Source organism: Rousettus aegyptiacus, unplaced genomic scaffold, assembly GCF_014176215.1.
Source record: "Rousettus aegyptiacus isolate mRouAeg1 unplaced genomic scaffold, mRouAeg1.p scaffold_m13_p_7, whole genome shotgun sequence".
NCBI lineage: Eukaryota > Metazoa > Chordata > Mammalia > Chiroptera > Pteropodidae > Rousettus > Rousettus aegyptiacus.
This window is the reverse complement of record NW_023416310.1, coordinates 27,118,762-27,190,850: the sequence shown is the minus strand read 5'-3', so window position 1 is coordinate 27,190,850 and position 72,089 is coordinate 27,118,762. Positions and strand designations below refer to the sequence as shown.

Sequence of the window (72,089 nt, the reverse complement as noted above, 5' to 3'; positions counted from 1 at the left end):
GCAGCCCATGACCTTACTTGAAAACATGGTGGCTCAAAACAACAAGCTCTTACTATTTCTCATAACTCTGTAGGTTAACTGGGCAGCGCCTTGTGTCTGGGCTGCCTCGGCTGGGCTGGCCTCACTCCTAGACCTGTGGCCTCAACTGTGATGGCTGGGACAGCTTGATCTTGCTCCACATGGTCTCTCATCCTCCAGCAGGCTCGTCTGTGATTGTTCATATAGCAGGAAAATGGTTCAAAGCAGCAAGAGAGGGCAAGCCCTGATGCACAAGCACTTTTGAAACCACTGCTTGCACTGTGTTTGCTAACGCTCCATTGGCCAAAGCAGTCAATATCAGATTCAAGGGATGGAGAAACAGACTCCACCTATTGAGGGGATGAGGTACAAAATCTGGGGTTTTTTTTGTGCAAAGAATTGTGCCAAAAAATCTGTTTTTTGCCGTCTGCCATAGAGGATAGTAACATAACAGACCTCAGTGAGTTATTATGAGGCTCAAAGGAGACACTGCATAGAAATAAAGCTCTTGGCATGGTCCTGGCACATAGTTGGCCTCCAGTAACATGCTCTTTCCTCCTTCTCCTTCTTGATTAAGAACACATCTTTATGAAAGACACAATGGGTCTGTTGACTCTAATTCCATTCTCTTTCAGAGCACTTGGAAATTGAAGCCATGTGGGACTTAACAAGAGATCAAATATGCCTTCGGTGTCCCAAGGCAGCGGCCTCGTCCCCAGAGCCTGGGGCGGCCCTTGTAGTGGAGCCTGCCCTGCCTGGCGCTCTGGGGCCCTCCCCTCCCAGCCTGCTACAGGTCAGTCTTTTTTATCATTACAAATTGCTCATAAGCACACACATCTCCAGATGCCTGTGTAAAAGCTGGTATTAAAGTCATGTAATGGTGGTGTGAGCCTTGTTATGAGTAAGGCAACAGTGAGTTGTTCCCCAGAGCTCGGGGTTCTAGTGGGAAAAACCCTGAGAAACATACCCAGTACAATAGTACAATCTGACGCCCTCCCCCCACCACACACACACACACACACACACACACACACACACACACACACATCTGGAGGGAAGAAGATCCTGGGCTGTGCAAGCTTATGGTGAATCAGTTATCAAGGGAATAAGAATTTGTAGGGGACAGAGATCTCTGAAGAGAGAGATCCCAGGGGACAGAAGAGAAGCATCCAAAAGACTCTGCTGATGAGTTTTCCTGAGGCAGCCACTACAGTACTTGGCACTTGTCAGAGAATACCATACCTTGTTCTTGGATGGCACTTCACCAGGGACCAGGCCTCTGGCTCCTACTGGGTCCTCTCAACAGCCCAGTGAGCTTGGCAGGAGTATTAGCCCCATTTTTTAGATGTGGACACAGGTTTTAAACCCAGTGTTATTATTTGTTTACTAGGGATGCTCTTTCCTCTGTTTGGTGACTCCTTCTGCTCCTTGATCTTGAACTAGCTATATGCACTAATAATGATAGTGCTGATGAAACATTAATTAACAACCTCTAGAATATGCACTCTTTAACAAGCATGAGTGTGTGTTGTGTGTATGATCATATAATGGATGATAAATTACCCCGGGCTTCTTGCCATTATAGCATCCAGAGTTCTTACAATGGCTGATGCAAATCTTGTAATGAATAGTGAGATTGATGGAAAGGAGAAGCTACAAAAACTTGAGCCTGGAGGGTTAAAGAAACTGCAAGCTAGGAAACAGTCCACCACTCCTTAGAACACCAGGCAGAACCAGAATGGAAGAGAAAGCGAGAAATCAGGCTGCATCTAACGTTTGGAAGGCCAACATAAGAATGATAATAGTTAACATTTATTAAACATCTGCCATATACCAGAAACTATGCTAAAGGTTTACGTGGATTATTTCCTTTCCTTATCACCAGGACCCCCCTTACGCATTACCACTGTACTTTCTTCTCCCACATATCTGGTTCTCTTTTCTTAGGCATCAGATCAATTACACTTCCCCATACCCTTGTTGGAGGCAGGGCCATGTGACTAGCTTTGACCATGATTGGTAAATGAAAGTGCTCCGCATCACTTCTGGGCCAAAGCATTTAACAGTCTCTGTGTGGCCCTCCAGAATCCTATTCCTATCATAGGAATATGTGGTAGACAGGGATGGTACTTGGTTGAAATAGTCCGGATCATTAAGCCTGGATTGTGTGAAGGACAATCCAGGAGTTCCCTAGAGTTGTAGCTAACTTTGCTTGATTAAGAAATAAACCTTTGTTGTTTTAATCTACTGAAATTTTGGGGTTGTTTGTTATTGCAGTACAACCCAGCATATTCTGCCTAGGAGATATCCTCATTTTACAGTTGAGGAAACTAGGCTCTGAGGAGGTCAGGAACTTGCCCAGGGCACATAGGTCAGAAGTGGGGACCCTGGGATTTGAGCCCAGATATGACTGCAGAGCCCAAGTTCTTAACTGCCATGATATGATTCCACACACAAAAACATGGCCAATGGTGAGTCATGAAAGGACTTTTTCATATTGGAGATGACCTGCCGATAGCAAGGTTTGTGGGGGCATGAGCTGGCTTAGACATGGAGAGTGGGCTGGAGCAGGGGGATGGGGCCCACATCCACGACCGGTCTGTCACCGGCAGTTTGTGCTTCTCCAGCTTTTGCCTCACGATGGGCAGACTTGTCTCCTGCCATGCCTGGAGTCGTCACCACTACTATTTGTATGTCTCTGAGGAGAGGACAGCAAGAACTGCTTCACCTTGGGAGCTGAGAGGGGCAGGGTGGGAAGGGGGGAGCTGGTATGGAGACGGAGGGAGATGCTGCCAGGCAGGGGCAGAGAAACCCTCTACCCAACTCCCCGGCTGGTCATCTCCGTGCGTGGCCCCAATAGCCTACTCGGTGCCATCTCACGCCCACTGCCTCCTGGCAGAGACCTCCTCTGGAGCCCTGCCCCACAAGGAGTGCCGCATACGCAGGGATGGGGCTTGCTCTTCTAACGGGACTTTACTATCTAGTTTAGCTAGGTGGTTGTGGTGTTGGTTTGTAGTGGTGTCTCTAAAGCTTACCTGGACAAAAGATCACCTTGGTCCACAGTCCATATCCTGTCCTCCAGCCCTCGAGACTCTGATGCAGTCAGTTTGCTATGGGGCTTCGTGTGCTTAACAAGCCCTTCGGGTGACTCCTACCTTCTGACAAGGTTTGGAAACAGTGACTCACGCAGTGCCCAGTCCGACTGAGCCGTTCGGACAGCGAGGTTATGGATTGCTTTGGAGTCCTGCACACAGCACAGAACCCTCGTCCCTGAACTCCCCTTCTGCCAGAGCAATTCTTTTGTCTTTTTAATTTCTTTACATTTTAAAAAATAATCTTTAGTTAAAAAAAAAAATTATCCAGTTTTTTGCTTTTTTTTTTTTTTAAATGAAAACCACTGGTTTACACATAGCTCGGTATTCCCTTTGAGAACCCATGTGAGAAATTACTTTGAAGTCTCACTCTTGGGAATATCTGAGATTCTTCTGAATAATAATTTGATTCTTACTTTAGTGACACTGTGATTCTTGTAATCGACAGTATTAATCCTCTCTGCTCTGGCATCTGGGAAGCCCACAGACGAATTTGTAGTTCCCCTTAGCAAAGATTTTTATGTAGCAACCAGAATTCATCTTATTTTTCTACTTTCATTTCTCAGTCATTTGCTATAGTATAACCCTTTTTTTCCATCTTACATGCACTTCTATAAGCTTCCACAAATCCTATTTGGAATGAGCTGGGATGGATGTTAAAATAAGATAATTTTAGGGAAATAATGTCACAGAATCAGCGGCTCGGTTTTAGCTTGTAGGAACCACAGGAGCTCAGAGGGAGGAAGTGCAGCTTCCTCAGGGCACCCTGTGGAACATCCTAGGGATGTGACTGTCCTGGGGTCATGGGACAGAGAGAGACAGGTTGAGAGGGAACCCAATGCAGGGCGAGGGCTGGAGCATCGTTCCGCAGTCAGGGCTGTGTGGTTGGCAGGGCGCTGCCTCCAGCATGGCCATCTCCTCTTGCCCAGAAACAGCTTCGTTAGCACCTAAGACATTTAACAGTTGGGAGTTAATTTCTTAGGGTCTTGATAACTCCTAACTTTTCAATGATCTCAATGAAAGCACAGATATCCCTGGGAAAGGCACAAACTTCAGGTGCCTCAGCTAGTTCCAGGGGTCTCTCCAGAGGAGAGGGGGAACAAAATTCCTGGGAACGTGAATGAACCAGGCTCTCCCAATGTTTGCAAGGTAGAGCCGGTAAGAGTATGTGTGTGCTCAGGAGGGAGGAAGCAAAAACTGTGGCTTTTCCCTAAGACTTTGGGCCTTACGTGGAGCTCCTGTAGCCTGGGACTATAATAAGGAAAGAGGAGGGGAAAGGTGGGAAAAGGGCCTACTTGGCAGCTTTGCCAAAGGCCGACCTGACAGAGTCCCCAGGTACTTCTGTGTGCTTTTGAGAAAGATTGTGCCTGCTTGGTTTTAAGCTCTGCCCCTGTCGCCTGTGGATGCAGAGAGAGGCAGAGTGCTCAGATAAGCCTCTCACCTCCACAGTGCATTGGGGCGGAGGCGGGGGTGGGGGGTGGATTGGGGGCAGACGGAGGTGTTCAGAGTAAGAGCTCAGAAGCTCCAAAACCTCCTAATTAGAGTTCCAGGTCTTGTGACCTCTCTGGCTTCTTGGCTCAAAGGTCCCATGGCTATAGAGACTTGAACCTATGGCCTTGTGGCCTCAGTGTCCCTGGTGGGTCCCAGCCCTGCCCCGGCCCTTCATGAGACACACGTGTGTGTGCGTGTGTCTGAGTGTGAGTGTGAGGCCTGGTGGGCACGCGGAGGCCTGCCGACGTCTATTACATGGCGAAACATCTGTTTTTTGCTGAACATCCGTAGTATCAGATGTTTTACTGCAAGGAACCCATTTTTTTAATAAAATGAAAATGAGACATGGAAATCAAGGTAACCACATTTTAAATGTTTGTGGAAGATAAAGGTTTAACCACAAGTCTTTCATCAAATGGAGGACAGTAGAAAAAAGTTTAGGGAATGCCCTTTGGCTGTCCTCGCCTGTGCGGTGAAACCTCACAGCGTCTCACCTCATATAGTATAGGGGCCCTCCGGGCAGCTGGAAGTATTTAGCAATGTGTCTAAATGTTGTTGCACAGCAGCCCCACCATCGGGCCTGTCCAGCCACGACTGTTAGGAGGGAAAGATTTGCTCAAATGAAAAGCCCAGACTCAAGTGTGACGGGTGAACAGCACCCCAGGGTACAGAGCGCGAGGCCTCTACTGGGAGGATGGGCTCCAGGCTGAGCCCCAAGCTGGGGGGAGGGGATTGGGAAGCGTGAGCAGATGGAAACAGGAGGGCCCAGCCAAGTTGCCCCTTTGTTTCTGGTTTCCTGGGGTCCATCTGAGGTGGTGGATCAAGCAGGAAGCCACTTCATCTCCTCCCAGTGAAGAGAGAGCATTTGAGCATCTTTCTGAAGCTGCTATGGAGGTGTCTCCTTAGAGGTCAACCTCATATGCTTTTAGTGAAAATCCCAGTCCTAACATCATTGCCACTCAACAGTGTCACTGCGAGCAGCAAACTAAAGCATTTTCTCTGTAGTAACGTGGTCGCAAGGATGGAAAATAACCGTCTTGCCCATTTCAATGACAAGTGTGCACGTTTTATCTTATTTTCTCAGTAGAAGGCTATTCCCATGCTACAGATGAGAAAGGCGGGGATCTGAAGCCTCCCAACACAGTTTTGAGGTTGGGCGGAGCACACAGAGAAGGGCTGAGCCTCCCGGATGCGATTCAGAGAGGAAAATCGAGACTCATGATAGGCTCCCCCAGGGCGGCCCCCTTCCTTCCCTTCCCTGAGGTCTTGAGCAGGTCCCTTCTCTTTGGATCTGCAGTAACTTTTCCATTTTTGAGCAATCCCTCCTCTCTCAGCCCCAGATCTCTCTCACCACCAGCTGTGTATCCTCCAAAGCACATAAAGTGTAGGATGGAGTGAGGGATCAAGTTGAATTATGTGACCCTGCAGTTTGCGGTGGGCGCCCTCCAAACATCCGATCTAGTGTCTGGGCTCAGTTACTGCAGCTCTGTTTAACGACTGATTCGACTTTCCTGAAAGGGGTGTGGATCTTGAGGGAGAGGATGCTGAGGAGGAGGGAGGGCCTGAGAGGGCTGTGAGTGCCAGGTGGCAGCTGATTCCGAGCGCACTTCGAGTCTCTGTGGCCCCAGTGCCGTTCAGATCCCTGAATGGTTGCAGCAGTGGGAGGGAGGGCTTGTCGGAGGAGTGAAGTGAGATGGAGCCCAAGGGGCTGCTTTGTCATGCCAGTGAACCGGGGTGAGGGGCAAGAGCTATCTTCCTCTCTACCAGCTCTAACCTAGGCCATGTTCATCTTGCTGAGTTAGCAGAAACTAAAATAGAAAAGGATTTCCAACTGGGGCAGTGAAACCATAGGAATTTCTTAGACTCACAAACCTCCCGAGCTATCAAATAAACTGGAGGATTCTGCTTGGCTCCGAGTTTGGTCTTTATTAGAGCTGCCATGTCCCAGCTGTTTGGCAAAGAGTCACCCACAGAACAGTGTTCTGTTTTCTTAGCATATGATATAGGAATATTTGCAAAACCCCAAGATGTGCCACTCCGGCCAGGGTCCTTTCCAAGGGTCCTTGGCACCAGAGACTCCTGAGACTCTGATTCTGGAAATCCCAGGATACAGTAGGCCAACATGGAAAGGCTTGAGGAACTCTGAAAGTTTCTAGACCCAGGTGTTAAAACAAACTAGGCCCAAGGTAGGGTCTCAGGAAATATTTTTTGAATGAATAACTTTAAATGGGAATCAAGAGACCCAGATCCTGGTCCTGATTCTGTCATTTGCTAAGTGATTTTAAATAAATATGGAACTTCTGAGCCTCAGTTTCTCCATCTGTGAAATGGCCTGCAAATGCCTGTCCTGGACACCTCTGAGGACTGCTTTGAGGATCAAATGAGAGAGTGAACGTAAAAGTATATTATGTCCTATAGGGTCTTCAAATAGGCATCCCTATTACCCTGTTCCTTTTGTTCTCAGAGGCTCCTCTAGATAACCAGCCATGCCCCTTGTTCACACAAAGGCACCCAGCCCTTTGTGGACTGGTTTCTGTTCAAGCTAGTGCCAACTCTTCAGGTAAACTGCTCTCTTAGTTTTTTCCAAAGGTATGATGTAGGGCTTCTTTCATGTGAGCCTCTCTACTGCGCTCACGCGCGCTCTCTCCACCGACCTCCTCCTCCTCCTCCTCCTCCTCCTCCTCCTCCTCCTCCTCCTCCTCCTCCTCCTCCTCCTCCTTCTTCTTCTTCTTCTTCTTCTTCTCTCTCTCTCTCTCTCTCTCTCTCTCTCCTCTCTCCTCTCTCTCTCTCTCTCTCTCTCTCTCTCTCTCTCTCTCCCCCCCGTGTGTGTGTGTGTGCGTGCACACAATATGTAATATGAATAAAGATAGAATATGGTTTGATTTAAGAAGAGTCCTTGATTTTCAAGACCTTGGTTCCTTTCAACGTTGAGACATCAGGTCTATAATGCAGCCCCAGACAGCCACGTCTGTCTCTACACCACCCTCTGCTGCTAGCCAGCTTGAATTGGTGTCAGTTTCCAGGAAGGCGGTGTTCCTTGTCTTTGGGTTCAGCCTTATCCTTGTTGGTAATAATAAAATAATGATGGCTCATCTTATTCTAACCCAAGCCTCCTGGATGCAGAGCTGATGCTCTTGGTGCTGTGCCTTGTAACCTGGCCGTCCACTGACTTTGGCCTCCCACTCACCACTGCACTCTGAGATAGGCAGGGAGGATGCAAGGAAGAGTAAGTAGAGCTCGACTTTTGCAGCCTGCTGAGCTGTGGTGGATACCTAACCTGGAGAGATCCTTGATTCCTTGACTCAGAAATGAGCATGTAAGTGCAGAAACTTAATAGCTAACCAGAGACAAGGGCTCTAATAAACATAATCAGGTTTAATTATTTCTATTTGTAATCTGAAATGACCTAACTGGGTCACTGGGGTTTGGGCCAGGACCCCTTCTTTTGTTAATATATCTTTGCTACCAGCTGCCAAAGGAGGCTTCCTTTCTGTATTATTAACATGATATAGGCCTCTGGTTTCCAGTTTCATCTCTTTGGAATTTCTGTCTCAGATCCCGCACAAATGAACATGATCCCTGGCAGGAATGGCATTTTGGAATCCTGGCATCAGTCTTGGGGCCTGTGGATTTCATGTGAAGAATGCCAGATGCTGTCAGCCTTGGCCCTCTCCTGAGTCAGCATCTCTGCACTGGAGGAATCACCCGCCCCTACCCTCCCAGCCAATCCCCCCTCTATTAGTGTCTGAGTTTAAATCTGGAAGCCTTGCGATGCTCTCACTGGAAGGGAGGAGGCGACTGGCTCATAAGGACTGTCATCCAGTGACTCTCCCAAGACAGGCTGCAAAGCAATTTTCTGAATATCTCGGGATAACTAGAAAGGGTTGGGGTGGGATCGCAGCCCACCTTCCAAGCCTTTGATGAATAGAACGGAGCTTTACTCTTTAAATGAGGCGGTGGTACTGTACTTCCCACGCTTTCCCAAATCATACCTTACATAGAACAGAATAATCATTGAACATCCTAAGGAAAGTCGAGAAGGCTACTTACAGCTGGAGGAAGCTGCTGGTCTAAGGGCTCTGGCTGCCCCAGAGGCTGAGAGGATGTGAGTCTCAGTCCACCTGTAACCCATCAGGGCCTATCAAGGGGTCAGGAAGCTCTGGGAGGGATATGTGAAATGGCCCACCCAAGGACTGTCAGGCTGCCATTCATTTATTTTACATTCGCTGCAAAAACATTTATTGAGCAATTGCCCTGTGTCCGGCATCATGCTTAGTGCTGGGGATGGAGACTGGGTTGGGCAAAAGCAGGGGCCTACTGTCCCTGGCCTCATGGAACTGAGGGAGACAGACATACAACTAAGTGATTCTGTCACTGACTAGCTAAGTGACCTTGGGCAAGTCACTCAACCTCTCTGAGCTTCACTTTGTTCTGTCTGTCAAATGAGAATAAAAAGCATGTAACTTGTGGGACTTTTGCGAGGATACAAGAAGGTTCATTAAAGAGCATGTTCATTAAACAGCCTTGCTCAATGACCAGCTGGTAAGGAGCACTTAGTGAATGGGGAAGCACTTGATATATGGTAAAAGGCTAGTACAGGGCTATTAGATTATTATTCCCCAGCTCTTACTCTGGAACACCTGATGGTATTTTATAGCAGTTTCCCTGAAAGGGGTCTTTTAAATGGTTGCATAGAATTGTTTTGGAGGAAGTAGGAATGAGAGAGGAGGAGGCTGTTGCCAAATGTACTGATTGTCCTTTCCTATTCCTAAAATTTTCCAGGGAAAGTAGACAAGGCTGCTGGCAGCTATAGCTACTGTTCTAAGACATCCGAGCTAGTGTAGGCTTGGGGAGTCTGTATTTTTTCCAAGTTTTCCAGGTGATTTGGATGCAGAGCAGGTTTGAGAAACACTGGTGTGGTTGATCATTTGGGTGGTGACTTCCTGTCTCCATCCTACACTGTGGGTCTCAAGGGTCTGTAGTGGCAGGTCCTCTGCCAGCCATGTGGGAATTACAGCTGACCAACCCTAGCCCCCACCATGGCTGACTGGATAAGGGGTGGGCATCTGTTGAAACCCAGACAATCAGAATTTTTTACCTAAAAATCTGGAATGAGGACCAAGATATTTCATTCTTGGCTAGAACGGAATTTCTCCTTTGAACAAAGAAATACAAATTTAGCACCAGCAAAGGGGCTTTTTTCCATATGTCAATTGAGTTAGCAGAGAGACAAGAATTAAGTCATTGGGGGAGGAAGAGTGTCACCTGGGTTCCTGATGGCTTTCCATTTTCCGATTTTAGTCCCTTAGGCTCAACTACTCTTGCCCTCAGGTTCAGTGAGACTTAGCACTTACGCGCTTAAGTTAGCATGAGGTGGCTTCTGTTTCTTGCAACCAAAACAGTTCTTAATAAAAGAAGGGGCAACTATTTATTTTACTATGAAGAAAGGAGAGGGTTTAAAGGATTAGGTGATTAAACCAGGAGTCTGGAATTTACTTAATTTCAGGGTATTAAATCTCCTATCATCTCAAACTAATTGTTGATACAGAGTAGTCTCAACATTGAACCTGAAGGTTTTGTGATCTGCTTCTTGTACCTGAGAAACTGAGTGTTCACTCAACTTTACCCAGATGACAACCTGGAATGATGATGATGAAACTTCACATTTCTATATGCCTTACAGTTTACAAAGTCCAGCTTACATTTTTAGGAGACCACAAACACAATTCTTTAATTTGTCAATTCTCTGTAATTGCTGTGTTTTGAGCATGCTGCTATGTACTATTTAAAATTGTCTTTTAGTTCATAGAGGTCTCCTGCTAGAAACTTTACAATCAGCATTGCCCCCTGTGTGGATGATAGCACCAAAGAAAATGGGTTTAAATTAAGAGAGAAGGTAGCTCTGATTGGCAATAGAGAAGCAGTGAATGATGAATGGGGAGAGGGATTACGTGCCCAGAAATCTTCAAGAACAGAAGTGATATGATCAAGACATATGCTTGTCCATTGGCAGCAACTGAAGCCTTGACTTTTTATTCCTCCCCTCCCCCCAAGTCCTGGGCTTTTATGTTTATAAATAGTGAGGTTGTCATGTGAGAACTTGGTCCCAACGCACTGTCTCTGAGTGATCAGTTTACATTGCAGTGGCCCAGTTTTGGTTCCTGTTATCACTGAAGCTGTTTTCTCCCTCATAAAATTAGGTTGAAAACACTACTGGTGTATTAGGTTCCTCAGAAAAATAGAACCAACAAGATCTATTATCTGTCTATCTATCATCTATCTATCTATATCTATCTATCTATCTATCTATCTATCTATCTATCTATCTATCTATCATCCATCCATCCATCATCTAACTATATCTAGAGAGATTGATTTATTTTAAGGAATTGGCTCACACGATTCTGGAGGTCCAAATCCAAAATCTGCAGGGTAGGACTGCAGGGTAGGACTGCAGGCTGGAGACCCAGGGAAGGGTTGCAGTCTGAGTCCAAAGGCATTCTGCTGGTAGAATTCGTTCTTGCTCAGGTGAGGTCAGTCTTTGTTCTATTCAAGCCTTCAACTGATTAGATGAGGCCCATCCACATTATGGAGGCAATATGCTTTACTCAAAGTCCACTGATTTAAATGTTAATCTCATTGCTCCCCCTCTTCCCACCCCCCCAAAAAAAATCTTCACAGAAACATTCAGAATAGTGTTTGACCAAATATTTGGGCACCATGGCCCAGCCAAATTGATACAAAACATTAACCATCATGATAGTTCTCATAGGACAGGCCTAAAGAGTTAATTAGTCAGGAAGTGCATTAAGTGTTTTGTAAATGGTAAGCTGCTCCACACTAAGAGAAGAGGAGCTCTGCCGGTCCCTACCCCCACCTCTGGCACATGGAGGGTTAAGGAGCCCCTGCCTCCACTGCTCTTCTACCTTCTGTCTGAAATGTCACTACCCGCTCCCTGACCCTCAGGTGAGGAGGGACTGGAGAGGGGCCTGAAGTTGCCTGACACCTGATACTTCCTTCCTGCCTGGATTAAAGTCATATTGTCAATATCATGTCAGTGTTTACCAAATTAACAAATGGACTTCAAGTTAAACACCAGGCTATTTGTGAGATGGATTTTTTTCAAATGTGGCCAGGCTCAGGGGATTACTCACAGGTGATGGGCTGTTTGCGTTTTTGGGACTCTTGGCCTTTACCTTCGTGTCACTTTAAATTGCTTTTTATGGAAAACCGCCTCCCTCCCATTCCTTAGCCTCTACTGAGAGCGTCCGTAGGCATTTCTGTGAACAGCTGGAGCCTTGCCTTGCTGTGGGGCAAACTTCTTTCTTCTGGGCCCAACAAAGACAAATCTCCTCTGGTCAGTGGCTCCAGAATAGAAAATAAAGTGTGTCGAAACACTTCACTCCCCACCAGGAATTTCTACCAACAGAGCAGGGCTGAGCAGGGCCAAGTAGGGTAGAGCAGAGCTTCAAGCCAGTCATTTACAGTCTGCTAATGAGTGACAAAGAGAGCAGAGGTTTCTTTGTGAGGTGGGCATGATACCAGCATCCGGTCTGGGCATTCCTTTTGCATTTAGGTATTGGCATCATGTTCACAGCAAAATACCCAGTGATGCGAATGTATCTTCTGGGAGTTGAGAGGTGGCCTCTGTGGGTCAAGCCTGCTCTCCTTGAGGGATGCGCTGGCTTCAGTCCCTCTCAGTGATGGGAGGCACCCTGACCCTCAGGAGACGAGCGCCCAGAGAAGCATGCCTTTGGGAGGCTATGTGATGAATGTCTTCCGTAGATTTTCACACTGAGCTTCATTTTGTGGCCTATTAATTTTTAAATGCTATTTGTTTTGGAAAGACATAAAAAGGAAAGAAAGAAGCGGGTTTCAGCACCTTTACCATGTGCCGTTCTGCAGCTATTTCTGTAAGGCAGCAAAACAGCCATTTGAAAAGTGAAAGACTTAGGTCAATTATTTTTCTTTCCTTGGCTTACCAGACAGCAAAAAGCTGGTTTAACTGAATTGACCAGTTGTTTGATGAATCAATCAATCAGCAAATATTTGTTCTGTGAGGCCTGTGAGTGAGGCACTCACTGTTTAAGTTGTTTGATGAAACAGAACACATAGACCTGTCTTCTAGGCCCCTTATAGACACAATCCACGTGTAGCTAATTACCCTACCACTTCTAATTACAGATACATGCTCAGACGGAGCTCTTTTCCTTGAACCAAAAGTTAATCCTGGAAATCTGGTAATGCAATTACTATGCTTGTTTCAACAAGTGAGAGAGAGAAAGAGGGAGGGAGGAGGGGGGTGCGGGAGAGAATATGAACATGCCTCATTTATGCAGCCCCGCATGAGGGTGAGTTACAAAAAGACTTTTATATCCAAAGAAAAACGAAGGTCTATAATTGAGCATGATTTGGTATCCAAGAGTTGGCTTTGAAAAGGAGCCGGAACCAACTTTCCTAAGTGGCATTTAATGTACTCCCCATGGGTTTAGCTTTTTCATTAGCTTAGTTTTTAATTGATGTCACAACTCAAAGTCAGGACCATATTTCAAGGAGGAAAGAATGAAAACATTCAGGAAACACACAAAACAACCAAAAAACTCTAAACCACAACAGTGAAAAAACATGTCTTTCTTCTAAACATCATCTTAGTATGAGGCAAACTGATCTGTCAGATATGCTTGTCATATCCACATATTTTATAATCCAATATGTTCAGGCAAGAATTTTGGCACAACCTGCCAACAAAACCTGAACTTTTCTTGACACTTTAAAGAGCACGTAATATGTTGGAGGGGGTCAGATTTTGGGGAGGCCTTAACCCTTTCATTCATCGTCTAAGAGTCCTTTGGAGTACGCATCACCTAAGAGCAGCTCCAGACCTGCCCCAGCCATCAGTGTTGGTCAGCCTGGCGCTCTGACAGTGGCTATTGTTCCTGCCCCGACCTGTGGCCACTCCCCAGCATGTGAGTCAGGAGGAGCTTTAAACCTAACTCTCGGGGGTGGCCTCACTTGTAATACCATCCAATCAGTGTGAGTCACTAAACCACAGAGTTACACGAGACTATTTTGTTGATCCAATCCAGTGGTCCAATCTTTGGCCACACATTGGAATCACCTGGAATGTTTAAAAAAAGGACAAAAGACTGATGTTTTGTCTCACCCGACACTATTCAAACAGTAGGCCCTGGCTACTGAGACTTTTTCTAGGTCTCCATGTGGCTCTAATGTGATACCATGGTTGGAAACTACTGTCTGACCTCTCAGTTTGCAGATGAGAAAACAGGCCCAAAGATGGAGGTATCTGCCAGGACTTGTATGCAAGCATAAGTCACTCAATTTACTAGGTGGTTGATGAACATCTGCAGAATTCTCAGTCCTTCCCTGGGCACAGTAGGGTTGCAAGAAGAATCTGGAGCTATTCCTCCTCCTTGAGAAGTATACAGCCATGGCGGGATGACAGGACTAATGGGGGACGCAGTCAAATGAACACTGTAGGCAAGTTCAGGAAAGAGTGGAGCTTCGCGACACCCAGTGCCAAGTCTAGACTAAAGTGTCCTGGAAGAGATGCCAACAACACAGGTTAGACTGGCAAGCATTGGTGGCATCAGGAAGCCACAGGCAGAGAGCTTGGGGCAGAGAGATGTGCCCAGTGAAGGGAGAACACACTTTCCAGGAGGAAAAGCTTAGGTGACAACTTAGAGGTTGGAATGAGTGGTGTGTGGGTCACATGCTTTGGTGGCTTTTGCTGGAGAGAGCCAAGGACTTGAGGGAAACATGTGGGGTATGAAGAATCAGGGCAGAGAGGCTGGTGCTGCTGATGGGAGAAATCCAGAGCAGTAAAATTAAAGGTGACTGCTGTCCCACATGGAGGGCCATCACTGAAGGTTAAAGGCAGGTGGGACTCAACATAAAGGTGCTTGATGTTCTGATTGGCTGGCCAGGTCCTTTGGGAGTGTTATCTTAAGGTGTACACTTTGGGGGTTCTGTGCTGCTCCACAGAGGAGGCTACTGGAGCTCAGGAACAGTTCATGGAGGTGGGCATTGTGGGCATTCAGAGTTAAGGGAGTAAAGGGAGGCTTCAAGTCAATGCAGGTATTCAGCTTACGGCCCCTGCTGCCATCCATGGCAGTCAATGGACCATGAGATTGGTGGGGCCTCTTCTTCCATGCGCATATATCCTAATGTGGGCTCCTCTACCCTTGTCTTCTCTTCCCCTGGACCTCTTGTGCGGTTGTCTGCTTCTTCCCTTGATTCAGTGGATCAAACCTGCCTTTACTATGTTTTGTATAAGAACAGGCCCAGAGGGCAGGGTCTTGGGGCCAGCATCCTGGGCCAAGTAGTAGCCTTTGGAAGTAGAAAGAAGGTGGGGTTTCAGTACCAGATGTCCCTCCCCTCAGAGCCATTTTGCCCAGAGCCTCTTAGAAGGGTGGGCATTGTTCTTGGGTCCGCTCTTCAGCTAAACTGCTCCTTTCACAGTGTGCATTTGTCACTTGGTTATTGTCTCTTCCATTTGCTTTCTAGGTGAGTGCAGCTACGAAAAAGCCATTCCCATTCTGCAGAGGTTGATTCTACCATAGCACTGTGTATGCTTGGGAAAGCCCCTGAGTCCCTTGTCCTCTGAGCCCACTCCAGGGATCCTTTCTGGATTCCAAGCTGCCCAACTTGATTCTAATAGGGAAACCAACTCAAAATTCCCAACTACCAACACTTACTAGGGGAGAATAAACTAAGGATGACCTGGCCATCTTGAATTTGTCTTTGTAATAAAGGGTTTCTCTTTATTTGATTGTGTTCCTTGTGCTTAGCCCTAGGAGTACATAGCTGAAAGAGACTTTTGAGATCACTTTATCCAACCATTTCATTTAATAGTCGATATAGATAAACAGCTAAGAAGAAGGGTCTGGTGACTCATTAATTGAGCTTAAATCTTGGTTCCACTGCTTTGAAGTTGAATGACCTTGGGCACATCACTTAACCTCTTTGAGCAGTTATGATAGTAGTCCTTGTTTCATTGGGTGGTGGCCATATTTAAAGAAGATACTGCATATAAAGTACTTAGAATAGAGCCTGGCCTATGAATGTTATTTTATTATTATTGCTATAAATGAAGAATTTGAGACACGGACATATTCTATAGACTTTCTGGAAAACTGGATATGGGGAACTTAAACTTTTCATCAAAGCATCCCACATATCAGAGGAGAGTAGAAACATAAACCCGAGAAATCTAGGGGCTTAAATCAATTCCATAAGAGTTAAACTTCTTGGACTTCTGTGTCATCTTTAAAAAACTGCATGCGAATTTTGCATTTTATTTCTTAATGGGCCTGCATTTGGTCTCAGAGTTTTTATCTTTATAGAATCAACTTTCTTAAATGTAAGTGATGCTTATTCATTGTATGGTGAGCGTATCTAAGAACGTGTAACTCCAGTTTAAGAGACATGAAGTAAGTATACGGAGCATCTTAAACAGCCAGTGACTGTTTCCATGTAGGATGGGACTTTGGCTCTCTTAAGGACAGCAGGAAGGAGAAAGTTGCCCAGCAGCACCTCCTCCCTGAGAAAGAGGTGAGATGATGATAACTTTGTCCCTGCAAGCTGGCAGCTTTTTGTTCTTGGCAGACCCAGAGGCCCCTCCATGTGACTCTCTGGGCTCCAGTCTGGGGGCTCTGTTCCCGCCATGCCCCGGGGAGGCCACAATCTGAAAGATGTAGCGTGACTTGGTGCCTCAAGGCAAGCTGTGTGCTGAAACAGAGGCGAGACAGACTGTCAGCGTGGAAACCATGCGGTGACAGCTTCCTTCACCCTCCAGACCTGTTGGCTCCCGGGGGGAACTGACAGGCCTCGACTAATAAGGTAAACAAAGGCTTTAGAGCTGGAGGAGGAATGCCGGAATTCTTTCTTTAATGTTTCCCTATTCATAACATGTCATGTCACAGAGTTAATGCCTGGCCCAGTGGAGGTAGCAGTTTCTGGCTTTTAAGATCTCCCAAGGGTGGTGAGTGGAGCGGCTGGAAGTCCAGAGGCTGAGCTCAGAGTCAGAGCAGCTCTCTCATGTGGGGCCAGGCATCCGGCTGCTTCCTTGGGAAGTCCGTGGCTCCCAAGGTTGGGCGTTTGAGGATAAAGTCCAGCCTCTAGCCTGGTGGTCAGGGCCTGGTCATGGTCATCGTTCAGCTTTGTCTCTCTCCACTCCAGTGCTCCTCACTTGCTCACCTTTCCCATCCTAGAAGTTCACTTCTAATTCTCTTGGTTGACCTAGATGGCTTCCAGGAAAAGCCGCCTCAGCTTTACCTTCTCAGATGTCCAGCCAGTGTGCATGCTCCCACCTGAATCTAGAAAAGCCACCAGCTTTTAAAAATCAAATCCCTTCCTACCCTGGATGTTTTCTGCCTTCTGGACTCTTTCTCCCATGCACCCACCCACACTCCCCCTTGCAAGGCAGAACCTAGGATGGCAGTAAGACAGTATTTCTATGCCAGTACTTAAAATGACAAATGGCCTGTTAGCTTTTTAGGATGTAATTTAAAAGCCATTTGTCTAGCGGTAATAACTGGAAATGGACTTCTGCTGTAGGCCAGTATGACTTCCTTCAGGAGCGAGAGATCAGCTAATGGTGACCAGTTGGCCGTGGCTGTTTTCAGACTTACCCACTGTTTCTACTGGAAGGCTCAGAGAGGTGGTAAATGCATTTTGAGGAGATTGTAAGTTCACAGAGCGCTTTAGAGAAAGGTAGATGCCTTTCTCTGGAGCCATGCTGCTTGTTCTTATTTGTCTTACATACTGAGAGGACAAAGAATAAAATTAGATTCAGAGAGATGGGGATCATGATAATTAAACAGCCAAATCTCACCAATCAGAACCCTTACAATCTGAAAAGGTTGGGCTTCATCTTTGTCTTCTCTTTAAGACTCTGCAGGCAAATTCAAGTTATTTGGCTTTGGTGCACCTCAGAAGTGACATTTCTCAGACAACTGAGGCTTTTTGCTATAGACAGAAAAGCTTTTATTTTAACCATTCAAGATAGACAGTTTTCAAGAATATATTACCTATGCCTCTTCTTCAGCAGGATTCTTGCAGAGACGTTAAGTGTTCATTGATGACACAAAGCCATTATTTTGAATGTCATTTTAGAGACTCTGTCTTCTCTTTGATATTCTTTTGTTCATTATATGCTGTTTTACAATTACATCACCTCGTCTATCTTGGTATTTAATATACATCTACTCCTTATTTAGTGGGGGAAAATTATGAAAACATCCCAAATGGTAAAATAAGTAATGACATGTTCACTCGGTGGGTTACTGTATGACCTCTGAAAAGGTCATACAGTATAAATGACTATTTATATAGAAATTGGAATATTGGAAAGAAGTGTTTGCTATATCACTAAGTGATACAGTAGGCCACTCAACAGTCTGTCCACTAGAATGGCCTCTTTCCCTGGGGAGCCTGGGAGCTCTGATTCCAGACTGTTCAGATCTATAAACGAAGACACCAAAGTAGTTAGCCTTAGGTAAAAGTTCTGTGCATTTAGTTAAAGGATTCCAGGCAAAGGAAACAATGTTTACTGATCACCTCCCATGTGCCAGACACTATTTTAGGAACTTTCATATGTGACCTCTGTTTCATATGATGACACTCTGAGGTCATCCTTGTTTGATAGACAAAGAAGCTAAAGCTAAGACAAGTCGTATAGCTTGCTCAGGTTCATACAGGTGAAAGACAGAGGAGCTGGGATGGGAATATGAGTATCACTGACTCCAAAGCTCATGTTCTTTCTGTTACGATTTACCAATTATCTATGGCCTCAGTAATGCTGTGTGATGCACGACAAGCAACTGTAAAACCTCAGTGGCATGCAACGATAAGTGCACATTGCTCGCCCTTCTGGGGTCAGCTGGGAGTCAGCCAGCTGCTTCTGCTATTCTTGGCTGGGCTAACTCCCTTGTTTAGTCATTTACTGACCATTGGCTGATCGAGGCTGGTCTTGTCTGGGGCAACTGAGGTGACCTGGTTCTGCTCCACATGTCTTTCATCCTTCAGCAGGCTAGCTCCGGCATGTTCTCATGGTAACGCGAGGGGAAAGAGAGTGAGAGGAATCACACAGGCTCCTTGAGGCAAGGCTGGGAACTGGCACATAGTCATTTCAATTGGCCAAACCAAGTCACCTGACCAAATTCAGAGTCAAGAGGTGGGGAATATACTTTTCATTTATGGAAGGAATTGCAAAATTAGGTGGCAAAGGGAGTTGATATAGGGAAGGGCGAAAAATTGGGGCCATTCAAGCTTTCAGCCACGTAACAGTTGTCTTATTCAAACAGGTGTTCTGAGGGCTTCATTTAGGCTTTCACTTGATCATTTTAAAGTTTTGGTAAAGTATGTGTATGGGTTGGGTGGGGACAGGAAAGTTGCAGGAGGACTAAAGGGAGGAAGGAGACATATGTGTTTAACCAAAATAACATAATTCCATAGTATTTTACTGGCCACACTGAAGGGAAAATGATCCCATCCTTCAATAAATTTGGGGATGCCGAATAAATCAGAGTCAAGGTTTACCTACTGCAGTACTTCTCAGTGCCTTTAATATTTCAGTGTACATTGTGACTATATGGGGAGAGTATTAAACGTTTCCCAAACTAATTCGCCCATGGGATACTTTTTATATAGCCTATCTGTTAACACCTCTTAGAAAATATGTTCTGGGAAACCCCAGTTTTGGAAACACCAAACTAGGTGATTTTGAGTAGATGACTTTTAGTACCATGTTTTATTATTCCACGCTACTTTGTGACGTGGAAATACATTCTGGGACTATGAAGGAAGGGAAGGAGAGTTTGGTGGTTGTAGTTGTAGTTGTAGTTGTTGTTGTTGTTGTCGTTGTTGTTTCCACCTCTACAATAAATGGACCCAGACTCATGACCCAGCAAGGAAGACGGAATAACTGTTTCTACAGCACTTCCTTGGCTGTCGGCAGGTAATGCGATGTGCTCCTGCTGTTAGTGTTTCTTGCTGCCAGGCTCTGTCTCTCAGACGCCATGTCTGGGCAAGGGGCTGAAGGAAGGACACGCGTCTTGTGAAGAGTGCAATGCCTGGGCTTCGCAAAACTTAACTGCTCCTCAGATAGTCTTTCCACTTCCCAATGGATATCATGATAGTCGTGTGCTTGAAATTCCTGCAAATCTTTCTTCCGGGTAACTGCTATCACATAAATAAAATTGCAGTAGGAATGGGAGCTCAATTTCAAGAACAGTTATCACACGCTTTAAGGACATGCACTTGAATACAATCAACCATGTGAATATAAATAATGAGTCTTCCTGATTTGGTAAGTGAGACCATGAGAGTTCTACTTGTCTCTCTTCGTTAAGCTCCTTCAAGGCGCTATATGTACATGAAAATATCAAAGCAATATTCAAAAGAAAGAAATCTCTAACTCTGACTTTTCACTGAAAAGTAAAAAGTGGTTCGATTTTTCTAACAAGGGGTTCATTGCTGTGCTGACTCACCCTCAGCTAAACACTGACCGAGCGATGCTGCCCTGGGCTCTGCTTCATGCCAGTCCCAGCTTGCCCCACGCACTCGCTGGGGAGCCCTCTTCAGCCAGAACTAAAAAGCAATGATACCACTTTGGTTCCCCTCTGCTTGCTGCCTAGGCGGCTGGAGGACTGGACTCCGGGACTTCATTCCTGCCCCATCCCCTTTGGAACTGCGTCCATCGGTCTCTGACTTGGACACCTTATCTAGGAGCACTGCTAGGCATTCCGGCAGGGAATAGGGCCTCCAACAAACTGCACCAGACAGCCTTCAGGGGCCTGATGAAAATGATGTAGCTGATTTGGCAGGGCTAGAAATGACCTATTGTCTCTTCTCCGAATGATGTCCATGTCTTATTCAGCACAATGCTTATCGTTCTGGGGTTCACACCCACTGTGTATGGGATGATGTGTGAACTAGTGCTCCTTGGACTTTGTGTTTATTTACATAACACGTTTCTCAGGTGCACATGACTTATGCATGAGTCTGTGTTGTTAATCATTTGAAATTTAATTTGAACATGACAATTTTTTCTTACTCTTCAATATTTCTTTTCTCTCCCACTGGAGCTCGTGGAAAACTTCAGAAGCAATCTGGGTCTCTTTTCCTGACCATGTGGGCTTCCTGACTGTTACCCTAATTGTGGGGATGCTCAGAAGCCCAGGCAGGGTAGGATATCTTGCCCTGAATAACTTAATGAGTAGAGGACCTGTGAGCAAGCCCCAGGATTCCCTGCCCTACAGGCCCTTCTTCTTTCCCCGTCCTTTCTCCAGGCTGGGCAGCCTGTCTCTGCCAGGAAAACTCTGTAATGAGGTAGCTGGACCATCCCTTCCTAGCTCTGTGCTCAGGCTTCTGAGGAACTCACCCAGAATTTTATTAGGCAAAGCTCTTTATTGATTAAAATCTAGTGATTATTTCCCTTTGCCAATTAGAATTCTCAAGAGTGAGAAGGATTTTTTCTTGCTCACCAGAAGGTGTGAGTTGAAGAACTGTAGAGGACAGAACTCTAACGAATTCTCATTAGGGTTTCCCTCTGTGGGAATCTGGTTGTCTCCTCAACACACACACTCCATCCCTGCTCCCCATGTGTCGTGACCTGAGCAAAAGGCAAGTTCAGTTCCCACAGGTGCAGAGAACCCTCTCTCCTAAATGAGAGAAAAGAGAAAAGTGATGAGAGCTGATATCCTTGCTCCCGAAAACAGGAAGCTGGCCGGGTAGATTGACTTGATAGGGAGCTATCAGACTGCCTGCTCTGCTCACACTGGGACTTTTATCACCGCCAGTCATCAGCACTCTGGCAAGCTCATGAATAATGCATTTCCCAGTGATTTCCTTCCTTATTTGCAAGCTCCAGGCAATATTGATTTTTCAAAAAGTCTACATAGCTGAGAGCTGTGTTGTGGTAACATTTATTTAAAATGATTGGGAGACAGAGCACACATGTTTATCTTTACATATGTGCGTTAGTATCCGTTGTCTGTGGATGATGACATTTGTTTAAGGGGCCACCGTGGTTATTCAGCAGTTTTTTCAAGTCAAAGTTTGGTTCAGATCGAGGCTCCTGAAAGAGATATGTGGTGTGCTGGACAGGAAGGCAAGGCAGAGTGGACTAGGAGGAGGGGCGGTGCGCTGGGAGGAGTAGACAGCAGGGAAACTGAGCCATTGGGTCAGCAGTAAGATCTCTTGTTATTCGGTTGAGCTAGGTCTCTCTCCCCCTCCCCCCACCTCCATCTCTGCCGTGGCTGCAAAACCCCTCCTCGCGGTGCCAGTCTCCGAATCCAAGGAGCGAATCTGATGGTGATGTGTGGGAAATGCCCCTGTGAAGGGCTGAAACAATAAAACAATGTGCAACCAGTGGCGGAGACTACGAGGCTGAGCTTAGAGAAGCCACGGCGTGGGGCTGGGGCGTCAGACGTTCCAGTGGGTGGCTCTGTCCTGCCGAGGCTGCCAGGCCCAGCTGTGTGCTGCTGCGTAGCTGGCATCCTCGCCCGCCGAAGGTTCCCGGCGCAGAGCTTCTGTTTACTTCATTTATGATCCGCAGGAACCGACAGAGCAGCACATACCTGGCGTTACTATGCCTGACGCCCCCGGCCCTGCTCACCCACCCACCACCTCAGGCCAGACAGAGGCAGGCTTCCAGGTTGACAGACGTGGCCTCCCACTTAATTATATTGTCACACAAGCTTTCAAGGATTCCAAGAGGAGAGCCCTCTTTGGGGAAATTTAATTCTCCCCCAAACCATTCGCTGGCTCCACTTAGCCCTCCCCTCCCCACGCTGGTCTTTCCCTCGAAAAGCTGAGAGAAAGTTCAGCAATCCAGACGCCTCCTTGGTGTTGAAAGAGGGTCCAGCACGGGGAGGAGCAGCCCCTTCAGGAATCCTCCTTCACAACTTTCTCTCCTAGGCACTCGAGGCTCAAGTCTGTGTCGCTGGGGTGGGTAATGGCAGGGGTGGAGAGGCCATGTTCCCTAAAGTTCTGGAGAGAACCCGAGATGCTGTGGAGGTGCAGAGAGGTAGAGGGCATTGTGCGGCTAGCCGGGCGACCCGCAGGTATCCCCTGTCCACTGACTCAACACTCCTACCAGATAGTCAGGACCCAAAGTCTCATCTATACGCTACCCCCACTGTTTTGAAGGTATTTTCGCACATCATGTATTATGTGAACTGCCCCCAAATCCTTCATTCAGTTGTCTTATCTAGCCACTTGTCATGCAGTTTGAGCTCTCTCCTCTTTCTTTCGATCCCAAACTTGTGAAAAAAGGAGGCTCCATACACACTGTCTCACTTCATGACCTTCGGCCCTCCTCCCACACTGACCCAGTGCTGCCTTCTTTAACGTGACCATTAATGACCAGCTCTTACCCTAGGGCCCTTCCTGAGTCCTCACTGCCTCTGGTACATTTTCTTTTTTCAGTTATCACCTTCCAGGCCACGCTTACCTCCTCCCAGGAGCCCCCACCTCTTCCCCCCAGGAGCCCCCACCTCTTCCCCCCAGGAGCCCCCACCTCTTCCCCCCAGGAGCCCCCACCTCTTCCCAGCCCACCCGCACCTCCTTTCAGTGTCCCGCCTCCATGTTACAAACTAGTAACAGGGTTAACCCAGAGAAATGGGTGTCCGATTATGTCGTTCCACGTATCAGATGCAGACAATATTTTGGATCAGGAGCAGCTTTAGTGGTTCTCTCAAATCTTTCCACCTGGACTACCACCACCTTGGCCCACATAACAGAGGTCGCTATCACAGTGACTCTGGGAAGTCGCCCAGCAGTGAGTCTCACCCATTTCGATTTCTTTGGTCCCCAGATAGTCTTGGAGGCCTCAGTGCTCTGTGTTTTGGAATTCTAGCTCTCCCATTTGCCGAGCAGCACATGAAACTGAGAGTGTGCACCCCTCCTCCCCCCACCTCCTTCAGTCACAAGCTCGAAGCTGGAACCCCTCTCAGGCCTGGGTCTTTGCTTTGCTCACCTACAAAAGGAAGAGGCAGGAAGGGAAGGGCTCGTTTCCTCTGCAGGGCGTGCATGGAAAGCTGGAGCGTGCACCAGACGACTCTCATTTATTTGAAATTGCTCCATGGTGCAAGGCTCTCTAATCGATCATTCCTCTGCAAATGTCAATGGAGAAATGCGAGTTCTGTATTTATAGAGCCAGAAAAATGGGGGCTTGTCCCCTACCTCCCAGGTGTGTATTTATGCACTGATGAATGACCCCAAAGTGGGTTTGTTATAGAAAAAGTCCGTGCCAAAGGCAGGAACCTTGCATCTGGAAACGCAGTCTGACAATTAGGCCTCTGAGCCCGGAGGCCAGCACACGGCCTCCTCGTTGGTTTCCTGCCTGTGACTATCACATCCTTAAAGCTGGGGTGAACCCAGGAGTTTTGGAATTCGGATCCCCATTGTTTCCACAGTACTGTTCCCTGAGGCTGCTTTTTGTCCCATTTCAGTATTTGTTTGTTTGGCTGGTTGGTTTTGGCGCTGGGGTGGAGCTTTAAAAATCTTGGAAGCCAATAAAATTTAGTGCAGGAGAATAAAACTCTTACTCCAGTCTTATCCTGAGAGGAGAGTCACGAGGAATAAGGAGTTCATGTCCAAAGACGCTCTGAAATAGATGGGGAGTTCCTTGCAGACTTGGGGTGTCTGAATTGGATGGGCGTTTCCCAGGAGCCCAGGCCTCTCCTGCTCCACCTCGGGGAACGCACAGGCCTGCTCCAAGACTTGACCCCTGACTCTGCGGACTCTCATCCGCTCCCTTTCTCCCCACCAGAGCAGTCTCTCCTTTCCTGCCCTCTAAACAACGACACCCTTTGTTTTATAAAAGGATGGTGAAATAGGAATCACACTTCCAAAGTAACATTTACAAAAAAGGACAGGAGTGAAAAATTAAGAGAGCTAAGTCAGAAACGATATATCCTGCTTGGGCTCCTACAGGTCCTTCTCCTTTCAAAGGGCGTCCCCAGGGTGAGGTCTGGGCAAGGTCTGAGGTCTGAGCAGAGTAACAGCTGACTAATCAGTGCCTTATGTTTTCCGTGCTGAGAGAGGAACAAGCCGTGGCTGTGAAAGGGTTAAGAATCAGCTCTCTTGGTCAAGAGCCGCAAGCGACAGTTTCAGTCGTTTCAGTCAGGAAGAAAGACAAGTGTTTGGTTAGTAACTGGATATGGCTGGAGCTGGGTTTTGGCCTCTCTTCCCTCTGCAGGTTGAGAGTTGGGGATGGCCCGTTCTGTGGTTATTTGCAAGTGGAATTGGGACAGCAGGCCCCCCGAAAGGCAAGGCCCGGGGGTACTACCCACCCCTCCTTTACGCAGAAGGAAGCTAAGGCCTTGGGTGGGCTGGGGTCTCGACTAGTCAGTTGGGTGGGCTGGGGTCTCGTCTCGACTAGTCAGTTGGGTGGGCTGGGGTCTCGACTAGTCAGTTGGGGGCACAGCAAAGAATGGGAAAGTCTCACTTCCAGGTCCAGTGTCCTTTCCACAAAGCACCGGGTTGTATTCGAATGTGATTTCAGGTAGACGCAGATTCAGGCTTCAGCCTCTTCTTGCTTGAGTTACCTGCTGTTCATCTTTTTTCCTCTCCAACTAATCCCTGTCTGTGAAATGGGCTTCAAAAACAGCTCTTTGGCTGGGTTATTTTTGTATTCAATGAACTGATACATATAAACCAGAGGCTAATGAATTCAAAAAATGTTTGTTCTTGGGCTAACAGGAATTCTCCCAGGCTCAGGACCATTCATGCAGATGGAACAGCCTCTTCCCAATCAGTAAGGATATAAATAGTCTCTGAAAACCAACTATTCCCATTGATGTCCTACATGCTTTTAGCCCCTTAGATTGGAGGAACCCCGTGTCGAAGGGAAAGGCCAATGCGATAGGGAGCATAAGGAGCCTTTTCTGAGTAAAGGGGAACTCACTCTGGTAATGATGCCCAAAGCAGGCCTGTGAAGTTCGAGGCCTGAAGATTAGAGACCAGGAGGAAATAATGCTTTCTTGTCTGGGTTGCGGTGGCAGAACTAGAGCCACAGCTGGCGGGCACATGCAGCCCGTTAGGGGCACATTTCCAACAGACAGAAGGAAACCCCGCCCGGTGCTGGCGGGGCTGCAGCCGTCACTGGGGAGCAGCAGTCTGGGGGGCTTGGGAATCAGAGCCATTGCTGCCAAGGCTCTGGGCCCTGTGTCCCCCGCAGCTGCCTGAACAGGGGCCTCCCTCCCCAGCTGTTGGCCCTTGAGGCCCTTCCCCTTCCCAGGAGGTGTTGGATCCAGTGATGCTATCGACAGAAACTCTGAGGAAGCCTGGCGTTTATTTTGTACCGACTTCAAAACGCCCATGAATCGCCCCTCCTCCTCCGGCTGTGCCGGATGGGCAACTTTGGCCCACTCCTCAGCCTGGAATCCTTCTCCTCGGCCAGCTAGACGGTGAGCAGCCTTCTTCTTCCTCTTCCAACTTTTCCTTGGTTTTCCTTTACCAGCCAAGGGATCAAACTCCAGAAAAATGAGCCAGGGCCGCCTACTGTCCCCTCTTGGACCCTCAGTCTCTGAGCTGTTGGCCCATGTGACAAGATGCCCGGCATTAGCGTCTGTTAATTAATCGGAAAACCAGCTCCCTGTTGGCCCATAGCTTTTTACAAACCTGAATTAAACGAAGTGTTTATGTGACAGATATGTGGGAGGGATTTCAGATATAATCACCATCAATCTGGCTGCAGCCAAAATAAATTCTGTGAAAAGTAAAACAAACTATTGCACAGACAAAGTAGGCCTTAGGGGTCTCCAGCAATAATCTGTGTTTTCTTATTTAGCCACGTCTAATATTTCTGCTCTCTTCAGTGTAGATAAGATCTCTGCACACAGGGCCCTCTTGCTGCAGCTGACAGGGGTGGACACACGCTCCCTCCTGCTGAGTGGAAGGAGAGGGGAAGGGATGTTGCATATTTACATTTAAATTCTTAGTTCAAATAAACCAGCTCTGGAGGGGCATAGGGTGGTGTGGGGGATGGGAGACGGGGGCGGGAGGGAGGATCTCAGCTGTGAGGTGGAGGGCTTGCTGCAGTCTCCTCTCCTCCAGTCTGCCTGGGTTCTGGCCTCCAACCTGCCTGGGTTCTGGCTGCAGTCAGGGCAGGGAAGAGAAAGTCAGAGACTGTGGATCTTTCCAGAGAGGGGCTTGGTTAGGAAGCCCTCAGCGTGTGCATGAGCTGTGCCGGCTTTCCGAGTACTGTCTCCTTCAGTTATCACAGCGCTCCTGTGAGGAAAGAGTGAGGAAATGCAAGCTCCAAGGAAGCATTCCCTTGCCCAGCTCTAAAACAGTAGCGTTAGGTTTTGACTAGTACTCTCGAAGCCCTTCATTCTGTCTTGCTGAAGAAAGAGGAACCAGGTTTAGCCATTCCTCTTTGGGTGGTGGCCTTTGGGCACCCGCCTAGCGGCCCGCCTGCATCCCTCCCTCTCTCACAGCTGGAGTTGCTCCATGCCCCCGCCTGCAGCTCTCCCCATTGGGCTCAGCTTGTCCCCACTCTCCAGACCAGGCTCCAGTGAGGGAAGAGATGCCGAGGGTCTTCAGACTAGCAGGTCCCTGCCCCGCTGGCCTGTAACAGCACAGCGGTAGCTTTCCTCCCGAGCTCTAGCTGCTCTCCCCAGGCGTCCTGCCCAGATGGCCAGCCCCCCCAACAGCAAAGACTCTGGCTTGTTCTATTCGGATGTCCAGGTACTTGAAGCCATCTCTCTCACTCACCTGTACCTGGGCTTGGGATACTTGGTGAGATTACACAACTTTGGGGAAACCCCTCCTCCTCCGCCCCACTGCTTAGCGGTTACCTGGGGCTAGGGATAGAAGGGGCCATACCCGTTGAACTTCCTGCCTGCCTATCTATTCTGGATCCCTTTTCTGGCTCCTGTGCTATAAAAACAGGGTGGATCTGGTACCACATTCTGTCCCTTCCTCAGTATCTAGAATTGCCACCTACAGTACTCTCAGTGCTATTCCTTACTGATTTTGAGAGCCCATCTGAAAATATACCACAAGAGATGTGTTTTTTTTTCCATCCGCATCTCTATTCTTTGCAAGAACCCCATCTAGATTGAAAAGAACCATGCCCAGTAGGAGAAGATAGTAGATTCGTGATTCAGGCCACGGCTACTCCTTCTCCACTAGACAAAAGTAACAGGACAGATTCCCTGCTCCCTGGCCACTTTGCAGCACAAAGAAGAGTTGATTATATTACAGTTAAGCTTGTATACACTTGGAAGGACCAGAAAGAAAACCACTTTATGAAACAAAAGTGTGTTTGTGACCTTGCAAACCCATTCATTCATTATTCAGTAAAATTTATGGAGGATCTATGATGTACCAAACACTGTTCTAGGCCCTTGGTATACATTAGTGAATTAAAAATCCCTGTCTTTCTGTAGTTTATATTCTAATAAGTATAGACAGATGATAAATAGTAATCCTAAATAATATGAAAGGTATACAGCGTGATAAAAGGTAAAAAAAAAAAAAATGCCAGTGAATAAACAGAGCAAGGGAAGAATGATTGGAAGTGCTTGAGCGGAGGATGAGTGACGTATTCAAATCAGGTGTCGGGGGCAGACCTTACGGAGAAGGTGATGTTTGAACGTAGACTTGACACAAGGAAGTTAGCCATGAGGGTATCTGGGGAAGGTTGTTCTAAAAGAGGGAACAGCCAGTGCAAAGGCCCTGAGGCAAAGCCATGTCTGGCACCTTTAAGGAACAGCGAGAAGTCCAGCGTAGCCAGAGTGAAGTGAGCAATGGGGAAAGTAGAAGGACGTGAGGTCAGAAGGGTAACAGAGAGAAAATAATAGATCATGTAAGGCCTTGCGGGCACCATAAGGACTTAAACTTTTTTCTCTCCATACTCAACTAAATTCAGAAAGGCAGTCTCTCTCATTAGTCAAGCTGGAATTCAAGAAATTCAACAAATATTTCTTGAATTTGTATGCCAAGTCTTGAGGCACTTATTGATGAGTAAGGCAGTCTCTGCCTTCAAGAAGTTCAAGTTTGATTCCCAGTGGTTGTGGCAGCACGGTGCGGAGGAAAGAACACTGGACTAAGGGTTAGGAGACCTGGATCGTAGTCCTGCCTTTCCATTTAATTTTGGCCAATTGCCAAACTTCAGCTTCCTGTCACCGGATATAATTATCTGTGCCCTGATCACCTCTTTGGTGCTAAGGTGATCAAATGAATTAAGGAATGTAAAGATTCTTTGAAAACTGAAGAGCCCTGTATAAACAGAGGAGGGGATTAATGAGTCTAATTAACATGGTCACTGCTCTATGTCCCTGTCCTTGGACCCAGCAGACTCAGTCTGTGTTGTAATCTTTGCAAATGCCCACCGTTCTCTTCATGACCTCACTGGCACTCGATTCGCCGGGTAAGAAGCACCACTGCCATTCGGTCAAGGTGATATAAATCTCCAGCATGAAAAATACATCCAGGGGTGTCTGCTTTGCAAAGGAAATTTACCCATTCTTTCTCTATGTCATGCTTCTCTAATCAGATAAAGCTGAATTTGGTGCTAACTTTTAAGTCAAGTATGCACAGCTCTAACCAACAATAACAAAAACAGGCCCACGGGTTGCTGAGCACGGCAAACCTTTAAAATGCTTCAGACAGTGTAAGGATATTAATAGGAAGACACGTATCTCATTTCAGGCTACAAAGCAGATCCCATAGTGGGACATGGAAATGCTGGGCACTTCCATGAGAGGAGCTCAGCTGGAGTACAGGAATGCCTGAGGCTAAGTCCCAGACGCTGAGCTTCCAGCTCTAATGGCACAGTCTGTCAACTCACCTCTGTTTTGAGTGGAACTGTATACTCGGTGATGGCCAAAAACAGCAGTTGACTAAAATAATGAAGCTACATGTAAACAGACAGTGATGGAGGGTGAGAAAGATAGAGCAGGACAGGTCCTTTGGAAATCGTCTTAAACACGCATCCTTTATTTCACAGGTGAGGACAATAAGACCTGCAGGTCACACTGTAACTGCAATAATGATGAGGCTCTAATGTTATTTGCACTGTGAGTGCTTTTGTCTCCTCTAGAGTCTCGGCAGTCTAAGCCTTAGCTATCCTGTGTGACAACGGACCTCTGGACCCAGGATTAGCCGAATGGACACTTGGAGATTTTTGAGCCCAGTAATAGGAGTGAACTGTGTTGGTCACCTCGGATAAGGAATCCAAAGACCTGATCCTGAGGCCTGGCTCTGGTCTTATGTCCAGGATGACACTTATCTCTCTGCCTGTTTTCCCAAATGCAAAACATAAAGCATAACGTAAGAGAGTGTGTGTTAAAGGACTCTGAAAACTGAAACTTTCCATTTCTCTTTTCCAGATTCCAACATGTCACCTGGAGGACATGGTTCTGAATCAGGGGTGAGTCTCTGAACAGGGGTGGTGGGGACCCTTGGCCTTCATGGTTACACTACACAGGGTTCTTCACCATCAATGTCCACCCTTCAACCCCTACCGCCCTATTAGACCCCAGCCTCACCAGCCTTCGCATTAGTCCTCAAGTTTGTCTTCAAGTTTGCAATTCCCTCTTCTTCACCTGGGGAATACTTCCTATCCTTTAAAACGGCTGCTATCTGCTGTGTGTAGCAGTGAAGGGGACGAATTCTAGAGCCAGACTCAGGGGTTTAAATCCCAGCTCTATCACTAGGGGGTTGTTTTAGACACAAAATTTCATCTCTCAGTGTCTTAGTTTCCTCATTTATAAAATGGAGATAATAAAAGAATCTGGATCGTAGGGTTCTTCTGGGGAGTAAGTGATTTAATATCAGTCAAAGCATGTAGAACAATGCCTGGCTCGTGGTAAGTGCTAAATAAATATTTTCTATTATTATAATAATTGTTATTATTAGAGTACTTAATATATTATGTGCAATATAATGGATTACATATCTGTATCCCATACTCAGACTATTAGAGCCAGAACGGTGTCCTATTTTTCTGTTTTCTCAGAGCTTAACATGTCAGGAACATATTAAGTACTCAATAAACACTTGTTAGATAAATTATTCGGCATAATCTATGTGGCTCTGTCTATGACATCATATATTTTTTCCAGTAAACTTTATAGGACAAGCAGTCTTTCAACTATATCTCTGTGGCTTTTGCATGAATTGTCTTGTTGTTTTAAAAATACCCCAAGTCTCACATTTGTTTAAAAAACAAAAAAAGTTGTCTTGGAATTTTAACCAGCAGAACTACAATGTGAAATCAAGTGAAACTCATTTGGCAATAAATCTTTCCACTTGGAGTGTGGTCCCAGCCACACTGTTCTTGACATGGTTTCAAGAACCAAGTCCATGAATGGCATTGGAATTCACTGGGTTCTATTTGCAGAACAATTAAACTAAAAGAATATCCCCTACCACAGTCTTTGAAAATCATATGATGTGAAGGGGTAAAAAGACTTAGACAAGTGAACACAACCTCCAGAAGGAGACAGATGAGTTAAGGATATGTAGCATGATGGGGAGGTCAGAATATGGTTAGGGTTGTAATTTCCTGGAAGAAGTGAATTTTAAGCCATTGGTTCTAATTCTGTTAATCTTGTTAATCTTGTTGCTATGCTTGATATCTTGAAACTGACACTCAAGAGACTGTCTGCTTATTTGGGTTTCAAGTGAGAGTAGTGTGTGTGTCGGGGGGAACAGTGTCTTCTTATTGTATTCTTAACTGCCTCTGTCCAATTGTATTCCTAAATACAACAAAATACAATCCCTCCAAGGGATTGTAGGGTTAAAATTCAACCACATTATCTCTTTCTGATAGTCACTGGTCAAGATAATAATCTAATAAATGACCATATTTGATAATACTTATATATTAGCTAAGGTGATATAAATATGTGTTTCTGAATATAATGTTCATGTGCTTGTGGTTATATTAATAATTAAACAATTTAAATTAGGGATGGATAATCAGGAGTATCAACATACTCTCTTCACCTATTTTATAACATGATTTTCAGGCCAACAGATTCACAGCAGGATCCATTGAGTCAGCTGAGCAAGGAGTATGGTAAATTGTTTGGAAAGATGGCCCCAATAATTTCCCTCCTCCTTAGATGCACATGTTGTGTCTCCCATCAAGAGATAGAGTCTGTTTCTACTCCCTTTGAAACCTGGGCTGGCCTTGTGATTTGCTTTGACAAAGAGAGTTCTTCAGAAACAATGCCGTGCCAGTTCTGAGCCTTGTCAGAGAGCCTTAAGAAGCCTGTTAGGTTCCATTTTCACTCTCTTAGAGCCTTGAGCCACCAAGTAAAGAGTCTGACTACCCTCCTGGAGAGGGTGGCCCAACCAGCTTTCTACCATTCTGGCCTCTCCAGCCTCTCCAGCCTAGGTGCTAGACATGGAAATGTGAGGCTGTCTGGGATCCCCCTGTTCCAGTCAAGATCCTCCCCCTCGACACTGCTTTAAAACCCTGTCCAAACGACACCATCACGAGCATGCGGCTGCTGTTGAGAGCCGCTTCAGTTTGAAGGTTTTGTTACGCAGCAGTACATACCTGAAACAAGGGACAGCACCAACCTACCTATGTGTCTGGGATCTCTTCCCTTGTGATCTCTTCTCTGGATTAGGGCAAGTGGGGAAAATTCTTGAATGCCTCTTTCTCCTCATTGCTCATGACGGACACTCGTTGGTTGATACAACTTTCCCATTCAGTCCAGATACTGCTTTAAATCTTAACCACAGAGCTCTAGAAACAACTACTAAGCCATTGATATAGGTCTTTGAACTAAAAATATTTGTCATTCTAGGATTAGTTCTCATGTTTCCAGGGTCTCCGTCCATGAAGGAAAAGGGGAGTGGTGTACCCCAGTGATTCATTAGCACCTCCTGGAGTCATGGAATATTAAAAATGATAGAACTCTAGATATCATCTGACCTAGTGGTTCTGAACCATAGCTGCAGATTAAAATTATCTGGGTGCTTTAAAATATGAAGTGATGTCTGGGCTTCACCCCTAGAGGTTTAAGTTCAGATCGGTCTCAGGATTTTAAAATGTGTATTTCTTAGTAGTGAAGAAATTTAACTTCACAAATTAGGGCCTGAAGGAGTCGGTCACAGCTGGCTGGGCACTTTTGAGGGTTCTTGGAACATCAGGGACAGACAGACCAAGGACTCTGACACCCCAGAAAGTGGGGGAATAGTCCCTAAAGGGGAGAAGGAGACTTATGTGAGGGAAACAGAGGACAGGGCGGGTACTCGGGCACTCAGCCAGTTCCGAGGTCAGAAGATAGACATCATTTCCTTTCTGTCAGGGAAAGCTAATCTGTGAAGGCAGGTTTTGATATATGGCTGCAGATGTGAGTGGAAGGTACAGTCCACATTTCGAGGTTTTTCCTATGGAGAATTTCTTAAACCTCAGACCTGACTGTCAGAAAGAGCTGAGACGAAGTACGAAGCGCAGGAGAGATGTGTTTGACACAATAGGGTCAAAAAAGTTCAAGGCGCCTTCCCTCTTGGCAATTTTGGCAAGAATGCTAAAATACAAGTGGATTAGGAACCTTATGGCAGTAAAATTTTAAGGCTTCATGTTTTGGTAAAATATGACATGCTGTCAGGTATATGAGTTGGTAGCTTTAATGCAAATATATAATAAATCTCACCTCTGTAATGAAATCTGAAGAGATTTTCTGCATTTAAATAAAATCATGAGTGAGATAAAATCACCTCACATGAAAGGTGTTAGGAATTTTCAAACTGTTACCATAATTAAAGTGTTGTAGGATGAAAAAAAACATTTTTACTTGAATATCTCACACATGCGTGCGCGCGCGCGCACACACACACACACATTCTTAAAAGGCATTTCTGGAGAAAAGGACATTCATACACTTTGGTGTGGTTTTGACCTTAACTTTGTAGTTTGAAGAAAAGTTAGAGCTTTAAGGACAGTAGAAAAATTGTCTTGCAGTTGAAAATACTACAAACCATGATCGAGAGTGGATCTGCAGAGGACTCAAGTGTCTCCTCACAGCCTCAGCCAAAAGGGTTGACTTTTAAAGAGTTCATTCCTGTCAGGAGAGGAGTTGCATGGAGAACTTCTTCCCTCCCTTTCCTGGGCCTGCTTCTCAATCTCCTATTTATAGGGTCATGGTGAGGAATAACCTTGGTCTGACTTGTTCTTTCTACAGGTCTTTTTAGAATCACTTTTTAATATTTGCTTCGTATACTAACCATAGTTTTAATTCCACAGTCATAGGCTAAAATAGGAGAGGGATCATTACTCAATACTCCCACCTGCTCACACCCAGAGCATCTCAAGGGCTGCCTCATTGGCCATCCTTGCTTCATCTCACCGACTCCAATTCATCCTACAGTGTCTCAGGTTTAATAGCAGCTGGACTCTGAGTATGCCACTGCTCCACTCAGAATTTTAAGGGATTTCCTTTTGCCTACAGAAGAAAACTCAAACCACTTAGCCTGGCCTTCGAGACCTTCTACAATTAATCCAATTTTATCTCTGGCACTCACCTCTCTTGAAACTGGGCTCAAGTCTCACTGCTTTACTTGCTCCCATTTCCATTTCTGGCACCTTAACTTCCATCCTGCCAGAAATGTCCTCCTCCCTCTGATAGAATTTCTGCATGGTCCAGCTCACTTCTACCTCTTCTGGGAAGCTTTCCCCCCAATTACTCCATCCAACTTGAGCTTTAGTGGGAATTATTTGATACTTAGCGTGCACGCGCACGCACGCACACACACACACACACACACTTACATGTGTCCCTTCTTTTCCTTTCTTGATGGTAAGATCTTAATCAACAAATTTTTATTGTGCACTCATTAACCATGTGTGAGACCCTGGGCTCCATACAGAAATGCTGCAGTGAATAAGGCAGATGTGGTCCTTGTCCTGCAGAGCTTACAATGTAATGAGGAACAATAACTATTCAGTATGACAAGTGTAATTTGGAGGACAGTACTGGGTGCCATGAGAAAACATAAGAGGACCCCTTCAAGGTCACTATCAGATTTTGATCTTCCCCTGGAAAACCAGCACCAGGGAATTTTCATTTTCTCATATATGAAAGCCAGTGATAGATGATTCCATCATTGATTCATTCATTAGTTCAACATGTCAGGGTTTTGGGTCATGTCTCCAAGTTTCCCTTGGTTTCCCTTTATGGTCACAAGATGGCTCCCACAGCTTCAAAGAGCATGTTCTCATATGGTAGAAAGGTAGAGCAGGTAGGAGGGGGTCATGGTCTCTTGCACATGCCTCTTTTTTATCATGTGGAAAAATATTTCTCAGACTACTCCCTGCAGTCTTCACTCTAATATCATTGGTGTGGACTATATCACGTACCTCCTTTTAATCCAATCACCAATGAAAGGGACTCAGATTTCCATGATTAGCTTAAACCAACTATGATTCATATTCTGAAATTAGAGAAAGGCCTATCTTCCTTAGAGGCATTGTCACTCAATACTTGAATGATATTGGAGTTTTTTAACAGGAAAAAAAAAAAAGGAAAAGATTATTGTTGAGGCAACAACCAGCAGTGTTATCCACATAGCAACTCCTAAATCTACTAACTCAAACCCCTATGCTAAAAGCCTAGCAGATAGAAAGGCATGCCTATTTCCAGGCATGAAAGTATTTGCATCAGTTTTCACTATCACATTCAAGATGTTTGGCTTTCCACAAAAAATGATGAAACATACAAAAAATCAAATAAAAGTCCACACTGTCGAAAGACAAAGCAGTCACCATAATCAGACTCAGATATAACAGATGTTGGAATAATCAGGCAGAGAATTTTAAATCACTATGGTTTATATGTTAAAGACTCTAAAGAAAAAGATATACAATGCACAATAGCAGATGGGTAATTTCAGTAGAGAGATGGAAATCATAGGAAAGGGTCAAATGGAAATGGTAGAAATGAAAGACACAGTAACATAGATGAAGAATTCCTTAGCAAACTTGATAAAGCCAAGAAAAAAATCACTGAACATGAAGACATATAGTCAGGAAATTACCCAAAGTAGAGCACATGTGCTTGCACACGCATGCGAAAAAAAAAAAAGAAAGAAAAACAGAGCAGAGCATGCAAAATCTGTAGGAGAATATCAAATAATCTAACATACAGGAAAATTGCAATTCGAGAGAGAGAAAAGAGAAAAGGCAGAAAAATTATTGAAAGAAATAATGACTGAGAATTTTCCAAAGTTGATTACAAACACTCCCCATGAATCTAAAAAGCTTAAACAAAAACCAGCAGAATAAATACAAAACATAGCAAAACAAAGTAACCTAGGCATATTATGTATTGGAATTCTTGAAAGCAAAAGATAAAGAGAAGAGCTTGAAGACAGTAAAGAAGTGCAAAACAACAACAACAGTATATACAGAGGAACAAAGATTTTAAGTATTGTTAACCACAGGTAAAGGAAATGGTATCTCACTATTGTTTCATCTATTACTAAAGAGCAATGAAGCAGATCATTTATTTTTATGTTTAGTACTGACTTGTAGTTAGTCTTATTTGAATTGCCAATTCCTATCTCTCACCAATTTTTCTATTGGGCTGTCTTTTTCTTTTAGGCGTTCTTAAATATTTTGAATACCGATCATTTGTTATACAGCAGGTCCTCTAATAATGTCATTGCATTCAGTGTCATTTTGTTATAACATTGATGAGATACCTTAGGAATGTAACTCTTTTTGTGTAAATTAGCCTATGGTAATTGGTTTTGTTACATGTTGTTTCACTTAAAGTCACAGAACCAATAGCAGTAAATAAGTGAAGACTTACTGTGTATGTAGCAAATATATTTTTGTAATCTTTTATTATGTTTATGGTGACTTCTGACAATTTTACAATATGACAAAATTAAATTGAATCACTTTTTTCTCTATAGTTTTTGCATAAGCTTTCCCTACGTCACATTCTCTAAGACTTTCTTCTAAGGCTTATTGTTTTGTCTATGTTTAGAACTTTAATCCTTCTGGAACTTATAATTTTGAATAGTGAAAAGTAGTGAAGTAGATTAGTTTTTCCCAAATGGTCAGTAAATTACTCCATTATTTTTTGAATAGTCATTCTGTCCTTTCTTTATTGAGTTGAAATGCTGCATTTATCAGATAATACATTCCCACATATTCATGGTTCAGTTGCTAGAATCCCTCTGTCCTGTTGAGCTATTTTGCATCAACATCACACTTTTATTTTTCATAACTTTGTATTATGTTTTGATATTGTGATAAGCAATAGCCAGGCTTACCCTGCTCAGCTTTTCGTGGTAGATAAATGACATGCCTGCCTAAAATTTTGCAAAAAGTAGTTCTAGAAGGGAGAACATGCTCATCTACATTTCTGAAGTAGTGCAGCAGAGAATGGACATTAGGATGAGTAGCGACGATGACCAGGCATAACACACAGCCTGTCATATTGTCTTAAGGCAACCAAGCATGTCTAATGCCTGGCTATTATCATTTGATCTGTGGTTAGTGCAACATGTGGCATTACAGCAATAAAGCAAGAAATTGAACCTGATAATAGGTCTGGATAATGTGGCTTACCCAAAGTGTTTCTATAAAACCATTCTGGAGTGTTGTGATGTGGCTGGGGCACTGTGAGCTCCAGTGTTCAGGACTTCCTATCACCTGGCAGTTTCCCCCAGCAGGCTGACCATGGCCAGCACTCAACCTGTCTCTTACAGAGAAATTAAGGTAAAGCCAAGAAGCTGTGCTCCATAAGCTCTCCTGCTTGAGGCTGTCTCTTATCCTCAAGGTCATTGCAATGACATGCAATCTTATCCTTCTGTGTGCATGAATGTTCTTTCTTATTTGTCTTTAAACTCAGCCTCTATAGGACTATTTCAGCAATTTAGAACAGCATTCGCTCTCTTCCAGAACTTCTTTTTCAAAATTGCCTTGGATATTCTTTCACCTTTTCTCTTCTAGAAAAATTTTAGAATCAGTTTGTAAGTTTTTGAAAACTTCCACTGGGAATTTGATTATGATTTCACTGAATTTATAGAATAATTTGTGGGGGAATGAGCAGGTTTACGATGCCAAGTCTTTCCAACCAGATACATGAACATTTTCTCCAATTATTTGGGTTTTCTTTTATGTTCTTTAGTAAAATTTTTATCATTTTTCTTCATGTAGATCTTGCAGATTTTTAGTTTATTTTTAGATATTTTGCAATTTTGTGGCTTTTGTGACTAGGATCGTTTTCCATAACATTTTGTAATAGTTTGTAGAATGAGGCAAGCTATTGTTTTCATATGTTAATATTATGCTTGGCCTCCTAACAGAACTCTGTGAAGTCTAAAATTTGCTTCAGATTCTCTTATATTTTCTAGATGCACAATTATGTTGTCTGCAAACACTGACAGTTTTGTTTCTTCATTTCAAATTTTCATGTCATTTTTTTGTCATTTAATTGGCTAGGACTTCCAGATCAATGTGAAATAATTGTGGGAATCTTCATTTCTAATATAAATAGAAATCATAATTTATTTCATTAATAGATACGATGCTTGTTCTAGGTTTCTGGTTGACATTTTTATCAAGAATAGAAAATGTTCTATTTCTAATTTGCTAAGAGTTTCTTGGAAATGAGTGTTAAATTTTATGAAATAATTTTTCTGTTTCTATTGAGATAATTATATAATTTATCTCTCCTAGTCTATTAATTTAACAATATTTTGAAATGTTGAACCAACATTGCATCTGAGGGATTAAACTCCATATGATTTTTCCCAAGTGTGGCAATAATGCTTTTAGTTTGCTTATAAATACTTAAAAAGGACAGGCAGTCTTTGATGTAACTGAAAACTGATTGAAAGGTCTCCGCTGACTTTACTGTTCCATTATTTTTCTCTCTATTTTGTCTGTAGTGATTGAATCCATGGTCGTCTACTTCAAAGGTTTTATTGCCGATTATTTAGGTGATACTAAAGACACATGAGACAACTCCTTAATCTTTGAAAGTTGGCATCACAGAGGACAACAGGGCGTACCAACTGGTGGTGATTGGTGCCTGTCAGAAACACAAACCTATATATGAGGTGGGCTGACAGGTTGGTAAAGGGATGACTCATGATAGCATTGTATCTAGCTCATCTTCACATAAGGAAAAATGGAAAAGCACAAACAATTACATAAGAGTAGAGAGGATATAACTTCTTGGAGTTGGTCAATCCAAAATCCAGGACACAGACAGGAGGCTAATGTTCTTTGAGTTCCCATGACAACTGGAGGTAGATTTATCATGATTAATGACACACTTCAGGGACCGCAGCTTAAAAGGACCCTTTCCAAGGAAGTCCCTGCTCCTTTGTAACTCTTTCCTTGAAGAGAGACTCCAAGTTCTATAAGCCTTAGACTCCACAAAACCTGGTTTCATCCCTAAAGACGACTCCAGGCATGGCTTTGCATACCAGCCACCAAGCCTGGACCTAGCGTTCTGAAAGCTCTTTCTGGCAACTCTGATAATTCTCTCAGTTTAGCAATGAGCGTGGGTGCTGAACGAAGTTGCCCTGTTGCTTCCCCACTGAGCTAGGAGGCCTGACATAGAAGCCGGTGGGTGCCACATGGAACAAGTGCTCAGCTATCTCACACTTTCTGCTATGTGGGGGCACGTGACCAAATTCATTATTAATGCCGAGCTGATCTGGTGACCTTGATTGACACTAAGTGATTTCAGCTTGGGCTATATTTGTCTTCGGGGGAAAATGACTGCCGCAGAGCTGAAAGGTTATTTCTCTCTTCAAATACATTTGGGGCTGTCGCTGTGGAGTTACGCACCCTGACATCAAAATCGGACCCACGGGCTTTGGAAGACAGCAAATGACGTCATGGGCAAAAAACGGTGTCAGCTTCATTTTGTTTTTTTCCTTCTGTTTCTGAATTCTGACAGAGAGATAACATGCCTGGAATTTTCAAGGTTTTCAGGTGAGGGGAAGGAAGAATTAGTACTAGCGGTACTTATTTTGCACAAAAAAATAGTTGCCAGGACATGTTTCTCTGTTCTCCTGGTCCTTCTCTGTTACTGTTAAGTTTAATTTAAATCTTTATTCATTAAGGCTTTGTGTGTCTAATTATTTAGACTTATAAAGCATTAATCTGCTATTAAATAAAAATTTAACCTCTTAGTAGAAAAAAAATATTCCTTAATGCAACACTTATTTTTGTTTATAGAACCAAAAAGAAAAATATTACCTGTAAGAAACTCCATCCTTAACTCCGATACCCTTTCCCATGGTTGCTAAGCATATAAGACAATTCTATGATTGAGCTAATGTTTCATTGAAAATGTTATGGGAATTCTGAATGCATATAAGAATACGTCAACCCCAGTGACAGGTAAAAATCGGATACTGCTAGTCCATAAACTTCATTTAGGAATTTTAAATTAGATTGAAGGAGAAATTCTAGCCTAAAGTTATCAAATAGAGTTAAAGCAGCTTAAAGTGAACTATTGCCCTACCTCATAAGATTTAGTTATTTTGGATGAAGTAAAAGTTAGTAAATTTAACAAGGAATTGTGTTAATGGATAGATCCTCTGGACTTGAGGAATTTAAAAAGCAGTTTCAGAAAACAAAAAGAAACTTTACCTTTTGTCATTATTCTTGTTATAGAACATGCATCTGGTTCCACTCTACTGTTGGTGTAGTGAGGAGGGACCTTATTGTAGGGTCTACACCTGGTGGGTTTGAGGGCAGAGAAGCGATAAAGCTCATTCCAGCAAGGACTCGCCTATAGGAACAGTTCTTATACCAAACCGAGTCAGAGAGTGGGGAGGCAGAACTACTGTTTTGTTTTGAATCACAAAGTCATCACTACCAGATCTGCTCCTCCCCTCTTGGACCTCTGCCTTTGGTGATGACAATGTGATGGGCTGGCTTCCCATTAGGCAGACAAATAGCAGGGAGTGTCCACTGACCTAAGGAAAATATCTCGTGAAAACATGGCTTCTTTTATATAAAGAGGCAAATAAAAAAATGCATGTAAACAAGCTTTTTTTATTTGAACGTTAAATTTTATTGTTACAGAGCATATGTTTTGTTATACTGGTGACTAATGCCTTTTAAAAAACGAGATTCTGAAATGCCATTCTGCTTATGTAACAAGATAAAGAGCTTTTAGGACATTGTTCTGGTGCAAACTCCTATAATAATAGCTGATTAACAGCAAGACAACTTGAGGTGCCAAAAATATTTTCTGCAGAGCCCTCTATTAAGTGGGAAAAAGTTCAGGGTTTTTGCTTTAATGTTATCCAAATGTTTTTTGTCTGAGAAACCTTTGTAGCTAAGACCTCAAAAATCATCAGTTTGCAAATATTGATGTACAAAAAATATTCCTTTGAATGTAGATACCCTGACTAGTCCCTATTTCCCTGTCTAATGGGGTCAGTGGAAGAGTGATTTATCCAAAAACATCTAGTTAAAATAAATTTGTCTATGAGAAATAGAGAAAGAAAAATTCAGGAATGAAAGTTAATAAATACGCCAAAAGTTGCTTATTATCAAAGAAGAAAGTATCTTTACACCAACACCAGTTGTCATAGGAAGCCTTGGTTATGGCCCATGATCATGATTTGCGTTTTGTAGAAAGGTGCTTTTGGACTGCAAATGAATTCCTGGATGTTGGCTGTAATGATGATGATGATCACATTTATGGGAGTACACCTATTTGCAGAAACAATAGGAAAAGCCAGAGGCAAAGTAAACAAACGTACTTTCAAAAGAAGAAAAAATGATGATTGAAATAATGAATATGGTTAGAAACAAATATTTCCCCCGGTTGGGAATTTTCTTGTACCATGACATGTGTGACAGATGAATCCCTGGTCACATTCATCTAGAATCACAGGGATCAGCCTTCTCAGGTGGGCCCAAGACCCGGGCATCTTTTGGGGTATGTGTCATAGCATGTTCCCAGCCTCTGGAAGATTCGGACTTAGCTATCAGGGAAAATCTTCCCATTTTCAGATTTCATAAGGATCCTCAAGTCTTTAGGGTATGCATGTTGGAAAAGAAAAGTGATTAGTTCTCATTATCCGAAAGCAAATCCAGTACTGGTTCCATGGGAAATAGTGGGGTTTTGGTTTATTCTCCAAATTTTGGAGTTAACGTCATTCAGGGCAACCTCAGTTTCCCAAAATTGTTTCTTATTTCTGAGCTGAAGTGATCAGACCTGATCTCGATTTACTGTACAGTGGGGGAGCTCACGGGCTTCAAAAACTGACAGCCTTGAGTTTGATGCTGGTTCTTCAACTTACTAGCTGTGTAACTTTGGGTACATTTGCCTTGGTTTTCTCAACTGCTGTACTTTCTTTTCCCAATAATCTCAAGATTAAATGAGATAATTTGTGGGAATTGCCCAGCACATAGGAGATCCCCAATAGATGTCCATCCATGTGCTTTTTGGGGGGCCTTTCCTGCTTGGATAACTCCACACCTTCTGAAGGCTGAGGGCTCTTGGAAGTTCTTATTAACTTACAAAAGGTTTTCCAGGATACTTTTCTGTTTCTGGATGGTCAGATCATACAGGCAGTGTTTTAATTTTGAAACAGCTCTGATGTCCTCTGCAGTTCCTCGCAGTCTGAACATCACCTTGAGGCAGGCAGAGCTCAGGCTGGGAAGTCTCTGTGGTGTGATGCACACTACTTTCCTTTGCTGAGCTCCTTCCTCAGAGGAAAAGCTCTACACATCTGTCCTTAACCCATGGGCTTCTCCTGGAAGGAGGGAAGGGGTTCCCTAAGCCCAGTCACTCTGACCTCTTGCTTCAAAGGGCTATAGTGTTAATGGTTGTATTATTGGTAGAATTTCAGGCAGATAGAGCCAAAGGAATGTTGTTGGAAGAAGATGTTTTTGAGGAGCGAGGCATTCCCTGAACCCCACAAATGCCCCACAAATGCAGAAGGCCACCTGTTCTATCTGAACACTGGGTGGGCTCTGGCTAAAACCTCATGCTAGCTCTACCAGACAGTACAAGAGATACTGATTAGTGAATACAAGTAGAGAATATGGCCTGGTCAAATTCAAGTCACTCATTAATGCAACAAATATTTTCTGAGCACCCTTTCCCCAGGGTATATACGTTTTGCCCATTGTTCCATGGCAACTGCACTAAAGGACCCATCGTTTATGTCAAGGTACTGATCCAGAGATCCAGGGACAGGTTTCCAATAGTAGAAGAATCTCCTGGAACTGTGTGCCAAACAGTACGCGCATATGTCTGTGCACTTCTGGGAAACACATTCAGAACTTTCATTAGCTTCCCAGAAAGTTAGGAACCACCTGCTGGGCGTGAACTGGATGCTCTCCCTGAACTCAGCCAGGGCCCATAGGAACCTTGGCTCCAGAGTCCCATTAGGGCCTCCAGATAGATAAAATATCATGACTGAAGGGGTGTTCACCATTCCCCAGAAGCCTGTGCCCAGTGACTAAGTGCCAAGCAGTATTTGCTGGACTGCCTTCCAACCTCTGCTCTCAGGACCTTCACCCAGTCACAGGCTGGTCTGTGTTCAGCTCAAGATAAAGCACATTTCCGAGCCCCTGGGACTAAGCCACATTCTGGGCTAGAGTATAGAACAAGTGTGGATCTTGGCCATGGAGGGTGGTGCTCTGGGCCGTGCTCGGCCTCTGCTCTCCTATTAGGATGTGAACACCTGGTTTCAGGGCCATCATCCTCCCTCATTAGTGCACCCTGCACACTGCTCGTACCTAGGAGGTGCTCTGCTCATGCTGGTGGAGTTGAAGTGAAGAGGGGTTGATAATTCAAGCCCCAGGCTGGGAGGGGAAATCAGACCATGTAAGTAGCCATAATGTAAGGTAGAAAGGGATCCATAACATAAGAGAATTGCAGGTCAAGGGCTCAGGGACTACAGCACAGAGATGACAGGTGATCTTCAGTTCAAGGGCTGGGTGGGTTGACGGAGAATCAGAGGAATCTTTCTGGAGGAAGGGCCTTATAGGTGGAGCTTGAAGGAATGGTAGAAGGTAGACATAGGGATATGCGAACAAAGGGAGGGAAATGACTTGGGTAGGAGAGCACGGGCAGGTATGGGGCAAGAGCAAGTAGCTTGGTAATGCTGGTGCCGAGAGTGCCATGAAGGGGGTGACCAAGTTGGGTTGGAAAGTCAATGGGTGCCCACTGCTCTATGCCCTCTTCACCCACAGACTGAACAATGGACCTGGCTGTCCGCCGGTCTATTGAGCTGTAGCTGGGCACAGCTCCTGCGGGTTTACTGGCCAAGGCCGCAGGCCAGAGCAACCCAACAAGGCTCAGAACCGTGCCGGGTTATGCTCTTCATAGCTAACCAATCATCGGCCTCAGTGGAAGGCGCTCCTGCCTGTTGGTTCTCAGAGCTCACGTAGATCAGGCAGGGAGCGGAGCTATAATTACTGAGTCAGCTGATACTCTTTCCCAGAGGACCACGTTTTAGCTTACACTGTCATCATTTATAAACCCTCTTCACCTCTGGTAATGAAATGGAGTGGAGTAATGTTATTGGATTTGAGATACGACTTTTTTCTCTCTCTTCCCACTCCACTCCTCTCACCTGTCTCAGCCAAATCTCATCTTATCTGTCTCCAACTGATCTCTGGCATTGTGTTGTAATTCATCACCACAGAAAACATTCCTGGAGGCAATAAACGTTGGAATTGTTGCTTCCAGCCTCTCACTTCCTCCAGGAAGCCTTCCTGAGTTGCCTTTCCTAAAGGCTGATTCTTTTATGATAGCCTTGCTGTTATACAGATGGTTCTCTTCTATTGTAGCTGGTCCTAAAGGAAAATTGTGACTATATCAGGCCCTGGACCCTTTAGAGCATCCATCCTCTTGAATTATGAGCATAAAGGAAAAACTAAGAGCATAAAATCTCTTTCTTATACTGAGGACAAGAAGGGCAGGGATTCTAATGACCCCTTTCTTCCTCTGTGTAGAGGCTGTCTCTTCCATCAGCCTGGGTATTTCAGTCTTCTCTCTCTCTCTCAAAATACATACCCAGGACTCGCTGGGAGGAGTGGTGAGCTGTGCAATACGTGGTGGGTGGGCGGCATGCAGCCCAGACCCCTCAACCCACTACCCCATAGGAAGCCAGGCATCACTGATTAGTGCAGAGGATATGGGTTTGTGGCCTGACAGTCCTGGGTACTCTTTACCTGAGTGGGCACTGCCTGTTACTATCCTCAGCTCAGGAGGCACAGTCCCTAAAGGAAGGCATGAGACCTGCTTCTGCTTGGCTCGTGGAGAATGGTGGGATCAGGACAGCACTGGAAAGCTACGACGCAGACGGTGCACCCCAGGCTCCCCATCCCCACCATGTTCACCTGTCCTAGGCCCTTTGTGCCCATACTGTCCTGGCAAGGAGGGGAAGAATGTTCCAGATGAGGGGAAGGGCTAAGCCCAGGCAGAGAGGCAGCATGAGTGCACTGACAGCTAAATATTTTCATCACAAATTTAAATAGTAATTGCAAAAGGATGTAATTCCCGGCATTGAAAATTTTATAGTTATGAAACTGTAACACTAGTCTTAAATGTACCACTCATGTCATCTGTTTAAAAAGTATATGAACAAGCTCTTCTTCACCACCAGAAATCTCATATTATTTCTATTTTGCCTTGAATCTGTGTTTTCATTCCGCCTCTCTCATAGAATTTTATCCTAGTATATTTTTATATTTTTCATACTCATGGCAGTAAAAGATGTGCATATATTAAAAGTAATTTTAAAAACCTCTTGTAATTATAAGCTCTGTTTAAAAAAACGTTTCTAGATTATTCATTAAAATAATTTTTGTTACACAGTTGGCAAAATAACATAAGTATAATACAAATTTTAGTAAATACTTAATAAAAATACAATGTTCTTAGAAATGCATCTCTTCAATGACATGGGCTTTCTTTTTTGTTCACTCTTTCTGTGGGCGAGTGTTACTCTTAAATGAGACAGTGTTGAGCATCAATTTTATTCCTATTTTTCCTTTCTCATAAATATACATGCTGAGAAAATATATTACCAAAAGTATGATGGGAATAGAAAGAGTTTCGCGATAGCAATAATACTCAATTCTTTGAACTTCTCCCCAGTTGTATTCCAAAATCACATGGGGATGTGTCATCAAGAAGTATTTTTAATGCTCTATCAGCTGACAATTCAGCTAGGCCTTCCATCAACTTAGCTGAATGCAAAGAATAGAGAATCAACTAACTGGGAAATTTTATTCTTGGTCATTGCACTCATTCAATTTCTCAATTTTTAGAAAGTATATTAAACAAGCCGCACTGTGACTTATGGAAGTGACTATTAATTATATCCTGTACTTTTTCACATAAAAGTGTCTTACTCTAAAATTTAAAAAGTGTCTTACTCTAAAAGTATGTCTTACTCCAACATACTCTAAGAAGGTTAAGATAATTGAAATATTGTTGTTTTAATATATCTCATTAATATAGTTTTTTAAATAAAAAGTATATATCGATATATCTATACATATATAAACATACACACACACTCTTTGAGCTTCAGATTTAGCTCATTCAACTTACGGATTTTGTCTCCCATTTAAGCTAATTATGAATATGCAGAAAGCTGGTGGTAATGAAAATGACATTTGTCCCTGCAAACAAAGAAAAGAAAGAAGGGACCAATTAGTCAAGAGGGAGAGTTGAGCATCTGTGGGGATAAAGTACTCCCCCAAAGAGTATTCACAGAACCCTGTCTTTCCCAAACAATTACTTTTGTGAGATGGCCCCATGCCTTGTAGAATTCTTAATTTTTCTGTAGCATCTTGATTGTCACTTTTAAATGATTCACCATGTCTTAGTGTAGCTTAAGCATTTGCCAAGGTGTACAAGAAGTAAAAATGGTTTCTGGAATTTTGATCTTTTAATCACTGCTCCAGACTGGTTCTGGGAACTGAGAGGCACCATCTGCAAAAGGCTTTTGGAGGAAATGGGGTGGGAAGAGGGGTGGGTGGAGCTGTCAGGGAGAAGAATATGTCCCCAGACCCATTAGAGCAGTCTAGTCCGCCATCCCTCTAAACTGAGCAGGCTCTGTGAGAAGAAAACCATTCCGTGGTGTCTTCACTAAGCCTAGAAATTTTAACTTCATTTCCAGGTCCATCCTTGCCATTTGTTCCTTGATTTATTTTGAATTTTTGGCTGTTGTAAGAGGAAAATCTGTTCCCTTTTAGAGCAACTAGCACTGAAAAGGATAGGATAGGAGAATGTTCTCACTTAGAGCTTCACCTCTTAAGTTACCAGAAGAGAAGCTGCTTCTTCCACTCCCAGGCCTTGATCTTGGTCCTCTCATAGCCTGGGGAAGGGAGGAAGGAAAGGGCCCTGATTCTCACAGGTGCGTGTTGCTGTCAAGTTCTACCTTCTCCATAAAATTCTCCCTGGCCACAAGCATCTCTGTCCTCTCTCTGTCCTCTCTGAACTCCTACCTCACTCATTGTTCCATCCATTTTTATATATAATTCTGGACTTGGGTGAATTATAAGAGTCATACCATTTTCCAATATGGAATTTTTGTTTTTCCAGCTGTAAATTCCTTAACAACAAAGACCCTACTCTAACTTCCCTTCTGTTCACCACAGTCCTTAGCATGAAGCTGGACTCAAGGTAAGAGTTTAACAGTTATTTGAAATAACCCACATTCAGGCTATCACTTGACCACTGGCAGTAATACAGCATGATTTACATTTCTGAAGGTAGATGAAGAATTCTGTGCCAATATATAGGGATTATACCAGTCCCCCAGACTGTTACCTTTAAATCTCCCATGCAGGGGACTGGTACTGGAGAATTGTCTAACTCACTGTGGAAAGATTTTTTTCAACCTATTTTGTCAGCCCACCCACAGAACCTGTCAATGGGGCCTGGCCATCCTGGGCTAGTGTTTTTCTTCCCCAGTTCCACAGTCTTGCCCTCTCTTCAAGAGAAGGTTAGCATCCTCATTTCTCTCTGGCCATTATCCCTTCTCCACCCCCCACCCTAACCCCCATCTCTCTCTCTCTCCTATGTTTTCTCTGGCTTTTGAAGAAAGCACATTCTAATTATCTTTGCCAAGCATCTTCTTCCCTTCAAGGAATCCTACAAATTTTGCCTTTCCCAGAAAGTTTTTCCTGACTGGGTAGAGGAAAGAAGTTTTCCTTTTCTTCTTGTACAAATTATTCTGTCCTGCTCAAGGTGACAAATACTGAGGTTAGTCTATAACGCACTTGTTTCATAGATGAAGATATTGATTAATTTAATTCTGCGTTCATCTGGGTCCTGTGCTTTCCTCTGGGTTCTCTGTTTGAGTGTCTGCTTCTCTCTGTCAGGCCCAATGGCCTCTGTGGGGTAAGATGTCTAGTGTTTGTTTTCTGTGTCTCCATTTTCTCTTTTCTCTGCCCCTGGTAGTTCACCCTCCCTCTGTGGGTTCTCTTTTGTAGGAGCCAATCTTCTCCCTTCTCCTATTCAGATTGGCTCCTAAGAAAGGATCTGAGTGAGGCTGCACCAAGACCTAGGTACACTGCCTACTAGCAGGTCATGGAGAGAGCCAGGTCAAGTCAACTAAATCCTATGGAGCAATACCAGAGACAGAATGGGGCAAGCGTAGGAGTAGGAACACTCTTTGACAAAGAGCCTCCCTGGAACCCCAGATGCTCACACACTTAGCCAAACGCTCTTTTGGGCGCCTTGCCAAGCTGAGCTGCCCTGGACTTATTTAGAGTAGACACAATTCCAATTAAGCCTGGAGTATTTGAATTACTAGTCTTATATAATCAACAGGAAATTTTAGAGCTAAAAAGAAGGTTAGATGCCCTTTAGCCTGGGTGCCTCACTTTGCTGATGAGAAAACTGAGCTCCAACAGAAATGATGTATTGGGGTCTAAAACCCTGGTTTCTTGATTCTCACTCTAAAGCTTGCTTATTAATGTCTATACTTGATTTCCCCAATTTTCATGGCTATACTTGATTGTTTGCTTTTAGAATTAGCTTTTTCTAGATCCAAAAATAAGTCCTCTAGACATCTTTATTGAGATAGTGTTAGATTTATAAAATAACTAAGTAGAGAATTAACATTTTTACAGTGATGAGTCTTTCTAAGAATTTGGTATACTTATCCATTTTTTCAAGTATCTTTTGTATGTTAAAGTTTTCTTCATACATTTCTCGCATATTTTAAGAGTTATTTTTAACTTCTTTATACTTTATTTGCTATTGAAAATAGGACCTTTTCTTCCACTTTATTTTCTAATTAGCTGATATTTATACATGTAAAGGCTATTGTTTACTACATATTAATTTTGTAACTGGCTTCTTTAGCAAATTTTCTTGTTTGTAAGTTTTTCAGCACATTTTCTTAGGTTCTCAAGATATACAATTATGTTATCTGCAAATCATAATTTTGCCTCTTTTTTTTTCAAACTTTATAACTCTAACTTCTTTCCTAATTCTAACCTTGTTTAATTGTACTGGCTAGTATCTCCAGAGATTTTTAAATAGTAATAATGAGCATCCTTGTCTTTTTTTCTGACTATAATGAAACTGCTTTTAGTGTGTTTTTTTGTTTGTTTTGTTTTTTTTAATAAGATACTGACTTTTGTCCCTCTATTATTAACAATTCTTTTCCTTTAATCAGGAATAAAAATCAATTAATATAGTATAATACAACATATCAACAGAATGAAGGACAAAAACTCCATGATCATCTCAATAGATAGAGAAAAAAGCATTTGACAAAATTCAACACCCTTTTTGATAAAAGCTCTCAATAAACCAGGAATAGAAGGGAACTTCCTCATTCTAACAAAGAACATCTATAAACCCCCATGGCTAACATTGTACTTAATGATGATGCAATCCCCCTAAGATTTGGAACAAGACAAGGAAATCTACTCATCGCTGTTATACATTGAACTCGAGGTTCTAGTCAGGGAAATTAGGCAAGAAAATAAAAGGCATCAAAGCTGCAAAGGAAGAAGTAAAATTATCTTCATTCACAGATGGCATGACATTTCTAGAACGCCCGAAATAATCCACAAAAAGCTATTAGCTCTAATAAATGAGTTCAGCAAAGTTGCAGGATACATGATCAATATACAAAAGTCAGTTGTATTTCAATACAGCAACAGTGAGCAAATAGGAAATGAAATTAGGAAAACGATTCCACTTATAATAGCATCAAAAATACAAATATTTAGGAATAAATTGGCAAAAGTGAAAAATTTATACTCTGAAAACTACAAAATATTGTTGAAAGAAATTAAAGAAGGTCTAAATAAATAGAAGGACAGTCCATGATCACAGACTGGAAGACATTCTATTAAGGTGGCAAAACCCTCCAAATTGATCTAAGATTCAACATAATCCTGATCAGAATCCCAACCAATTTCATAGTAGAAGTTGACAAGCTAATCCTAAAATTCATGTGAAAATGCAAGGGACTCAGATTAGCCAACACAATCTTGAAAATGAAGAACAAAGTGGGAAGACTTTTGCCAGATTTCAAAACTTACTACAAAGCAATAGTAATCAAGACAATATGATACAGGCACATGGATAGACATATAGATCGATGGAACAGAATTGAGAATCCAGAAGTAAACTCTTAACCTTATGATCAATTGCTTTTTGACAAGGATACCAAGACAATTAAATTGGGGAAAGAATCATTTTTTGAATTCTTGTTCACATATATAAAAATTACGATGAACCTGCTATCTCTTATCACATATAAAATTTGCTCAAAATGGCATCAAAATTAAAAACATTTGTGCCTTAAGGCATACCATCAAGAAAGTGACAAGACAACTCACAGAATGGGAGAAAATTTTTGCCAATCATGTATCTGAAAAGGGACCTGCATCTAGAATACGTAAAGAACACTTACAACTCAATAATAAAGATAGAAATAACTCAATTTGAAAATGAGCAAAAGATCTGAATAGATACTTCTTTAGCGAAAATATAAAACTGACCAATAAGCATATGAAAAGATGCTCAACATCATTAGCCATCAGGAAATGCAAATCAAAACCACAATGAGATGCCGTTTCACACCCTCTAGGATAGCTTTAATCAAAAACACAGATAATAACAAGTGTTGGCAAGGATGTGGAGAAATTAAAGCCTCATGCACTGCTGGTAGAAGTTTGAAATGGTACAGCTGGTTTGAAAAACATTCTGGCAGTTTCTCAAATGGTTAAATGTAGAGTTACCATATGACCCAACAATTCTGAAAAATGAATCACATCCACACAAAAACTTCCACATAAACGTTCATAGGACCATTATTCATAATAGTTAAAAAATAGAAACGACCCATCAATAAATAAAAGGTGCTATATTCATACAATGGAGTATTATTCAACAATAAAAATAAATGAAGTACTGATACATGCTACAACTTGGATGGACCTTGAAAACATGGTAAGTGAAAGAAGCTAGTCACAAAGAATGATATATTATATGATTCCATTTATATGAAATTTCCAGAATTGGCAAATCTACAGAAAGTAGATTAGTAGTTGCCTAGAGCTGGGAGGTAGGGAGAGGAGAGTTTGGGAGATGATGGATAGGAGGTATAGAGATTTTTTTGGAAAAGTAATGAAAACATGCTAAATTGATTGTGGTGATGCATACATTTGAATATACTAAAAGATATCGAATTGTATTCTTTGGATGAGTTGCATAGTATTTGAATTATATTTCAATAAAACTGTTTAAAATTGTGCATGGGGAAATCAGTGACCAATTTTATGTTGAAGTGCATATGTGTGTGGGGAGGAGATGGTCCTTGCCTTGGCATAATAGCAGACAGATGGACTAAATTCCAAATTATGAAAAAAATAGGACAGCGATTACAGATGGATTTTGTCTTAGGTGCTATTGCTGGCTTATTGGTAGTGGCTACTTACTATGCTGCTTTGAGGAGTCTGAGACCAAGTCTGGTTCCATGAGGAAAGGAGTGCCAATTGACCACCAATATCTATCTGCATAATGATAAATAGCAAATATTTATTGACTAGGACCTCTGTGCTAAGCACCATCCTGAACATTTCATGTGCTTCATCCCATTTAATTCTCTTTAATATCCTGAGGTAGGTATTATCATTGTCTATAGTTTATAAAGGAGGAAAATTCAGCCACGACAGGCTCAAGATCACATGGTTAATTAGTGGCAGAGTCAGGAGTCAAAACCTGGAAGATTGACATGAGCGTCCACTCTGTTAATGCCACAGTGACTCTCCTGAGATCGTGTGAGCCTGTGCTTTAAATCTGCCAGCTGCCAGAGGTCACTGTTCCTGGACATAATTAACGGGATGTTTGGAAAGACTTATATGCTTTAAAATCTTTTTCCCACACTGTGCCTGAGGTCCAGAATCCCCCACAGATTTTACTTCTTGGATCAGCATTGGCTGTCTCCTGAGAGGAGTCACAGCTCATCAGTGAACATCTTCTGGGGACTTACTGTCACTGGCTGGGTGCAGGGCCTGGAGCATAGAAAGTCAGGGAAATGTCTTGGGGAATATGGGGTGGAAAAAAACAAGTCAAGAGGCACACACAAAACCTTGTAACCTCGACAGTCATGACCTCTGGCATCTGGCAACTTTGCCTGAGTCCTCCCAGGTGAGGAGTTTCTGAGGATGATTTGTGCCTCCTGTGACCTTCAGGACTAGGCCAATGCCTTGGGGGCTACAACTAGACAAGAGTAAGACAGCCTGTGTATAGCTGTGCTTGGCTCTTTCCTGGGTAACCTGAATGCAAAATGCCATGTGCTTCAGGGGCAATGGGAAGTTCATTTTTCAAAATGCAAAGGAACCTCACTGCTCTGCCTGCACTCACAAAGGAGGTCAAATGAGGCTGGGATAAACTAGTGACACACAAGGCCTGGTATTCCATGGAGTCATGTGCCCAGCCTCCCTGAGATTCTGTGGATAATCAGCAGCCAGCTGCCCTTGGCCCTGGTAGGATCCTCAGTGAGGGTGTGTGGGAGCTGCTTGCTTGGGGGCCACATTTATAGAGATCTGGGCCTCTCTCTCCCTCAGCACAGAATGAACCCTGATGCACTGTGAGCCCTCCTCCTGCTCCAAATCCCCGTAGGCAGTCCTGCTGTGCTGGGGGTGGATGAAGAGGTATCCTAGGCAGAAGTGGTGATGTCCGTGGAGGGGTAAGACAGGAAGGTGTTGGTTGTCTCTAAGTGGTGGGAAACATAACGAATGCAGGGAGAGATGTGGGAAAAGACAAAGGTGGCAGTTGTGGAACCTGGCAAGCACACGCAGGGGCGTGAGCGGCTCCACACCTTGGTTTGTCTCTGCTTGTTCCTAGCCTTCTCAGATTTCTCCCTGCCCTCTTCTCCGAGTTTGCTTCCGGCATTGCCTAGGTTTACATGTTGGTTCTGCCACTTACTACTTGCAGGTCCTTGGAGAACCTGTTCTCTGAGTCTTGGTTGTCCTTGCCTATAAATTAGGGGAAATAACACCATAGCCTACCTCACAGGGTGTTGGTAACATTAGACCAAGTGATGCATCAAGCATCTAGTGCTATAGGGGCACAACAGGTGCTCAAAAAGAGATAGCTATTCTATTATAAATACTTTTAACATTTATTTTGAACATAACACAAAATTTACCATCTTTAAGTGGTAAATTTTTAAGTGTACAGTTCAATAGCATTAAGTATATTTATAACGTTGTACAACCATCTCCACTAGTCATTTCTAGAACTTTTTCTTCATTCCAAATAAAAACTCTGCACTCATTAAACAATAACCCCCATTCCCCCCTCCCCCCAGCCTCTGATACCTCTAATCTAGTCTCTGTCTCTTTGAATTTGCCTATTTCATGTAAATGGAATCATACAATATTTGTCTTTTTGTGTTTGGCTTACTTTGCTTAGCAGAGTGTTTTTAAGGTTTGCCCATTGTAGGAGCATGTATGAGAATTTCATTCCTCTTTAAGGCTGAATAATATTCCATTGAATGGATATACCACATTTTGTTTATCCATTTATTCATTAGCGGACATTTGGGTGGTTTCCACCTTCCAGCTTGTGCCTATCATCAGTATTACAGTCGCCCACCATGATGAAGTAGTTTAGTCTGAAGGATCAGAGCACAGACTGTGGAACCACACCACCAGAAGCCCATACTTCTACTTACAACCCTGGGATGTTCTTAACCACTTTGTGCTTCAGTTTTCTCATCTGTGAAGTGGGGATCCTAGGCCTTCCTGCTCAGGGTTCCTGTGAGGAGGACACGAATCTACATGTGTGAAGCAGCTACAATAGTTTCTGGCACCTGGTCAACATTCAGGCCGGTTAACCGTGACCATAGCGTTGGGAGCTGATGCCTTTCTGGGGCACCACATACGAGACCTGTGCGGGTGGACTGGAGTTCCTCACCTCTGGGAAGAGGTGGTTGGAGATGGAGGACTGCACAACTGCCAAGTGCTAGGGATGAAAGAGCCTTTGGAGATGGCCTACTTAAACTTCTCCCTTTTACCAGTAGGGAAACCGAGGCACAGAAAAGATGGGAACATGGCCAGAGCAACAAAGGCAAAGCGAGCTTCCAATCTCTAGATGTTGGCCTTGCCTCCGAGCCTGGCCTCACAGCTCTCTTCCCCTCTCTAGGTCTCCCTTTGTGTATACTTCCCTTCTCCAAGTGAGGGACTACTTCACCTAACAGGATTCTGCTTCAATTTAGGGGACTTAGGGACCCACCTGCCCTTTGGCCTTACCTTAGACACAAGGCCAGCAGTTTGCTCCAGTCTGAACACCACTGCCCTTTCTCTTACCACTTCTGCCTCGCTGGCGGGGGCGGAGTGGGGAAGGGGGGTTTGTCAAAACGCTTTCCTTGAGAGAGTCTTTCTGGCTAGGCAGGGCATGGGCAAGGAGGAACCCAGAGCTGGGCAATGTAGGGATGGTGAGACTTTGGTTGTTTTAGGATTAGGTACCTGCACTCAGTAGGCGCATCTGTTGTTCGGCTGTTTGTGTTCTCTTTGTTCATGTCATTGGTTTTCTGCGAGGTTATTTTTAGAGGATTCCAGCCTATCTGAGCTCTGCAAAAGGGAGCAAAGTGGGTGTGATCCACACCTGGGCAGGAGAACCAGGTGGACAAGGTGACTTGGTGGCAATGAGAACAAAAGAGCAGTGCCAGTGAGGACAGAACTCTGGCAGAGGGAAAGGGACCAGCTGCCAAACTGTCCCTTCCCCCTGGAAAAAGGCTTCTCTCTGCAGCTTTTTAATGAAAGAAGTTTTTGTTTGTTTATTCAAAGATGAAATCCTGCGCCACCCCCTTCAAGGAATTAATCTAACATAAAGAAGTTTTCCTGACTTGGGTATGGTCGGTGAGCACTCACAGCTCTTGCCATGCCCATTTGTGAAGGAACAACCTAGAGGAAAGCCCACGTCCCAGGGCAGCTTTAGGGAGGGGGGGGGCACTCCATGGAGTAGAGGGAGAAATGGCAAATTTTGTAAACCTAGTGTTATAACTCCAGTGTAAATCTTTGCTTTTTCTTTCTCTGTCGTTTTCCTCTCCTTCTTTATCTTTCTCAGCATGTTAGTCATCACCACAGGAAAGCTATTTCTTTAGACACCTCAAAACATGGACCGGACGGACCAGACAGTTACAACCTAGCCCCTTCCTCACCTCCCAGCCCCAACTCGAGACGGATTTGTTTGGGGTTGACCCTGGGAGGCAAGAGTTGTATTCTAACTGAGGACGTGTGGGATGGTATCTGGGCAGACCTGAGCGAGGAGAACGCTTCACCAGGACAGGAGATGGCTCACCTGGGCAGTCCGGGCTACCGTGCAAACAAACACCCAGTGATGGCGTGGAGGGAGGAAGGGAAGGATCCCGCCCTGATCCAGCAGCGGAAAGTGAGAAGCTGATAATGGTGAGAAGGCCTGAAATGCACCCCACGGTAATCGAACCATCTGGCACGAGGCTGCTGGGAAAGGAGGCCACATCCACCTACCAGGCCGCACTGTGCAATGTTGGGTACAGCTGGTCGGTGTCAGTAGTTCCCAATGGACCCCCGGAGCTGAAGGCTGGGAAGGACTCTAATCTCCAGGCCAGAGGCCAGGCCAATTCTCAACTTCCAGAGTGAGAGAGAGAACATCCAAGGCCATCTCCCTCTAGCCCCAAGTCTCAACTTTTCCTCAGACAAAGTCCTTTGGAACTGCACTGGAACTTTTTGTTAGCTCAGATGGTGGTTTTGAGAGCTTTGTGGGCTCCTGAACGCTCATGATAATAAAGGCCAGTTCTTATACTGTGTTTACTGAGTGCCAGGCACTGTTCTCAGAGGTTTTGTCTAAATTGTCTCATTGAATCTTCAGAACAACACTACGAGATAGGAATTATCTCCATTTTGCAGACAGGGCGACTGAGGCATGGAAAGGGTGCAGAGCTGGGATTCAGCTGCAGTATGGCTTCAGAGCAGTGACCTTCACAAGTGGGGTGTTACTGCCTTGTTCCATAGCACAAGCTGGAGTGGAGACTTGGCCTCAATTGTCCACAGAGAAACCAGATGTCCTAGAGATGTGGCCCATCAGTGTGTAGTTAGTGCAGGTGCTAGCATGCCCTCAGAATTGATCATCACCTCACTTAGAGCAGGAAGAGATCTTGTACAATCCCACCCCCTCTTAAGGTGGGTAGAGTCAGACCTGAGAGGTTGCCTGGGGTCAAGCAATGAAAAAAAAAAATGAAACAAGGATCACATCTGAGGTTTCCTTACAGCATCCTTTAAATTACTCCTCATTATTCTCTTCTTTGTGGGGTTGGTGGGTGGCACTTACCTGCTAGAGATTTCCTGTGAGGCTGAGGACCATGTTGAGCTGATCATCAGTTTCTGCCTTGGGTCTGGCACCTGAAGAACCCCCTCCATCTGGTAAAGAGGATTGAGGAGAACTAGAGAGACTTTTCAGTCCCATGCCTCTCCAGCTCTCCTCCCCCTTGACTGAGGGCTAGTTGGTGTCCTTGGAGGCTCTTTGACCTGAGAACCGGTGTGGGCAGGGTTTGTTAATGGCCTTGCCCAGAGCTCAGGTTGCATTGCATTGAGATCAAGCCTCTGGCCAGGTCCCAGAGAAGAGTCTTGGGCCTGGGACAGTTACCTCTGTATGTACGGAAGCTTTGCCAGGTAAACACTGCAGGTAATGGCAAAGGCTTTGGATGAAGTGTTCAAACTGGTTTAACACCCTTTTGGTATTTACCTTATTTTGTGGATTTCTTTCATTCACCTGTTAAGGACTTGCCCTGCCTTAATTTCTATTCCCTGAGGAATGAAAGGCCAGATACGTTTTTTGTTTATTTATTTTATTAAGGGTTGTACCCCTTTCTCCTGTGCAAGGCTCAGCTGGTCTTGCCTCTAGGCCCCCAGTCCACAGGCTCAGGCAGGCAGACTGGAACTCTAGTGATGCTTGGATCAAGATGCAATCAACTCCTGGTTTCAAAATACATTACAGAGCTACAGTAATCAAAACAGTATTGTATTGGCCTAAAGAAAGACATGTAGACCAATGGAACAGAATAGAGAGTCCAGAAATAAACCCATGCACATACAGTCAACTAATCTTTGGCCAAGGTGCCAAGAATACACAATAGGGAAAGAACAGTCTTTTCAACATTCTTTAGGCACATGCAAAGAAATTCAATTGGACCCTTATCTTGCATCATGCACTAAAATCAACTCAAAGTGGATTAAAAGCACAGGTATTAAAAACAAAGATAGAGAAGTGGAAATTCATCTGCCTAAAAAGCTTCTGCCCAGCAAATGAAACAATCGACAGAGTGAAATGGCAGCCTATGGAATGAGAGAACATATTAGCAAACCATATATCTATCCAATAAGGGGTTAGTGTCAAAAAATATAAGGAACTCCTACAACTTAAAAACAAACAAAAAAACGCCTCCTACTAATCCAATTTTAAAAATCAGCAAAGGACTTAAATAGACATTTCTCTGAAAAAGACATACGGATGGCCAACAGGTACATGAAAAGATACCCAACATCATTAACCATCAGGGAAAAGAAAATGAAAACCACAATGAGATGTCACCTCACACTTGACAAGGTCCTAGTGACTTTATGCAAAACTGAATCAAGCCATGCCTATGGCTATTATTAAAAAAATAAAAATAAACATATTGGTGGAGATGTAGAGAAATCGGAACTCTTATACTCTATCGGTAAGAAGTAAGATGGTGCAGCTGCTATGGACAAAAAATATGAAGGTTTCTCAAAAAATGAAAATAGAACTGCCATATTTCTGGGTATTTATCCAAAATACTTCTGGGTATTTATCCAAAAGAATTGAAATCAGGAATTTGAATTGCTATTAGCATTCTCATGTTTATTATAGTAGTATTCGCGATAGTCAAGACATGTGCTTTAATCAACGAATGGACAAAGAGAATGTGTTATACACCTGTAATGGAATATTATTCAACTTCAAAAAGAAACAAATTCCGCAACATATGACAGCATGGATGAATCCTAAGGACATTATGCTACATGAAATACGTCATTCACAGGACAAATACAGCATGATTTCTCTTTTTTTTTGAGATATCTAAAATAGTCAAATTCATAGATGATAGAAGGTCCTAGTGACTTTATGCAAGACTAAATCAAGCCATGCCTGAAGACAGATCTATCTCTTGAACTTTTCAACTGTGTAGTCAAAGCATTTCCTTTCTTTCTACATGGGTTGGGCTTCTTGAAACAGAAAATATTTTGTTACAATAGGGGCCTTGAACTAGATTTGGGTGGATGGAGGTGAATGAAGACGGCAATCCAGGCAGACAGTAACACATGAACTAGGGTGTGTTGACAAAGGTAAGGAGGTGGTTTCCATGGAGCTGCATGGAAGCCGGCTGGGAGAGAGGGTCTTGGTAGGTAGCGTGCAAAATTCCCTGCAAGCAAACACGTGTTTTCACTCCTCTGGGTGCATCTATCTATTTGAACAAATCTAGTGGAGTTCCTAGGAGCTCTAAAACTAAGAGAATAACACAACAAATGTTACTGAATGCTTACTACATGCCGGGCACTGTGCTAAGCATGTTTCCCATTTAATCTTTTCAGTAGGCGTGAGGCATTATCATTTTCCCACTTTACAGATGAGGAAACTGAGGTGCAAAGAATTTATCCCAAGTGACCCACTTAATAAGCACCAGAGCTAGGATTTTAACCTGAAAACCCCAACTGTCTGACTAGAGCTTACGTGCATTCTTAACCTGCCTTCTCCTGCTTCTACAGATGTGGCCTCTGCCTCAGGGCAGCCAAGGGCCATAGTGGTGGGGGAGGAAAAAGCGGCAGCTGTTGCTGAAAGGGGCCATGGGAGAACACAGAGTTCAAGTCATTTTTCTCAGCACTAGCCTTGATTTGATCATTTGTTCATTTTCATATATATATATAATATATATATTATGTATGTATATATATAATATATATATATATATTTTAAGTTTGCTGTTGGACAAATGCTGAAATTCTGGCTCCCCTGCCCTCAGTTAGCAACAGTCCTTACACCCAGCAGGTGACTCCAGGCGACTGCTCCTGATCAGGTCTGACAAACATTCTGGGCTGAAGACACTCAGAGGGGAGCGAGGCCTAGGGACCAGACCCGCTGCTGGCTCCGGCTTACTCCTTCCTCCTCCCTGTCTCTTTCCGGCTCTGTATCTCCTTCCCTCAGATTGCCCCAGGAAAAGGAAAGAAATGTTTTTTAAAAAGAAGTTTAGTGAAACCAAATACTTGTATTTCGAACTATTGACATTGGATTTGTGCTTCTCCAGCCCAGCCATCTGGGACAAGTCTTTAACCGCCTCTCTTTGCCCGACGGTCTAATGCAAACAGACCATGAAAAAATAAACTTTCCCCCCAAATATTATCTTAGGCCTCATTTTATCATGCTTCCTTGTGCTGTCTCTGTAAAAGAGAAAAAAAATAACGTGGGTTTTAGTTTGTGCAGGTCTGGAGAAGGTCCCATCCCAACACCCGTTCTCCCCAGCATGGTCTGCTTCCCAGAGCGCTCACTGTCCTTCCCAATTCCACTGAAGTCTCACCCAGGCCCATCTCACTGATCCTTCAATTCTCATTCATTCACCTGCAAAATGGGCTACTAACCCCTGTCTACAAGGTTGCTGTAAGACAGATATGGCAAACACAAGTACCTTTGGGAGTAAGAAAACAGGACAGGTATAATACAAGAGAGGGCGGTGAGCTGTGATCTAATCAGAGAGAAAATGCCACCCCCCCCCACCCTTCCCCACCAAATGTAGTTTCATTCACCTTAAAACAAATATAAAGTTTCAGTGGAAAGCCATTGAATTTGGGTTTGGGCTTGGAGTTACTTTTTTCAATTCGGTAGGGAATATGACAGAATACTTGAGAGGTAGCTTAAAATCCGTATACCTCTATAATGGGTGATGCCTACAACTTATCTTCTAAGGGGGAAGGAAATGAGAACCTCTGCCATTTGTAGGTGGGCTCTGTGGGATGGGGAGAAAAACAGAGGATGTACAGGGCCTGGGGTGAACACTTATGAGGTCAAAGGCATAGTGAGAGAAGGCTGGGCCAATGGAGGCTGTTTTGGCCTTTATGATGGTTTTGCCAATTTCAGACTTTAGCAACTTACCAGGATGTGACAGGGCTTTGAGCTCTGGGAAACAAAAATCAAGCATTTACTCTGATTCTCCAGTTTGAACTATAACACAAGTAACCAAATAGTAGAAGAAGGGAAGTTCTGAATTGGGATTTCACCATTCTGAAGCCCCAGATCAATGAATGGATCTTGGCATAAATCTTGGAATTGAACATCAATGGCTGTTCATAATACAAAAAAAAAAGCATTTTGTAGCTGATTACATACATTTTGATAAACAAAGTCACCACCATCTGTGAAGTCATCTTGCCAAAGATAATCAAACCCAAACTTGACCAACCTATAGATGCGACCAGCAATTTAGAGGAATTACAGGGTCAGAGGAACCCATGGACGATACAAAGGGGATGCGCACGTGAAATCCGTGCTGTGGGGAGCTACAAAAGCCCCCCTTTTCCTTCACTTTCAAATTTTACTTTATTTGGAAACTAACCAAATTTATTATTTTAATATTTAAAAGGTATGGTACTATAGCAGAGATGCATAAATATAACATCCATTTAGAAATTACATATAATAAAATCGGCATGACACTATATGAAAACTCACATACACTTTACATAAATTTGAGGTTTGGGCATTCAAGCCCATCACATTTTTCTCTGGAAACGGGTGAACCTTACTGGGACACTGTCCACAGGGTACACGATGAGACCGGTTTCCATTATAGGCAGTTCCTTTAGAACCACCTCCACTATAAATGTTTTGAGAAGAATTTTCACAAATTCTTTTCCTACACAGCTCCTAAGGTCCCCACCCGACCTCCCTCTCCCAGGTGGAATGCATCCTCTGGGTGAGGCAGTGTACATCGGTCAGGGGTAAGTTCCTCTTTGTTGGTGAAGCTATCTGCCATATTGTGAGTATCATAGCTACTGTGGACCAGAAGTCCTCAACCCCCAGTCTGCAGACCTTACCAGTCTGTGCCCTGTTAGGAACTGGGCTGCACGGCAGGGAGTGAGTAGCAGGTGAGCCAGCGAAGCTTCATCTGTATTCGCAGCCGGTCCCCAGCACTAGCATCACCGCCTCAGCTCCACCTCAGATCATCATACATTAGGTTCTCATAGAAGCACTGGTCCCTGGTGCCAAAAAAGTTGGGAACTGCTGCATAGATAATAAATAAATGTTTCGGCAAACAAATTCCCAAAGGGAAAGGAGTGGACAGGAAATCTGTGCATTAAAAGACACTTAAAAATATTTTAAAGTAAAACTAAGCCACAGTGTTCAGGGAAACATGTGTGGGTGGCAATGCTACAAAGAAAGGGAGGAGGTCGTTATGATGAAGGACAGGTCAGTGGTAACTGATGGAAGGCAGGGTGGGGTCCGTGGTGGGACAGAACGCAGGCAGGAGCTTCCGAGGCGGCCGACTGAGTTCTGTTTCTTGATTTGGGTGGAGGTTATAAGAGTGTTTACCTTTTAATAGTTTCTTAAACTAGACACTTATTTTATATATTTTGCCTTTTTTTTTTAACCATATAACAATTTCTTGTTTGTTTTCAGTACATGCTTCTGAGTCGTTCTCTACCCCTTCCCCAACCAACTTGGAGCCCTTTGACTATTAACTGCCAATTTTAGGTTCTAAATTCTGCCCAGTTCCCTATCCTCCTTTTCCTAATTATATATTGTACCAATCAGAATGGGCCGTTATGCTGCAGAAACAAACAACTTTAAGGTCCTTCATGCTTATACTACATGTCTGTGACATCTTAGAAGGGGCTTCTGCTTATCTTGTTGCTCAGAGAACCCAGGCTCACAGGGCAGCCGCCTTCTCAGATATCCTCAGGGGCTGTGCCTTACTAACTGGCAGTCAAATGCTTTGGCATGGAAGTGATACGTGTGACTTCCGCTCACAATTTACTGGCCAGAATTAGATGCAACCATCCGACCACAAGGTGGGTGAAGTGCAGTGCTATGAATATGCTCCAACATATTTGGTAAATGAATTCACAAAACAGTCCTTGCTTTGCCTGGTCCCGTTATGCACAAGTTTCAGTTACATTGATTTAGTTACATAATACCAGTCCCCAACAAAATGATTCAAATTCAGTCACCACAGTAAATGAATGTAATTGCATAAAGTACAAATTTCACTGTCTGCTCTTCAGACCACAGATCACTACATAAACAACAGAGCCACATCTTGATGAGACCGACCGCATCACTTCTTTCAAAGTCTGTCCGTGACTGGTCACCATGCATCTGATACTCAGTTCATGCACAGACAGCAAAGCATGTCATTGTGTGCTCTCTTGATTTCCCAATGATAAACCCATGTGACATTTTTCAAAAATTAATAATCTATAGATGGTTAGCTAACAAAAATAAAAGTACAACGAAGAAAAACAATGATAATGCTGGAATTGAAATTGGATATGATCAGAAGTTTTGAAAATGTCAATAAGAAAGTAAAGATAGGTCAACACATGGAGCTTCTAGAAGCTCTGGGGCTAACTATATTGGACAAGTCCAATGAGTACTAAAGACAAGGCAAAGTTACTTCATCATCTTTTAGTTTAAATTGCACTAGAAACAGAAAGCCATTTGTGACTGAAATGGAATATCTTCTTTCTACTTTGGATTGAAGACTGTAACATTTTAAAATCCCAATTAGTTCTGCTAGCCTTCAGGTCAAAGCATTGGCGTTAGTTGCCACAATGAAAAAAAAAAGAAGAAGAAGAAGAAAGAAAAGTAATTACAAAGAGATTGAAGAAGCCATTACTGCCAGTAAAGGCTGGTTCCATCGTTTCAGAATTCAGCATGAGCTGATAGATGTTAAGCTACCGGTGAAGCTGCTAGTGCAAATAAGGATGCTGCTGTGAAATTTATGCCCAGATTCCAAGAAAATGAAGATGTCCCAAGAGGAAGTGAAGCCAGCAAAAGTCTTCACTTTAAAGGAATGCTCATAGATATTTCATGGCATTGCAAGAACAAAGCATAAAATATTGCAAGTTGGTGCAAACTTAGAAACATGACAATGTACCACAGCATAGTGTGATGCTTGCTTCACATCATAAGTTACACAATGAGAGGAAGAGGGCAAGAACTGTTCAAATTCCTTCTGATAAATTTTTTATAAAGAAGTAAAACACTTTAATTCTCAATGTTCTAATGTTTTAAAATACAGTATAATGAGTAAATATTAGTTTTACTAATTTTTCATTTCCCAATGCTTTTATAACCCACGGTAAGAGAGTTTTAAATGTTTTGACAAACATTTTTAAAGGTCACAGAACAATTGTAATTTTGCCCCTTGATTTTTAAGATCATTTTACAGGGTTTCAACTTACACAGTGATTTTTAAGGTCCCGCGCTATCATGCAGAGCAAGGACTGCCTGTGTACATACCTGGTTTGAGTGGAGTTAGATTATAATTCCTACGTATCTGTTTGTGCCCACTCATTGCATGGAGTGTGAGGAAACTTCTGGAAAAAGAACTTGAACTACTAAGATCTGGTAGGTAGAGGGGTTCCAGGTATGGTTCGGAGGCCATTCTTCCACCTTGACAGCCTGGGCGTGGCATGAACGGAAGAGAGCTCTGTGGGCAACATGAGACAAACTGCACCCACTTACGGTCCGTGCCATTTGCTGGGCTCCAGATAAAAAAAAAAAGTATTCTAGACAAAGGGGATGTGTTTCTTACTTCATGGGACGGTAGATCTATCAGACTACAACCAAAATGGAGACTCCAGCCCTAGTCAGGGCTGGGCGTCCAAGGTGCCTCCTCAGGCCATCTGGGTCTCATGACAATAATGGAACACCCAGAGGTTGTCCGAGGCCCAAGAGCAGCAATGCCAATGGGAGCCACCCTCCCAGGGAGAGTGGAGCGGGCTGTCAGCCCTGGGGTGTGAGCAGCAGCCTTGGGAGGGGGCTGAGAGCAGTGGCCGAGCAACAGTTTGGTCTGCCGGGAGTGTGTGGGCTCCGCAGAGTCTCTCAGGTGTTCTGGAGAGGAAGCAGGAGGGGATGAGTGGAGAGTGCTGTGCAAGGGGCTGAGGGCCCCAAGTTACACTTAAGGGGAGCTCCAAGCTGGGGGAACTCGGACCATGTGACTATGACCTCAATTTTCCATACTGGCAGTGGGGCCTGGGGAGATTAGGGTTGTTTACAAATAGGATGGCTGTATAATTTATTGTTCAAACTGCAAACATTTTTTGAGGTAGGACTTGCTATTGAGAATTAAACCTTTTAATAATTAAAGGCACAAATTGTCTCAGGAAAACCACTCTGTACACTCATCTTAGTTGCAGATGAAATCCAGGTAATTATGAATTAGAGGTCATGTCAGAACTCATGGAAATGAATGACTTCGCCCTGACTGGGTACTGCAGCCTGGGTTCCCTGGAAGTGGACTTTGAGATGGAGATTATTGTGCAGGACGTTTATTAGGGCCCGTTCCCTGGATCGACACCTGTAGAAGGGAAGGAAGAAAGTTGGAGTGCGAAAAGGGAACGCTGGGACTGCAAACAGTTTCATCAAAACCTCAGCTGACCCCACAGGGAGCCCTGGGGCTGGGATGACCTTCGGAGTTAGTGCAGCTGGGGTGAGAGGGATGGGCCTCTATTCTCCACTCCAACCAGTCCTTGGACGTGGCTGTCCCAGGGAGCTCTCTTCAGCTGAGAGCAGATTTCTAGAGATGCTGACAGCTGACTCCTCCCAGTAATCCTGAAGAGGGGTCAGGGCAGTATATCACAGCAACCACTGACTCAAGGGAAAGGAGAGTTTGCATAAAGATATAAAAAGATAAATGCTTTAAGTTCAGTCATTGGTCAGGTTCTGCCAAGGAAAGATCCTGCTACTTCTGCTTTGAGGAAGAGTTGGGACTCGATGTAATTAGCATACCAATTACTTATCTGCAAATGATATTTCCAGAATGGAACTTACTCTCTCAAATTAATAAATTAGCACTAATCTTTTTGATACTGCTTAGAAAACTTTTTCTCTAAGGCAAATTTGTACCCAAATCTATTTGGTAATATTTGTATTTAAATACTTACATAGGACTTCCTACATTCCAAACACAGTGTGGTACACTATTGAAATTTAATTCTCATAACAAACCTACGAAGTAGGCACTACAGACAAGGAAACAGAGACCACGAAGTTAAGTCATCAGACTCACGTGGTAGTGCCAGGATTTAGACCCAACTATCATGTCCCCAGAGCCTGTGCTTGTAACCATTATGCTATGCTGGTTCTAAATTAAATCCATGGTTTAATTTAGTAGATACTATATCACTGCAAAGAAATTTAATAGGTGTTTATTGAGGTCCTATTGGTTTCCCATGTCTAATCTCTGACTGGAAATAAAAATCTCTTCTCTGGAGTGGTGCAAAAAAATAAAATAATAATCATAAAGATTATAATGGCAATATCTAATGCTGTAGTGAGCACCATCTTAACAGCTTTCTATGCATCATATCTTTTAACCATGGAGAAGATTTAGTGCCTGCTCAGAAAGAGATTCTGATTAATTACGAAGTGAAACAGGAAATAGTTACCTAACCACATGTAAGACATGAATGCTGAGGGGTCATGATGTGCATGATGGGCTGTCATCGGGTGAAGTGATCAGAGAGGGACGGACTGAGTGCAGACCTAGGGGACCTGAACCCTGGAAAGATTACAGCGTGTCCCTCTCTGGGCAAATTAAAAAGTAAGCAATACTATAAACAAAATAAGAGTAGAGAAGTATAAGAAAATTCATATTTTCTCATCGTAATTATTTCAATATCTTTAAAAGAAATTTTCTTGTAACATATTCCTTCTGAGCAATGCTTTCGGTTTCCTGTGCTTTGCTGGTGCTAAATTTGGTGTGGTCTTCAGTTTGGATAATCCAGTTCTAGAGAAGGAAGGGCTGATTGAGGACCTGTAGAGAGTCAGCCAGCTTCCATGGATCTTGAAGGATGGGTAGAAATAAGAAAGGAGAGAGCAGAGGAAAGGATGTGCCTGGATAAACGAACAGTGAAGATCTGAGAATACTGGCCTTACTGGAGTGCGTGGTGTGTACAGGGCAGCGACTAAGTGGGCAGATAGATTGGTGCTGTATTTTAAAGACTTTGACTTTCTGGTCCAGGGGTTTGTAATAGATCCCATAAACAATGGGACTTTATGGGAAGCAGATGCAATTTTGTTGCTGTCATTGTCTCTCCTTCCCTAAATCTGACTCCCTAGGCAGCCGAGGTACTCAACATTATTTTGAGCAGAAGCCCCAAACAGTGGGAGGCAAGGTTCCCTGGTACCCCCAGGGGCAGCTTGCCTAGGCTGTGGCTCTGACTTTTCACAGTTGCTGTAAACACCCAGGGCCTTCCTCATTGCCCAGCTGCCCTTCCAAAGGGAGCTGATCAGCTCCAAGTTCTGGGTGGCTGCTTGGAGTTGGGGGCTGACAGTAAGGGGCCCTAAACCTCCATCTGCCCGCTACCCAATAGCTCCCTACTCTTGCAAAGAGCAGCCCATCAGGTATGAGGTCTCTAGCCATCCTGGTTTCATCTTTTGCTCTTTCTGCCAAACTGTTAAAACACTTTATTTTACAAATACATCACAAACAAATCCAATCTAGCAACTGCTGTGACCTGAAGCCTGCGTGGGGCAGAAGAATGGCAAGAATGCACTGGGATGGTGTTTCTGTGGAGTGTTTGGAGAAAAGGCCCAGGGCTTAGAGGTAGCATCAGATAATGGAGGCTGCCTCGGATTTTTAAAGACCCAAGACTGCAAGGCCCTGTCACCAGCTCGCCGTCTCTCAGTAACAGTGGTAATCTCAGTGCGAGGAAGATACCTCACACGGTTTTCCACTCTGTTAAGTAGTAGTTTCAGCTGCTTTCCTGAATTGCTGCCCTATTGAGAATTTCCAGATTATTGGTGGTTGCTTCCTTTTCCTGAAGAAAAAATTCAAACATTATTTTTCCACCTTCATTTTATGCATTCAGGTCAAAGCCTCTGGCTCCTCTCTTTGGTGGAATGAAATATCCCAGCCCGGCTGAATTCAGGATGGAAATGTTTGTGGAACTTTTGACCAAGTGAGGGTAAGAGGAACACGTAGCTAGAGCAGCTCTGGAAACCCAGAGGGGCTGGGTGCTGACCACCCGCCGGTGCGGCTGGGTGCGCTTGTCCAGACTGCAACTTTTCTTCTTCCCTGGCCTTAGTTTCCGCTCGCTGGATTCACGTCATGTTCCTGTCCCTCAGGCCAGCCCGGCCCTTTCCATAAAGCCTTCCACAAGCCCCGCCAGGTTAGTGGCCTGTCCCTGCTCTCACAACACTTGGATTGGGTCCAGCATGACCAAGGGGGTTCGGCTACATGCCCTGACTGCTTAGCTGTGCACTTTCTTTCCTTAAAAAGATAGAAATCCTGCTGAAGACAAAGACTATGTTTCTCAACACTGGGCTGAGAATAAAATGTAGATGAATGAAATATAATTGCACCACTTAAAAGATAGACGGGCCAGGGCCTTTCCCTAGAATGTGATCTCTTATAAATAACAAGATGGAAAATTTCTACTAACTGGGTTCTTCTTAGAGAGAGACCAAAGGGCATGAAGCAAGGACTTTTTGTCGCATGGGAAAAGTCAAGGCAAGTGTGGCTGGGAAAGACCCTTTGGGCATTCAGTCGGTAATTGCTACACTTTTTTTCTAAGGAGTTTGCAGGTTTGAATAGAGCCAAACTGGTCAGAAGGACAGAAGGGAGACTGGGCTGCTTCTCCACCCTCCCCAGGCAGAGCTGGCGCGGCCTCCAAATGCATGTGCCCATGCACATGAATTGCACCGTACTGTGAGCCTGCCCAGCACCCGCAGTCCTCCATCTGACCCGGTAGCTATACTGCAAACATGGTCTATGCATATTTTTTGAAGTGATAGACATGTTTGTTATCGTAAATGTAGAAAGATTTCATGTGTGTGACACGTATCAAACTTCATCAAACCTTACCTTATGAAATAGATAATGCAAATAGATAGATAGATAATGCAATCTAATATACACTCATATATTAATGGCTTTCCCCTTAAATGTTTGTTCCTGGATGCACTGCCCAAATATACTATATTCTTAACCCATCTTTTTAAAAAAATAAATAGATAAATGAATGTACAAAGGGAGTTGAAATGAACTAGTTGAGCTCTTTTTCTCCAGCAGGACAATGAGCTTAAGGCTTGTTCATGTTGAAGTCTCTCTTGGTTGGAAGGGAAGAGAGAAACTGCTTCCGGAGTTCATGTTCTCTAGCCTGCCTAGCCCCAGTGGGGCAGGGGAGGGCCATGGACAGCATCAGTATTACCTGGAGGCTTGTTAGAAAGGCAGAATCTCAGCCCCAACCCCAGACCTACTGAATTCAAGTTTGAATTGTACAGAACACAGAAAAAATAACCTAAAGTTCTCAGCCTGGAGTTTGGTACTACAAATAAATCCTTCATGTGAATAATGGCATCTACACACCATTTCTCAAGCAATGAGCCTTTATGGAAATCTGCTATGTGCCTAGTATCGAGTTCAGCATTGCAGAAAAGAAAGAGGCAGGGGCAGGTCCAGAGAGTAAGGGCTCGCACTGCGGGATTTCAATCCAAACCCTGCCCACCCCTTCCTGTGCAAGCCCCTCAGTCCCGGCTCATGTCTGAGTTCTCTACAGCACAGCCCTTGGGGTGACACCAGTCACATGGACGGCCCTTGTTTTCAGCAATAACAACTCATTAAGATTGAGCTAGCAAATCTTCAGGGAAGACAGCCCAGCCCTAACCTCCGTCATAACATTTTTCTTTTGCGATGAAGCATTGCTGGATTTGTTGAAAGCTCATTCAGTGGTGCTAAAGCTCCAACGTTCAGGCCTTCCCGAGGTCCAGGGTGGGGGTTTGGGGTGTTGTAGGGGCAGCCCTGGCTTATTAGCCTATAGGCACAGCTGTACTGTCGAAGTCTGTGCTCCCTTCCTTGTGTCTTGCAAATGGAATTGTTTTTGAAATCTATGCATAAAACTGTAGATTCTGGAGACAGACTGCCCTGAGTTCATTTCCGTGCTCTGCCATTTGCTGGCTGTGTGACCTGGTGCAAGCCTCAATTTTCTAGCTCTTAATAAAGTGATACTTTATTTCCTCCTTAACTTGGATGAAATCCAATTTATCTTTTTTTTCTTCTTTCTTTATAAATTGTGGTTTTGATTCTGTATCTAAGAAATCTTTGTCAAGGTCATAAAATTTTTCTCCTATGTTTCCTTCTAGACATTGTATAATCTAACGTCTATAGTTAAGTCTATGATCCATTTTTAGTTTTGAATATACTACAAGATACGGACGGTAAAGAGAGGTTCTTTCTTTTCTTTCGTTGCCTTTTCTCTTGCCCTTCTTTTTCTTTTTGTCATATGGATAGGTAATTGTTATCCACTGTTTTAATACATTGTAACATTTATCGAAAAAGCCATTCTTTCTCCCTAGAATTGCCCTTGCACTTTGGTAAAAAAAAAAAAAAAAAAAAAAAAAACCACCAACAGTGCACAAGCGGATCTGTCTTCGAACCTCCTCTTCTGCTCCACTGTCCTATATGTCTCCTTTGGCCGTAACTACACTGTCTTGATTTCAGTAGCTTTACGGCAAGCCTTGGAATCAGGCAGTAGAAGACTACTGACTTTGTTCTTCTTCATAAAAAAATATCTTGGCTATTCTAGGTAGGTTCTATTTCCATAAAATTTTTATAATTGATTTGTTAATTGCTACAAAATCTTGCTGGAATTTTGCATTGAGTCTCTAGACCAATGGAAAGAATGGACATCTTTACAACACAGGTTCTTCTAATTCATGAGCACGGTAGATTTCACCATATGTTTATTTCTTTAATCTTTCTCAGCAATATTCTATGGTTTTCAGTGTATAGGTTTAGCATCTTTTGTTAAATTTATTCCTGAGTATTTTTTTGTCATTTTTGTAAATGAACTTTTCTCAATTTCATTTTCTAATTGCTACAAGTCTTTGAAAACTAGTTTTTGTATGTTAACTTTGTAACATGTGACCTTGCTAAATCAACTTACTAGTTGCAATAATAGTTTCGTAGATTCTTATAGAACTTTCTACACAAAAAATCATGTCATCTGCAAATAGAAACAGTTATTAAAACTGTAATCTTGCTTTCTGATCTTTAACATTTTTATTTATTTATTTATGTTTTGCTTTATTGCAAGGCCACCAGTCTAGGACCACCAGTACAATGTTGACTAGATGTGGTAAAAGTGGACATCATTATCGTGTTCTCAAACTTATTGGAACAGTGTTCAATATTTCATAATTAAGAATGCCCTTCATCAGATTGAGGAAGTTCCTTCGTGTTCCTAGATTGCTGAGAGTTTTTTTTTTTTTAATCATAAACGCATCTTAAATTTTGTCAACTGCTTTCTCTGTGTCTATCAAAATGGTCATATGATTTTTCTCTATTTTGTTAATGTGGTAAATTCATTAATTTTTTAATATTAAATCAACCTTATTCCTAGGATAAGCCCTCAAATGTGTTATTCTTTTTTTTATATAGTTGGGTTTAATCCGCTAATATTTTCTTAAGAATTTTTACATCTATATTCATGAGGGATACTGGCCTTTTTAAAAAATATATGTTTTTGTCATGTTTTAGTGTTAGAGTTTTACTGGTACCATAGATCAAGTTAGGAAGTATATCATTTCCTCCTCTATTTTTTTAAAGAGTTCTTTGAATCTTTGATAGGATTCAAAGATTCCTATCAAAGTGAAATTACCTGTGCCTATAATTCAGGTTTTCTTTTTCATCTTATATAAATATTGGTGATTTATATTTTTAAAGACTCTTTTCATTTCATCTATTTTATAGAAATGGTTGGTATAAAGTTCTTCACAATATTCTCACATTCTCTTTTTATTATTTTAATGTCTGTAAGATCTGTAATGATAATCACTCTTTCATTCCTGATATTGGTAATTCATATTCTCTATTTTTCTTTAGGCGTTCTAGAAAATTTATCAATTGTTTTGTTCTTTACAGAGAAACAACTTTGGGGGTTGCCAATCTTCTTTATAGCTTACCTGTTTCTTATTACGTTTAAATTTCTACTCTCATATTTATTGTTATTTGTTCTACTTTGGTTTACTTTAGGTTCAAGGTAGAATTTTAAGTCACTGATTTTAGATCTTTCTTCTTTTCTAATAAAAGAATTTTAAGACATAAAATTTCCTCTAAGTGCTGCTTTAGCTACATTCCACAAATTTTGTTGTAGTATATTCACTATCATTAAGTTTAACATTTTTTCTAATTTCTCTGTGATTTCTTCTTTCACTCATGGATTGTTTAGAAATGTATGGTGACTTTCTTAATATTTGGGTTTTTCATAAGTATCTTATTTTTATTGATTCCTAATTTAAATACATTTTTATTAGCAGATACACACTATTATTTTAATCCTTTTTATTTCATTAGGACTTGTTTTATAGCCCAGGATATGGTCTCTCTTGGTGAATGTGTGCAGCCGCAAAGAATGTGTGTCTTTCAGTTGTTGGGTGCAGTGTTTTATAAATACCAATTAGGTTAAGGGGTTGATAAAGTTGTTCAGAACCTCTGTCTTTACTGAACTTTTTCTCTGGTGACTATAGAGGTTAAAATATCCTACTATAATTGTAAATTTTTCTATCTCTTCTTTTATTCTGTCAGTTTTTGCTTCATGTATCTTGAGACTCTAGTCTTAGGCACGTACACATTGATGATTATTATGTCTTTTTTTTTTGATTGACCCTTTATACTTAAAGTTTATCTCTCTTTTAAAATTTATTTTTAACTGTATTAAGAAGTAATTGACAAATATAATTGGATATGTTTAAAGTGTACAATGTGATGATTTGATGTACA

At 43.3% G+C, this 72,089-nt stretch overlaps 1 long non-coding RNA gene across 1 annotated transcript; it reads left to right on the top strand.

The window, feature by feature from the left end:
* The first annotated feature begins 25,480 nt into the window (after positions 1-25,480).
* On the top strand, positions 25,481-56,027 carry LOC118605459. Its single transcript, XR_004952167.1, has 3 exons — positions 25,481-26,035; positions 29,966-30,006; positions 55,157-56,027. It is a non-coding gene; the product is annotated as an uncharacterized LOC118605459 (long non-coding RNA).
* Positions 56,028-72,089: the final 16,062 nt, after the last annotated feature.